The 70,050-nt window shown below is 52.0% G+C and overlaps 2 protein-coding genes across 9 annotated transcripts in view; both read right to left on the minus strand.

Moving 5' to 3' along the window:
- COMMD4 (COMM domain containing 4) overlaps positions 1–3,767 on the minus strand; it is a 6,245-nt gene extending 2,478 nt beyond the window's left edge. The window contains exon 1 of the mRNA XM_039238184.1: positions 3,709–3,767. Coding sequence (XP_039094115.1) covers positions 3,709–3,711 — 3 coding nt within the window. The 5' untranslated portion in view covers positions 3,712–3,767. The remainder of the gene's footprint in view (positions 1–3,708) is intronic.
- Positions 3,768–20,673: 16,906 nt separating this feature from the next.
- On the minus strand, positions 20,674–38,077 carry CUNH15orf39 (chromosome unknown C15orf39 homolog). Of its 8 annotated transcripts, none has more exons than XR_005529492.1 (7): positions 37,926–38,077; positions 31,934–34,660; positions 29,946–30,100; positions 29,429–29,504; positions 25,543–25,637; positions 23,919–24,028; positions 20,674–20,888 (listed from the first exon to the last, which is right to left on the minus strand). XR_005529492.1 is itself a non-coding variant. In XM_039238191.1 (4 exons), exons 2-4 carry the CDS (start codon positions 34,608–34,610, stop codon positions 29,463–29,465), a joined length of 2,874 nt encoding a protein of 957 aa, XP_039094122.1. In that variant the 5' UTR covers positions 34,611–34,660; positions 37,926–38,077; the 3' UTR covers positions 28,607–29,462. The 8 variants fall into 8 exon arrangements, 6 of the variants coding, with proteins under 6 accessions (XP_039094122.1, XP_039094117.1, XP_039094121.1 ...); XR_005529491.1 differs by having other exon boundaries at positions 23,919–24,043; XM_039238191.1 differs by lacking the exons at positions 20,674–20,888; positions 23,919–24,028; positions 25,543–25,637 and having other exon boundaries at positions 28,607–29,504.
- Positions 38,078–70,050: the final 31,973 nt, after the last annotated feature.

The following is a 70,050-nucleotide window of genomic DNA, read 5'->3' on the forward strand; positions in this document are numbered from 1 at the left end:
TGCACACTCTGCTCCCTTGTCTCTCCTTTCATTCAGGTCTCCGCTCAACTGGACGTTCTCTGACCATTCTTTCTAAAACAGCCCCTTGCACTGGAAAATTTGGGTGGCCAGTGCCCCAGTGATCTGGACTGTGGTAACGTTTTCAGGAACATATACGTGTTGAAATTTATCGAACTATACATTTACAGATGTGTATCATTGTTGATTTTACTTCAGTAAAGCTGTTAATAACACAGTTGGGGCGCCTGGGTGGCTCAGTCAGTTAAGTGTCTGACTCTTGTCATGATCTCATGGTTTGTGAGTTGGAGCCCCACCTCGGCTCTGTGCTGGCACTGCAGAGCCTGCTTGGGATTCTGTCTCCCTCTCTCTCTGCCCCACCCTGCTCGTGTTCTCTCTCTCAAAATAAATAAATAAACTTAAAATAAATAAATAAATAAATAACAAATAAACTAGCTCTTCTCAATCATATTCTTGCCCCTATCCTTTTTATTATTTTGTTTTAATATTTGTTTTTGTGAAGGGGGGGCACGAGTGGGGGAGAGCAGAGAGCGAGGGAGACAGAGAATCCCATGCAGGCTCTGCTGTCAGCACAGAGCCCGATGTGGGGCTCAAACTCACAAACTGTGAGATCACGACCTGAACCAAAATCAAAAGTCCGGCGCTTAACCAACTGAGCCACCCAAGGCGCCGCTCCATCCCCCTTTCTTGACCTCCACAGCATTTATCAGTCTCCTGTTAGAACACAAACCCACCCTGTCAACCACATCTTGCCAACACCCTCCATTCCTCAGATCAACTCTGATGCCCCGTGTGCCTGGCGGAGCTCCAGTGCATGGCAACCGTCCAGTGCATGCGGCCGTCCTTCCCCGCCTCTTACGTGCGGACAACTTCCCGCTGCCAGGAACAAAACCGCACAAACTGAGGACACCACAAACCCACGTTCTACTGATTCTGCCAGACCGTCAGGCAGCCTGGCAACACCATGTCCTCTGCTTGGCCCCACCAGTCACCTTCTCAGCCACTACAGACCTGCTACATGACACTTCAACCTCCAATCCCCTTGCTCCTTTTGACCTGACCCTACTGCACTCGTGCTTCTATATGGGCCTTCAATGTCCTATAGCCATGGTCACAAAGGACTGTCACTAAATCTGGCCTTCCTCTTCCTCAGCGACACCTGACACAAACCCATCCTTCCTGGTGAAACAGCACTGGATTTCTCCCTGTGCTGGCCTGGGTGTCATTCGCTGGCTCACCCTCCTTCTCCCACCTCCAAATGGTAATCCCTGCATACCACCTGCTGTCAGTACTCTGGGGCAAGGGCCTGGGCCAGCTGGTGAGGTGACGGGGTGTTAAGGACAGTGACAGGCTTGACCTCATCTCTCTTTCAGGTGTTTTTAACATTTTTGTGCCATAGACTTATTTGGCATCTGGCAAAGCCTACAGGCCTTTCTCAAAACAATATTTTTATTTTTTAAATGTTTATTCATTTTTGAGAGACAGAGAGACAGAGCATGAGCGGGGGAGGGGTTGAGAGGGAGGGAGACACAGAATCCGAAGCAGGCTCCAGGCTCTGAGCTGTCAGCACAGAGTCCAACACGGGGCTCAAAACCATGAACCAGGAGATTGTGACTTGAGCCGATGTCGGAGCCTCATCGACTGGGGGAGCCACCCAGGCGCCCCTCAAAACAATGTTTTCAAATGCATAAAATACATAGGATTGCAAAGGAAACTAAGTAATCAAAATATTCAAATACATTGGTGATGTGGTGTGTTTCAAGTCTGATATCCACTATAATTTAGAAACAATAAGCATAACACATGAACAACGTCAACAGCTGTAATGTGATAGCAAGAGACCTCTTAATTTCTACTGGTGACAAAGTCAGAGGTGCTAATACTGGGGTTTGTTGCTGACATTCATGATGGAAGGCAATCCTGAATTTCAGTTTGAAGTTAGTGAGAATTAAGATGTGAGATTTTCCTCAAGTTCATGGGCCCCTGACTTCCACCCACAGAAGTCTTCTACCAGCTCTGTATTATTTACATTTTTTATCACAAGAATGTGTTTCTTGTGTTAATTTCTTAAAATTTTGGCATTGCTCAAGGTCCTGCCCTAGCTCCTCTCCTCCCAACTCACGTCACTGAGACAGGTGACTTGTTTTTAGGGTTACAGTGATCATCTTTGCGCTGATGACTCCCAAATTTATAACTGCACTGTAGATTGTCTTCTGGGCTTTAGACCCTGAAGTCTAGATGTCTCCTAGCCTGCTGCACCTGGTGGCCCACAGACACCTCCCACAGCACCTATCAAAGGTCCCTAGTGCTGTTCCCACTGAAACTGCTCCCCTTTCTGGGTTTCCACTGGGCAACACCACCTGGGAACCAAGCCCAGACACGTGACTCTTCTTCTTCCCTCAAGCCTTTAGTCCTTAGGCCCTGCTGATTTCTCCTCTCTCTCTGCCCTAACTCAGGTCACCACCATCTCCCGGGGGTCTGCTGCCCCAACTGGGACTCTCTGCTCACCCCTTGCTCCCTCCACAAGTCAGCCAAAAATAGGAAAATATCTCTAGTCTCTGCTGGAAAGGCTCTTCCTAGGGGTGCCTGGGTAGCTCAGTCGGTTAAGCATCCCACTTCGGCTCAGGTGATGATCTCGCAGTTCGTGGGTTCGAGCCCCACATCAGGCTCTGTCCTCACAGCTCAGAGCCTGGAGCCTGCTTGAGATTCTGTGTCTCCCTCTCTCTCTGCCCCTCCCCCACTCATGCTCTGTTTCTGTCTCAATAATAAATAAAAACACTTAAAAAATTTGTTAAAAAAAAAAAAAAAGGAAAGGATCTTCCTAGTTTCCTAGTGCCCTCTTCTTAAAGTCTAAACTCTTTTCCCAGCTCCGAAGACACAGCAGGATTTGGTCTTTGCTTCCCTGTTGAGCCTCGTGGGTCACTAACCTCCAGCCAGGTGAAGTGCGTTCACCCAGGGAGCCCTGCTCTCTCTCACCTGGTCCTTGAACATGCTGTTCTGGGTCTGAAGATACAGCTCCCACTCGCAAAGCCTCCTAAGCTCCCGTCCACAAACTGCACGGCTACCAGCCAGGTTTCTTCCCTGTCCCCTGCCCCTCAGGTTGCTGTCACCCTCAGGAAGCCTTTCCTAATACTACACACAAGGTACAGCCCCGTCCCGTCCCGTCTTAACTATGACGGCCAATTCAGGCCCCTGCAGCTGAAGTCGCAGTGCCTGGCCCCCTGCCTGGTCCAGAGGGGGCACTCGAAGTCAGCCGAAGGAATGAACGCATGGAGGAGTTGAGAAGCCCCAGTCCGCGTCTCGTCCTTTCTGGCTTTGGGAAGGGCGAAAGGGCTTCCTAACAGTGCGGAAGGCCGAGCCTAATTCTAAGCTAATTCTTCTCCAGGTGGCACAGAAGGGCCGGGAAACGGGCACCTCCCGCCCCGGGCAAGCCCCAGTTCCCGCCCCGATGGGTGAGGGCCCTTCCTTTCCGCCGAGGAAGCACACGGGACACCAGGCCCCCAGGGCGCCCGCCCGCCCTGCCTGCGGGACGCTCGGCCCTCACGACCGCAACCAGGCGTCTGCCCAGGGGCCGGGGCCGTCTCCACCTGCCCGTGCCGGCGCCCGCCCGTCCGCGGCCGCAGCGACGAGACTCGGGGTGCCCGCCAGCCCGCCCCGGCGCCCCGCCTCCCAACACCCCGCGGCCCTCACCATCGCGCCTGGAAGCTGCCCGGCCTTTCTCCTCCCGGCACGCCGCGTCAGGTGACGCGACGGTCACGTGATGGGGCCGGGGCCTCGGCGGCGGGGGCGGGGCCAGGCGCGCGTCGCCGCGTCCAGAGCTGCGGGGGGCCATTAGTGACCGGTTCCCTGTGTCCCCGGAACCTCCTCCCGGAACTGACCGGCGCCGACACCCAGTTTAGCTAGAAAAGACGGAGAGGGAGCCATTGAATGTGTTAAGAGAGCAGGGCCCCGGGAGTCCTTTCTGGCCTTTGGAATGATTCCTTTGAGAACCGGGGTTCGGGTCATTGCGTGCGTGCTGCGGGTAAGCCGGGCCGTCGTAGCTAGCTGGGGACTGTGGCAAAAGACACTTGAACAACTTTACTGAAGTAAGATACACATAGAGGAAATTGTACACTCTGTAGGTATAAAGCTTAATGAATTTTCGTTAACTGTACAGCCCACGTCACCAGCACCCGCCCAGCTCCCTCGAGTGTTTTATTTCATTTTGATGAATTCCCTTTAGTTGCCTTAGTTACAATTGGCTGTAACAATTGACATGCTCAGAACTTGCCTTGTGGCTTCACCAACATTAGATGTTTACCTTAGTTTTTTTCAGTCTAGTGGAAGAAAAATAAGTTGTCTTAAATTGCATTAGTCCGCTTACTGGTGAGTTTAAAGGATGAACTGGGAACACTAAGTTTCCAATATCCTCTTAGAGAGGTAAAAGCATGGGGCGCCTGGGTGGCTCAGGGTGCTAAGCCTCTGACTTTGGCTCAGGTCATGATCTCATGGTTTGTGGGTTGGAGCCCTGTGTTGGGCTCTGTGCTGACAGCTCTGAGCCTGGAGCCTGCTTTGGATTCTGTGCCTCCCTCTCTCTCTGTCCCTCTCCTTCATGCTCTCTCTGTCTCTCAAAAATAAATAAACATTACAAATTTTTTTTTAAAAAAGAGGTAAAAGCAAAAAACGAAACAGCAACAGCACCAAAAATACCCTACAGAATAGACTAATAACCAAAGAAGAAATTGAACAATTTGAGATCTCTCTTCGATGACATGTCCCACCCTCCACAAGCCAGACCCAGCTGGTTTTATTGTTGCAGCCTTTCAAGCTTTCAAAGGACAACCCATCACAATTAAATTCTCCATAAGTAGAAAAAGATGGAAAGCTTCCCAATTCATGCTAAAATTGATCTCATTTATAAAGAGCCTTTTAAACATCATAACTGTCAGCATGTTGAAGTCAACAGTGTGTTAAAATACTACACCAAGGGGACCACTGGATGGCTCAGTCCATTGAGCGTCCAACTTTGGCTCAGGTCATGATCTCATGGTTTGTGGGTTTGAGCCCCGCGAATGGCTCTGTGCTGACAGCTCCGAGCCTGGAACTTGTTTTCAGATTCTGTGTCTCCCTCCTTCTCTGACCTTCCCCTGCTCACGCTGTCTCTCTCTCTCTCTCTCTCAGAAACAAATAAAACATTAAAAATATTTTTAAAATACTATACCATGTCAAAGAACAATTTCATTTTTAAAATAAAATTTTTTATAGTTTATTTATTTTTGAGATAGAGAGAGACAGAGCATGAGCAGGGGAGGGTCAGAGAGAGAGGGAGACACAGAATCTGAAATAGGCTCCAGGCTCTGAGCTAGCTGTCAGCACAGAGCCCGATGTGGGGCTCGAACCCATAAACCGTGAAATCATAACCTGAGCCAAAGTCGAATGCTCATCTCACTGAGCCACCCAGGCGCTCCTTAAGTTGCCTTTTAAATACATTGGTTTAGGTATTAAAAATGAGTTGATTTAAAGCACATGAACAGATATGTCCAACATCACTAGCTTTGGGGGAAATACAAATTAAGTCCATGTAAGATATTACTACATACCTATCAGAACAGCTGAAGTAAGAAGTAGTGATGATATCAAACCCTGGTGCGGATGCCATTAAAACTGGATCTCTGGGGGCACCTGGGTGGCTCAGTTGGTTCAGGGGCCAACTCTTGATTTTGGCTCAAGTCAAGATCTCACAGTTCCTGAGTTTGAGTCCTAACTCGGGCTCTGTGCTGGCAACAGTGAGTCTGCTCTGGATTCTCTCTCTCCCTCTCTGCCCCTCTCCTGCTCATGCTCTCTCTCTCAAAATAAATAAATAAACTTAAAAAAAAAAACTGGATTTCTGGAATATTGCTATTGGAAATGTAAAATGGTGCAGATACTCTAGGAATTAGTTCGGCAGCTTCTTTGAATACATACCTGGGGTTGCCTGGGTGGCTCAGTTGGTTGAGTGACTGACTCTTGACTTCAGCTCAGATCATGATCTTTCAGTTCAAGGATTCCAACCCCCGAGTAGAGCTCTATGCTGATGGCACAGAGCCTGCTTGGGATTCTTTCTCCCTCTCTCTCTGCCCCTCCCCTGCTTCTGCTCACTCTCTCTAGCTCTCTCAAAATAAATAAAATTTAAAAACTAAATATATACCTCCTATATGACCTAGCAATTACATTTTCAGGCAATTATCCCAGAAAAAAAAAAAAGAGAAATTATGTCTACACAAAAACCTTTTTGCAGTTGTTCATGGCAGATTTATTTGTAATAGCCACAAACTGGAAAAAAAAAAAAAAGCCCAAATATCCCTCAAATAGTGAATAGTCAAGCAAACTGTTTGGCATCCATTCTATGAACTACTACTCAGCAACAAAAAGGAACAAATGATAGATATATGCAACAACTTGGGTAGATCTCAAGGGTATTATGCAGAGTGTGGGGGAAAAAGGCAATCTCTAAAGGCAACATAGTATATAATCCCATTTATTTAATGGTCTTGGAATGACAAAATTATAGAGATGGGAAGCAGAGCAGTGGCTGCTGGGGCAGGGGTGGGGGGAGGGAGATGGGAGGTGTGATTACAAAGGAGGAGAAGAGGGAGCTCTTTGTGGCGGTGGAACAGCTCTGTATCCTGATTATAGGTGATCACATGAACCTAAATATGGGATAAAATGATGTAGAGCTATGCCTTGACATTGTTTTGATATTGAACTATGTTGCTATCGAATGTAACCATTGGAAGAAATGGAGTGAAGACTATGTGGAACCTCCCTGTGCTATCTTTGGAATCTCTCCTAAATCTATAATGATTTCAAGATGAAAAAGAATTGATTTAAGTAAAAAATAATACTTGACAGTTTGAAGGTCTGGTAATTTTGACGCGGTAAATCACTGGGCATCTTTTTTTTTTTTTTTAATAATTTTTAATGTTTATTTTTTGAGAGAGAGAGAGCAAGCCCAGGAGTGGCAGAGAGATGAGGGGAGAGAAAAACTCCAAGTGGCCTCTGTACTGACAGCTCAGGGCCTGATGTGGGGCTTGAACTCATGAACTGTGAGATCATGACCCGTGCAGAAACCAAAAGCCAGACACTCAACCAACTGAGCCACCCAGGCCCCCCATAACTGAGCATCACACAATTGCCCCCATGAGGCCATGCTCTAGGCCAGGCCTCTTGCAGGAGACTGAGACTTTAGACTCTTCTTTCTGCTTGGCATTTGGGGTAGAGTTGCCAAGTAATATACAGGATGCTCGGTGATATTTAGATTTCTGATAAACAAGGAATAATTTTTAGTATAAGTGTATCCCAAAGAATTCATGGGACATACTTATACTAAAATATTATTCCTGCAAATTATTTAATGTACTTAAATAGTTGTCTTTTTAAGGCCTTGTCTGCTAATTCTAATATCAGAACCATTTATGGGGCTGCATGTGTTGGCTGGTGTTTCTCTTAATTTTTGAATATATTTTCTTCTTCCTATGTCTAGTAAATACTTTGCGATATGCTGAACATTGTGAAAGTAACTTGTAGACACTTGGCTTATGTTATCTCACTCTAAATAGTGTTGGATTTTGTTCTGGGAGGCAATTAAATTACTGATGGATTAACTCAATCATGTATGTCAAGGCATGGCTTTAGGTTTTGTTAGGGTGTGTCTTTTTCCATTTTGCCCTTATCCCTAGGGAAGCTTCCTTACTCCAAAAGCATAGGCTTCTAGGCCTTCATGTGACTGTCTGGGATGGTCACCAAGACCTCTCCACTCTGGCTGGGTCGGAGCTCCAACGTGCCTCTAGTATCCTGTGACCTCGGAAGTATCTGTTTTACCCGCAGCTCCCTGGCAGCTATTTACTATTAGGACTTGCTGAACCTGAGTCCACACATTCAGAGTTTAGGAGTTGACCAAGGACCTGAGGAGAAGCTCTGTAGGGCTGCTGGGACCACTTCTCGTAAGTCCTTTCTGCTACTCTACCATACACATTTTAGCAGCCCTGAACGCCAATCTCTATTTCTTCTACCAAGCAGGACTGACACGCTCTCCCTGAATTCCACTTCCCTGTGCCATCATTTGGGGCTTGGAAATGTCTTCCAGGCAGAAAGATGTAAAACTCACTTCATTGTATTCCCTCCTCTCAGAGATTGTAACCTTGAATTGTCTGCGGCCCCATGCCTGAAGACAATGTGTGTATATGTTTTGTTCAGCTTTTTAGTTTTATGATGGGAGGCTATAATCAATATTCCATTACGATCACAGTCAGAAGTGCTATTATTCATTCCATGCTAAAACAAGAAAATAAAGACCAACAATTCTAAGAAAAATGGGAAAAACATATAAAAGGTCAAAGAAAAAGAAATGCAAACTCTCCTGACACATATAAAAAAAAAGTGTTCAACCTCACTGACAAGATAGATACAGATTAAAACTAAATGGAGAAACTTCTACTTATGGCCATTATGGTGTAAAGGGCCTAGATTTCCCTCCCTCCTTGAATAACTTACAGCTTCCTAACTAACAGGCTGCAACCCAGGGAGAGGGAGTCCAAGTAAAGCCCGGCTCTCTTGCTGAGTTGAGATGGGAGACTAGAGTTTAGGACGATCAACAAATACAGAATTTGTGAGGCAGAATTCCAGAGAGAACAGTGCTTCTGAAATAGAGCATGAGCGAGCACGTTCTGGAAAAGTACAGAAGATTCTTGAAGTGTTTGGCTCAGTACTGACATATACCCGTGTGAGAGGAAACAGGTGTGGGAGAAAAAACTAGAAAGCAGAAGACCAGGCAATTCCCAGAACTTACAAGAGACTAAAAGAATTCCTATTTTCACTAGCCAGAATAGAAACACCTTCTAATACATAGGACACTGAACAGAAGTTTTATGTTAACAGGAGTGCTCAGAGGATAAGGGAGCACTTTAACTTTAGTTAACAGGAGGATAAAGCTGCTCTGAGAAACTGTCCTAACAAAGCTTGAAAGCAAGCCTTGAATAGATCTAATTTTAAGTGACTTCGATGATATGGGAATGAAGTCCAAAGCTATTTAAAAGAAAATTACTAAATTCAGCATCCACAACATCAAAATCATATGGATCATCTTGTCAAAAATTACCAGGAATGCAAAGAAGGAAGAAAATAGGACCTATGACCAGGAGAAAAAAATCAGTCCATGGAAATAGGTCTTGAAATGTTAGAAATGTAATTAACAGGGACATTTAAAAATAGTGGTTATAGGGGCACCTGGGTGGCTCAGTCAGTTAAACGTCTGACTTTGGCTCAGGTCTTGATCTCACGGTTTGTGAGTTCGAGCCCCACATCAGGCTCTGTGCTGACGGCTCAGAGCCTGGAGCCTGCTTCAGATTCTTTGTCTTCCTCTCTTTCTGCCCCTCCCCTGCTCATGCTGTCTCTCTTTATCTCTCAAAATTAAATAAACATTAAAAAAATTTTAAATAAAATAAAAATAAAAATAGTGGTTATAAATATGTGCTGTGTGTTCAAGAAGATAGAGAAAAACCTAAGCATGATGAGAAGAGATAAATGGAAGACATTTTAAAAAGGAATTTCTAGGGGCTCCTGGGTGACTCAGTCAGTTGAACGAATGTCCAACTCTTGATTTCAGCTCAGGTCATGATCCCAGGGTGGTGAGACACAGCCCTGCACTGAGCCCTGCACTGAGTGTGGAGTATGCTTGGGATTCTCTCTTCTCTCTCTCTCTCTCTCTCTCTCTCTCTCTCTCCCTCCCTCAAATAAAAATAAAAATTAAAAATATTTAAAAAGGATTTTCTAAGGAGAAAAAAGTCAATAGTGCATGGGATTAAAAAAAACTTTAATGTTTATTTTTGAGAGAGAGAGAAAGAGAGAGGGAGAAACAGAGTGCAAGCAGAAGAGGGGAAGAGAGAGGGAGACACAGAATCCGAAGCAGGCTCCAGGCTCTGAGCTGCCAGCACAAAATCCGATGTGGGGCTCAAACTCATGAATCATGAGATCATGACCTGAGCTGAAGTTGGACGCTTAACCTACTGAACCACCCAGGCATCCCAACAATACATGGGATTAACAGATTGATCATTGCAGGAAAAAAAAAAAAAAAAAAAAAGATCAATGAAACTGAAGGCAGTGAACTTGAATAGAAGCATCCAAAATGAAAGATAGAAAAAAAAGGCTGAAAATGATGAAGAGAATACCAGTGGTTTCTGAGACAATATCATCAATATCAACACACATGGAATTGGTATCCAAGAAAGAGGGAGTGCACAGCAAAGTATTTAAAGACATGGCCAATGTTCCAAAATTGATGAAAACTGTAATCACACAGAATACAAGATCCTCAATAAACTCCGAGAAGAAGATAACTATACCAAGGCATATCATAGTAAAATTGCTTAGAAAAAGTGATCAATTTCTTGATACAAGGTAGAGAGTAAAGGCCTATTATGCACAGAGGAATGCAAATGACATCAAACTTTCCCTCAGAAACTATGTAAACAAAAAGATAATCGAATGTTATCTTTAATGTGCTACAAAAAAAATCGTCTTAGAATTCTATATTCAGGGGAAAAAAAGGTTGAAAAAATTTTAAGGTGTTATTTGTGTGTGTGTGTGAGAGAGAGAGAGAGAAAAGAGAGAGAGAGGGAGGGAGCGTGAGCTGGGGAGGGGCAGACAGAGAGGAAGACACAGAATCCAAAGCAGGCTCCAGGCTCTGAGCTGTCAGCACAGAGCCTGACATGGGGCTTGAACTCACAAACTGTGAGATTGTGACCTGAGCTGAAGTCAGACACTTAACCAACCGAGCCACCCAGTCACCCCCAGAAAAAAAATGTTTTAAAGATGAAGGCAAGGGATGCCTAGGTGGCTTGGTTGATTAAATGTCTGACTTGATTTTGGTTCAGGTCATGATCCCAGGGTTGTGGGATTGAGCCCTATGTTGGGCTCTGTGCTGAGTGTGGAGTCTGCTTAACATTCTCTCGTTCTCGCTGTCTGTCTGTCTTCTCTTCCCCCCTCCCTCTGCCCCTCTCCCCCACTAGCACACTCGAGCTCTAAAAAGATAAAAAAACATAAAGATGAAGGCAAGGGGCTCCTGGGTGGTTCAGTTGGTTAAGCACCTGACTCCTGATTGGTTCAGGTCATGATTTCACAGTAGGGTGATTGAGCCCCATGTTGGCTCAGCATGGAGCCTGTTTGGGACTCTCTCCTTCTCTCTCTGCCCATCCCCCCACTTATTCTTTCTTTCTCTCTCTCTCTAAAAAAAAATCAATGAATAATCATTAAAAAATAGTTTAAAATAAATAAAAAGTAAATATGTTAGGCCAAACAAAGTTTCTCACACAAACAAAAGCGGAGACAATCACCAGCAGACCTGCATAGTAGAAATGCTTCAGTCAGAAGGAAAATGATACCAGATGGAAATCTACACCAAGGCATGAAGAGCATTGAAATTATAAATACATGGGAGAATGTAAAAGATAACATTTTCTCATTTTTCATCTCTAAAAAACATTGACAGTTTAAAGCAAAAGGAATAATGGTATGTTGTGGGTTTTACTCTTCCGTAACAAATGTAGAAATAAAGCAGTGACAAAAGTAGCATCAAGGGCAGGAGCGGAGAGTGGAAGTATGCTGCTTAAGGTACGGATCGCTGCTGAGGGTGGCAGTAATCTCTGCAGTCCCACCTGGAATACTGTACTGCTCTTGGCATTGGGGAGGGGACAGCTTCCCAGACTTTCACTTGGCCCATCCCCTACAAGGGCTCCTACCCACAGGTCAGAGAATAAGTGTGAGCACTCTTAGCTCTAAGCAGCCTTACGTCAGTTGTTTGGAAAGAGAAGAGCCATGACCCCATTGGATCCACTATGAGATTGACCTCATCCAGGGCTTCATTTATTACCAGCCCCCTACAAGGCCACTCTCGATGGAGGGCCATGATGGCACTGTGAGTCTCGGAGTGCCACTGGCAACGTCAGTCCTGTGTTAATAACCCTCCAAAGGCCTGGGTATTCCCTTTTCACCAGATACAGTTACTTTGGTAAATGACCACGGATCCCATCGAGAAAGGATCTAGGTAATATTTATTGAAAACCATGTGATATTGCAGGATCTTTAAAGAACCCAGCCTCTGCTATGATCAAAGGGCTATGGGTCTCAATTGTCTCTGGAAACCGGTTAAGGGATAGCAATTTTTTGTTGTCGCCTTCTGCTTGCCAGCTCTCGGTTTGGTTTGGTTTTGCGAGTCCAGCCATATTCTAGACGACTGCCCATATAGCTTGTCTCAGGAATATCATCAATGACAACATCAAAGATTCCTGAAGACCAAGGCACTGTGGTTCTCCCTTCCAGCCTTGCTCTCAATTAAGTTAATTACATCCACCATTTTGTTAATGGTTACGTGCCATACCTGGCATCCCTCCAGACCCACTGACACTAAAAAGGCAGGTTTCATGGCAGCATCTCCTACTGTCAAGCCTGGCCTATGAAGAGTCAGGGTTATTGAGTCTCAAAGACCTAGGTGCCCCCCTCGCTGGTGCCCTCTTTATTAATTTAGACAAGAGTGTTACTCTGAGCCCTCCATAGGAACACAGTCAAATGGTGGATTCTCTGCTTGCATAGAATAAGGCCATTCCGACATTTCTACCTCCCTGAACCTTCTGACTCCTTCCTTTGGGGTACTACAGGAAAGCTGTCATAAAATCTCCACCTGATTTACGGAAGCAGTCATCATGTCTAAGCTTCCAGGAGTCATTCCAGCAGTGGTTCCAGATGGCCCAGGCAAGTCACAAGAAAGTGCTCCCGAGTCAATAAATGCTCATGTATATACCTGTTATTCTACCCTTGATCCAACACCCTCATCTTCTCTTACACCCCCTCTCCCAGATTTTTCCAGTTCTTATTAGACAGCTCCTGCAACTCTTTTGGTGAATAAGTTGTTTTACCCAGAGCAGGACTGTACTTGTGATCTTGGGCCATGATGGGGACTGACCCTGGTTATTGGCCCAGTGGCAACATGGAGAGGGGATGAAGAGGACACATGCCATCATTCTGTAAACATCCCACTCAGGGAAGGTTTTGGGCTGGTCTCCAGGCAGGGGGAGGATGCTCTCTTCTAGCGAGAGGCGGGGCAGCTCTAGCTCAGAGCATTCAGGGTAAACGGGAAGTTCAAGGATCTCAGGTGTACCCACTCACATTTCCCCATACCTATTCCTTTTCTATCAGGGGCCTGAATTTAGGGTAGGAGCCCATTACAGTTGATCATTCAGTCTCCATTGCAGTTCAGCCATACTTACAATTCAATTCCATGTCTAATTTTCTGCCCATTCTACTCTCCAGGGGCAGGAGAAGAGAGTTTCCTTCTATTCTGTCTTTGGCTTCGAATAGCCTCTCACTAGCCAAAGAGAATACTTCCAGCAACAAAATGAACTGCAAATGGGATGGATCCCTGGGTGGTGCAGTGGGTTAAGCGTCCAACTTCAACTCAGGTCATGATCTCACAGTTCATGAATTCAAGCATGGCGTCGGCTCTGTGCTGACAGCTCAGAGCCTGGAGCCTGCTTCAGATTCTGTGTCTCCCTGTCTGCCCCTCCTCCACGCGTTCTCTCTCTTTCTTTCTCTCTCAAAAATAAATAAGACATTTAAGGGTGCCTGGGTGGCTCAGTCGGTTAAGCATCTGGCTTCAGCTCAGGTCATGACCTCATGGTTCGTGGGTTCGAGCCCCACATCGGGCTCTGTGCTGACAGCTAGCTCAGAGCCTGGAGCCTGTTTCAGATTCTGTGTCTCCCTCTCTCTCTGACCCTCCCCTGCTCATGCTCTCTTTCTCTCTCAAAAACAAATAAAACACAAATAAATAATTAAATAAATAAAGACATTTAATTTTTTTTAAAAGAACTGCAATGAATTGAAACATATAAAATACATCAAGCATCTATAACTGCTCTGAGTTGATAGTTGACTAGGTCAAGTCTGCCATTCTACTTATTTAGAAAAAAATAAGTTGGTTAACTTTGGAGTATTCTACTGAACCAACTTTTATTGTAAAAACAAGTAAATAAGATGGAAATAATCAAGTATTTTTTCTGTCCCTTTTATATAAACTATAGGTTAGGGTTACCAAATATGAGAGTTGATGAGGGAAAATTCTTTTTTATTGTGATGAAATACACATAAAATTTACCATCTTAACCATTTTTATGTGTACATTTCAGTGTACGTTCACACTGTTGTGCAGCCATCACCATCGTCCACAAGTTTTACCATCTTGTAAAACTGAAAGTCTGTACCCATCAAACAACTCCTCATTCTTCTCTCCCCAGCCCCTGGCAATCACCATTCTTCTTTCTCTCTTGATTTTGATTTCTCTAAATACCTCATAAAAGTGGGATCATACGTATTTATCTTTTGTGACTGGTTTATTTCATTTATTTCATGCATGTTATAGTATGTTGCAGAATTCCATTCCTTTTTAAGGCTGCATAATATTCCATCATATGGATATGCTACAGTTTGCTTATCTAGTCATCTTTCAGTGGACACTTGGGTTGCTTGCACATGTTAGCTACTGCTACAAACATGAGAGTACCAATATCTCTTCAAGATCCTGCTTTCAATTCTTTTGCATATATACCCAGAAGAGTAATTTCTGGATCATATAATTTTATATTGAATTTTTCCACAGTAGCTGTACCATTTCACATGCCCACCAACGGTTCACAAGGGCTCCAATTTTCTCACCTCTTTGCCAACATTTGATTTCCTTTTTTTCCTGTAGTGACCATCCTAATAAATGTGAGGCAGTATCTCATTGTAGTTTCAATTTATATTTCCCTAATGATTAGTGACATTGAGCATCTTTTCATGTGTTTATTGGCCATTTGTACATGTTCTTCGGAGAAATGTCTATTCAAATTTTTTTTCCCATTTCTGAGTCAGGTTGTTCTGTTGTTGAGTTTTTAGGGGTTCTCTATATATTCGATATTAATCCTTTGTCAGCTATATGATTTGCAAATATTTTCTCCCATTCTGTGGGTTGAATTTTTACTCTGTGGATAGTGTCTCTTGAACCATAAAAATCTCTTAATTTTCATGAATCTAATTTGTCTATTTTTTTTGTTACTTGTACCTTAATGTCATATCCAAGAAATCATTAACAAATCTAATGTCATGAAGTTTTGTCCTGTGTTTTCTTTTAAGAGTTTTCTTATATTTATGTCTCTGTTCCATTTTGAGTTAGTTTTTATATACAGTGTTAGACAAGTATCCAACTTCATTCTTTTGCCTGTGGATACCCAATTTTCCCAGCACCATTTGTTGAAAAAACTATCCTTTCCCTATTGAATGGTCTTGGCACATTTGTCAAAAATCATTCAACCATATATGTGATGGGTATTTCTGGGCTCTCTATTCCATTCATTTATGCCAATACCACAGTGTTTTGATTACTATAGCTTTATAGGAGGTTTTGAAATCAGGAAGTGCGAGTCCTTTAACTTTGTTGTTCTTTGTGAAAATCGTTTTGACTGCTAATCTCACTCCCTTGAGGTTCCATATGAGTTTTAGAATGGGTTATTCTTGATATATTTTGGATGTTGTTATCACATATATGATTTGCAAATATTCTCCCATTTGGTAGGTTGCCTTTCCATTTTGTTGATGGTTTCCTTTGCTGTGTGGGAGGTTTTTAGTTCAATATTGTCATACTTGTTTATTTTTGCTTTGTTGCCTTTCCTTTTGGTGTATCAATGATATTTTGATAGGGATTGCATTGATAGGGATTGCACTGTAGATTGCTTTGGGTGGTATTGACATTTAACGATATTAAGTCTTCGAACCTATGTTCATGGGATGTGTTGCCATTTATCTGTCTTCTTTAGTTTCTTTCTGCAGTGTTTTATAGTTTTCATTGTACAAGTCTTTTACCTCCTTTGTTAAATCAGTTCCTAAATATTTTATTCTTTTTTGATGCTATTGTAAATGAAAATTTTTTTTAAATTTCCTTTTCAGATTGTTCATTGTGTATAGGCATATAGCTGATTTTTTTGTGTTAACTTTGCATCCTGCTATTCTGCCTGACTGCTGTGGCTAGAACTTCCGGTACTATGTTGAATAGAAATGGTGAAAGTGGGGATCCTTGCCTTGTTTCTGATCTTAGAGGAAAATCTGTTAGTCTTTCACCACTGCTTCACCAATGCTTTCACCATATGCTTCTGTGGGTTTTTATTATATTTCTTTTATTATGCAGAGGTAATTTTCTTTTTTTAATGTTTATTTTTGAGAGAGAGAGGGAGAGAGAGAGATGGATTGAGGGAGAGGCAGAGAGAGAGGGGGCCAGAAGACCTAAAGTGGGCTCTGTGCTGACAGCAGAGAGCCTGATACGAGGCTCAAACTCACAAACTGTGAGATCATGACCTGAGTTGAAGTCAGATGCTTAACCAACTGAGCCACCAGGGCGCCCCTATCTACTTTTGTTTACATTTGAAAAGTTAAAAGTTTAACTAATGCCAATACAATAAGAGGATATTTTAAGAATCTTGGTTTGAGGGGCGTCTGGGTGGCTCAGTCAGCTAAGCTTCAGACTCTTGATTTTGGCTCAAGGTCATGATCTTCATGAGTTCGAGCCCCAAGTTGGGTTCTGTGCTGATGGTGCAAAGGGTGCTTAGGATTCCCTTTCTCTATCCCTCTCTCTGCCCCTCCCTTGATCATGCTCTCTACCTCCCTCAAAAATAAAGAATCTTGATTTGAATATTGATCTGGAAAAAGAGACAGAAATTAGGAACTTTGAATGATGGACTTACTCGACATTTGACGATTTTAAGGAATAATTAATTTTACCTTTTAGGCCTAATAATAGTTATATGCTTTTATTTAAAAAGAATCATTATCTTGACAATATACGTACTGAAGAATTTACAGATGATATTATATGAAGCTTGGGATTTGGTTCAGTTAATCCAGTGTAAGCAGAGTATGGAGAGCATAGAGGAAGCATGATCATCTGTATTTGGCAATTATTGAAAGTGCATGATGGGATTGTTATTTTCTTTACCTCTGTATAGACAGAAAATTTCCATAAAAAGGAGGTAAAAATGCTCATTTAGATGAATGTTCGTGGGTTCATACACAGCGGATTTCCACCCCCATCTACAGTTTCACTTCCTGTGGTTTTAGTTACCTGTCGTCAGTCATACTCTGGAAGCAGATGATCCTACCACATGTCAGAAGGTCACTAGCAGCCTAATTCTATGTCACAGTCCCTCCGTCATTAGCTTCATGTCATTATGTAGGCATTTTGTCATTTCATAACATCACCAGAAGAAGGGTGGGTATAGCACAGCAGGCTATTCGGAGAGACAGGGAGGCCACATTTACAGAACATTTTCTTTTTTTTTTTTTAAATTTTTTTAAGGTTTTTTAATTTATTTCTAGGAGAGAGAGAGAGAGAGACAGCATGAGCAGGGGAGGGTCAGAGAGAGAGGGAGTCACAGACTGAAACAGGCTCCAGGCTCTGAGCTGGCAGTCAGCACAGAGCCCGACGCGGGGCACGAACCCACGAACAGCGAGATCATGACCAAAGCGAAAGTCGGATGCTTAACCGACTAAGCCACCCAGGCGCCCCACAGAACATTTTCTTAAATTACAGTTGACACACAATGTTACATTAGCTTCAGGTGTACAACGTATGTTATGCTGCGCCCCCCACAAGTGTAGCTGCCATCTGTCACCGTACACTATCACAGTGTCATTGACTATACTCATTTTGCCAGACCTTTCATCCCCATGACTTACGCTCTGCACAACTAGAAGCTTGTGTCTCCTACTCTCTTATGCCCATTTTGCCCGTGCCCCCAACCCACCCCATCTGGCAACTGCCAGCTTTGTTTTCTGTATTTCTGGGCCTGTTTCTGCTTTGTTTTTTCACAGTCCACACATAAGTGAAGTTTTGTCTCTGACTTATTTTGCTTATTATAATGCCTTCTAGGTCCATCCGTGTTGCACAAATGGCATTATCTCATTCTTTTAATGCTAATATTCCATTGTGTGTATGTATGCACATAAGTATCACGTATATCCCACATATATCATGTATATTTATCCATTCGTCTATCAATGTACACTTATGTTGCTTCCATAGCTTGGCTATTGTAAATAGTGCTGCAATAAACATTGCAGCATGTATCTTCTCAAATTAGTGTTTCCATTTTATTTGGGTAAATAACCAGTTGTGGAATTAGGGGATCATATGATATCTCTATTTTTAAATGTTTGAGGAACCTCCACTCCACAATGGCTGCACCAGTTTACATTACCAGCAACAGTGCATGAGGGGTCCTCTTTCTCCCACATCCTTACCAACACGCGTTGTTTCTTGTTTTTTGATACTAGCCATTCTAACTGGCGTGAGGCATTATCTCATTGTGGCTTTGATTTACACTTCCCTCCTGACTCATGATGTTGAATATCTTTAAAAAGTATTTTTTATTTTATTTATTTTTTTATTTAGTTCTTTTTTTAATATTTTATTTTTTCTAGAGAGAGATAGACAGTGTGAGCAGGGGAGGGTCAGAGAGAGAGGGAGACACAGAATCCAAAACAGGCTCCAGGCTCTGAGCTGCCAGCATAGAGCCCAATGCAGGGCTCGAACCCACAGACCACGAGATCATGACCTGAGCCGAAGTTGGACACTTAACCGACTGAGCCACTCAGGCACCCCTATTTTTTATTCTAGAGAGAAAAAGCGCACAAGTGGAGGAAAGGGGCAGAGAGAGACAGAGAGAGAACTGTAATCAGGCTCTATGTTCAGCATAGATCCCGACATGGGGCTCAATCCCAAGACCCCAGGATCATGACCTGAGCTGAAATCGAGAGTGGGGCACTCATCTGACTGAGCCCTGAATATCTTTTTCAGGGGTCTGTTGCTATCTGTATGTCTTCTTTGGAAAAATGTCTATTCAGGTCCCCTGCCTGTTTTTTAAGTGAACTTTTTTTGTTTTGTTTTGGGGGTTTTTTTGTTGTCGATTTTTTGTTTTTTTGGTTTTGAGTTGTAGAAGGTCTTTATATATTTTAGACATTAACTCTCTTCTAGATATATCATTTACAAATATCTTCTCCCATTCAGGGGTACCTGGGTGGCTCAACTGGTTGAGCGTCCGACTTTGGCTCAAGTCATGGTCTCATAGTCCGTGGGTTCGAGCCCTGCATCAGGCTCTGTGCTGACAGCTTGGAGCCTGGAGCCTGCTTTGGATTCTGTGTCTCCGTCTCTCTCCCTCTCTCTGTCCCTCCCCTACTCATGCCCTGTCTTTCTCTCTCTCTCTCTCTCTCAAAAATAAATAGACATTTTAAAAATTTAAAGACTATATCTTCTCCCACTTAGTAACTTGTCTTTTTGTTTGGTTAATGGTTTCCTTCACTGTGCAAGCTTTCAATTTTAGTACCAATAGTTTATTTCTGCTTTTGTTTCCCTTGCCTGAGGAGACATATCTAGAAAAATGTTGCTAAGACCAATGTTTTGTTTTGTTTCTAAGAGTTTTATGTTATAGGTCTCACATTTAGGTATTTTTGTGTATGGTATGAGAAAGTGGTCCAGTTTTCCCAGCACCTCTTATTTAAAAAGGTGTCTGGGGCGCCTGCATGGCTTAGTCGGTTAAGCGTCCAACTTTCGCTTAGGTCATGATCTCGCGGTTCGTGGGTTCGAGCCCCGCGACGGGCTCTGTGCTGACTGCCAGCTCGGAGCCTGGAGCCTGTTTCAGAGTCCGTGACTCCCTCTCTCTCTGACCCTCCCCTGCCCACGCTGTCTCTCTTTCTCTCTCCTAGAAGTAAATAAAAAAATATTTAAAAAAAAAAAAAAAGGTGTCTTTTCTCTGTTGTATTACCATCTTTGGTAATTCTTACCATCTTTGTCAGAGATTAATTGGCCATATAATTGTGAGTTTCATTCTGGGCCCTTTTTATTCTGTTCCATTGATCTTTGTGTCTATTTTTGAGCCAGGGCCATACTACTTTGATTATTATTATAGCTTTGTAGTATATCTTACAATCTGGACTTGTGATACCTCTCACTTTGTTCTTTCTCAGGACTGCTTTGGCTATTCAAGGTCTTTTTTGTTTTTTAATTTTTTAAATGTTTATTTATTTTTGAGACAGAGAGAGACAGAGTGTGAGCAGGAGAGGGAGAGACAGAATCTGTAGCAGGCTCCAGGTTCTGAGCTGTCAGCACAGAGTCCGACGCAGGGCTTGAACCCACAAACTGTGAGATCACGACCTGAGCTAAAGTCAGATGCTTAACCGACTGAGCCATCCAGGGGCCTCTACTTCAGGTCTTTTGTGGTTCCATACAAACGTTAGTATTATTTGTTCTAGCTCTGCAAAAAGTGCTATTGGTATTTTTATAGGGATTACGCTGAATCTGTAGATCGCTTTGGGTTGTATGCCATTTTAACTGTATTTGACAAATATCCTTCCAATACCTGAGCATGGGATATCTTCCTATTTGTGTCATCTTCAATTTCTTTTCAGTAATGTTTTACAGTGTTTCACCTCCTTGGCTAAGTTTATTCCCAGGTTTTTAATTCTTTTTGGTGCAACCATGAATTGTTTTCTTAATTTCTCTGTCACTTCATTATTAGTGTATAGAAATGCAACATATGTGTGTATATTAGTTTCACATCCTACAACTTTACTGAACGTATTTATTCGAATAGTTTTTGGATGGAGTCTTTAGGGCTTCCTAAGTAAAGTACCATGTCCCCTGCAGGCAGGTTTGGTGATCTCCTGGGTGACATCCAGCTGGGAAAAGGCCTTGATTCACAAAATTCCAACAGCTCCTGGGCCCACTGGGACATGAGAGAGATTTGGCAGCACAGGGGGATGGTCTTTGAACTCATGACCTGAAAGAAATGGGCACTCAAATGTGGTCCTACTTTAGGCACCCCGACTTACAGAAGAGCCAACAGGCCCCATGAGGTGGCCCAGGAGCCCAGGACCTAAACAAGATGGCAGCCCGCACCACGATGCCAGAGAGGGTCAGCAAGAAGGTCACCACGTAGGGGTTGACTATAGCTGGTGATGTGTTCTTCTGTACTTCATTCATACCCCTCCTGAGGGGCCCCTGCCCCCCAAGGTTCTACCCCAGCCCCTCAAAGACCAGCCTGATATATGTACATACTCTCAGTCAGTCTTCACTCTCCATGTACCCACAACTTCTGACTAAAGGCTGGTGCAGGCCAGGGTGTAAGAGGGGTCCCTGGGAGAGGCTCCCCCGACTGTGAGGACATCTAAAACTTCCCCAGTAGGGTTTGTCTTAGGGAGGGAGGATTATGCAGCCGTGTTCTCTTGAGCCACCTCCATCACCACTGGAGTCCTTGTAGGTGACCTGGGGGCAGAGGGGTGGGATGGACAGGGACAGAGCCTGAGGGTGAGCTGAGCCCCTCCCTCTTTGGGCTTTGGTTTCCTGTGCTGTGTCAAGCCTCATGTGAGGCCTTGCATGAAGATATAGTTCAGACACACCCAGGGAACACTGGGTTCTGGGGAGGTAGCACACACCCTCGGTGGGGGCACAAGAGGAGAACCACGTGCCTGGCATGGCCTCTCTGGAGGTGACATGGTAAACCTGCAACGTGTAAGGAGAGAGGGTCCGCGTGGGGAGGTGAGTCAGCCAGATGGCCATCAGGTGGGACGGCCACCACCAGGGGCAGCAGGATGGTGGAGGGGTCTGGCCTGGGGCCGGGAATACATGCTCCCCCATACAGACAGGTGAGTCTTTCCCAAGCGGGCCTTTCCTGTGGGCGGGGTGGCGCTGCAGGATCCCCTCCCACGGCCCGCGACCAGCGGCACACAAACCATTCTCGCAGCAACCCCAGCGCCGCGCAACCCCATTCTCCAGATGAGAGATGGATGTGCAACGCAGCCTCAGTCACTACCTGCCACCACCTCTGGAACCCCATTCCTAACGCTACTGTCCCCACATAACAACTGAAGAAAGGAAGGTTTATGAGTTAAGTGACGTGTCCAAGGTCACAGAGGGCTGGGCTCAAGCCCCAGCCATGTGAATGACTCCAGAGCCTGCATTCTTCACCACCACATCCCCAAGGCAGGGGCTTTACTAGGACCCAAACCTGGAAGATAGGAACACTGCTTCTTCCTTCTGCCCACCCAGAGGACAGAGCACGCAGCCCCAGGTACTGGGAGGTGGCAGTGTGGGAAACAAGTGGTTGCCCAGGCCCTGAAGGTCAGGGAGAATGCTGAGGCTCGCCTCCCTCCCACCCCTGACATTCACTGGGAACCTCAAAATGGAACCTGGAGGAGGTCAGGGAGTGGGGAGACAGGCAGGAATGGACACCTCACCTCCAATGAACCTTAAATGGCAGAGGCAGGGACAGAGCTCTTGCCTGACTTTCCTCCCCCTTCTCCTGTCCCTGCAAGGTGCCCCGTGCTGGAGAAATGGCAGCTCCCCACCAGGCCAATTGCTCAGATGGAGAAGGGCCTATGGGAGCCACTGCGGCTAGGTCCCAGAAGGAGAACATGACCTCTGGGTACCTGAAGCCTGGCCCTAGGCCTACCAGTGTGGCCATGTCTCTTGGGAGGGCCTGGTAGACAATAGACACGATGTCTGAGTAACTAAATTTCCTATTGAGGAGAGTCTACGGAATAGGCAAGACTGTTGCATTCAACTGACAGCCTGGCAGGCAATGGAGAGGCCAGAAGCAGACAAATGCCAGGTGGGCCCACACCTGGTCCTGGAGGGACAGCAGGCTGAGGAAAGGGGGAGTGTCACTCACCAGCCACAGTGAGGGAGCTCAGGGCCACACCTGGTTGGTCAGTGCCATCAGCACCCGGGGACCATTCACCAGGCCTGGCTCTGCACTTCTGCCTAGAACCACAGGGCCCTGACACTGGCCTGAGGAAGGGAGGGTGGTAGGGGAGGCTCCTGTGGCCACATGCAGGAGCCCACACACGGCAAGGTGTCATGCTCAAAAGAGGCCACAGGGGCCAAGAACTTAAGCAGATGTCCACTTAATCTTGTCCACTTAAGTCAAACCCTACCCCCCAGCCTCAGAACACAGCCTGCTTGAGCCTCTACAGATAAATGCCACTGCAGTGGGGAGGGGGCCGAGCCCAGCCTAGCACGTCTAGCAAAGCTGTGTCGAATCTGCCAAGATGATTCATACAGGACAGAAGGACCCGCAGGTCTGGTCCAGGGACCAGGAGCTACAGGCTGAGTGTCCCTCCGGGGGCTGGAAGGTGGCAGAGCAATGGCCTGAGGCTCCAGGGGGGGAAGCTGCAGTGGCCAAAGCCCATCTTGGTATGGCAGCCATGGGGATGGCTATGCTCTGGCATCCCCCAGGGCTGGGAGAGGAGAATGCCCAGGGTCTGGGGACCACTCTAGTGGGTGGATCAAGAAGCACAAGAAAGCACTCTGCCTAAGGCCCGGCTGTGAACCTGGGGGATGCCGTGTCTGGCCTAAGCCACTCATGCTGCTGCCCAGATGCCATCTGTGCTCAAATGGAAGAAGCGATGGCAGTGAGGGCAGAGTCCCAGCCCCCTACTCCCTCCCACCCTTTCCAGATGTAAATGAAGGTGAAGTCTTTGCTGGACATGCCCACCCACTGGACACGCTCACCCACATTTTCTGTTGGCTGCAGAGGGAGGGGTGAGAAAGTTGTATCTGAGTAAGGAAAAGCCAGGGTCCCACTCTGCCCCTCCCTGCGGGGTGAACTTAGACAAGTGCTCTTTTTTAGGGGGAGGGAGCGACGTGACTCACAGGGGAAGGGTCAGGTTCAGAGGTCCCACCCGGGAAGTCCAGACGACAGCTCATGGAGATACCCCATCCTCTCTGTCTGTGATCTGCTCCCATCCCCTAAGCCTCTATGAAAGCCACCCTCCTAATGCTAGGGCTGCGGAAGGTGAGGGACCAGCACCTGCTCTCAGGTAGCTTAGCAGGTTGGGCCTTCATCATGGGCAGGGCGTTGATCTCAGGATCACCAAGGTGATGGGCAGCTTCTCAGGAACCAGGTGCTCCAGCCATACCCTATGGGGCACAAAACTAGAAAGGTGTTAGGACCTTGAAGGGCCCCCAGGCCACCTTGTGCCAAGCTCTGCTTGGCGGTGGAGCCCCTGACACCCCCTGCTAGGCCAGTCTTCCCTTCTGTCTCACAGCAATGTCAGTACCACCTTGGAAATCAAATTAAGCAAGGGCACCCACAGCTCCCGGCCGGCCCCAGACCGAAGGAAGCAGGGCATTGAGCTGTCCTAGAAGGTGAGGCCAGGGCAGATGAGAACCTAGCCTTGTGGGAATTATAGCTATCTGGGTCCTACTCTGCACCCTTGTATGCTACCTCCTAACATTCAACCCTAACACACACCCCCACCAAAAGCTCCGAAGTGAGGGGGTGTCGGGGTGGGGATGACCCTTCAGGTAAAAGTTTTCATGTGCAGGGAAAGTTTGAGCTGGGCCTCAGGGCAGTCACAGGGGTAGGTAACCGGTCTGCTAAGGAATCCAGGAGGTACAAAGGTGTGGTGGGCACGTTCTAGAAGACAGAGAGCATCTTCCCGCTCACCACTGGGGCTGAGCGAGGCCAGGTCTACGAGCTAGCACATGTTGGCCACCACAGGGCACGGATACGAGCTGGCAGGCAGAAAGTGCCCCTAGACCTCCACCCGGCTCTGTACCAGGACCAACTTCTCGTCTTGGGGCGGGTGTGAAGAGGACATGGCTAGTAGGCATCGGTAGCAATGGAGGCCCAGGTCTCTCTCTAGCCTGGAAGGGGCTTGAGAGGCCAACAGGGCAGGGCCCCTAACCCCAGGCTTAGAGCTGAGAGAAGGCTGGCAAGAGGGAGGCCTCAAAGCCTGGCACCCACTAGGTATGACCGCCCAGAGAAGGGCTGGGGCCACGGCGGAGCTATCCACCTCTCTGCCTCAGTTGACCCTCTTTGCTGAGGAAAGCAGGGGGAACCATGTCTCAAGTGGATCCCAGGGCAAAACAAAGCTGTCGGTCCTACAGGGAGGTGGATGAGACATTCTAGGGAGGCAAAGACCAGGGGCAGTGTTGTGTGCTTGGGGCGAGGTAGGAGGCGTGGAGAAAATTGTCTTCTTTGAGGGCCAAGGAGAAAGGAAGGTAAGCAGAGAGGAGCTCACAGACATTGTGCCTCAGCCCCTCTTCCACCCACCTCCAAACCAGGCTTCTCCCTTCTTGGTCAACAATTCGGATGGCACTATTCTCCTTACCGTCAGTGCAACTTCCCAGCTGTGCTGGTGGGCACTGACAGAGCCTGGATTCATCAGGAGTGGTGCACAGATGATGCGCATGGAAGTGGAGAGGAGCATGGGATCCCTGGCGGGCAAGCCTGGGCCTTCAGACATGCCCTGGCCATGGCAGGCTTTACTGGAACCTACCAGATGTGGCCTCCAACCCAAAGGGATCCGGTTTCCAGGCCAGGACTGGAGCCAGACTCCTCTCAGGGGTAAGGGACACAGTGGGATAGGATGTAGGCCACCCAGACATCACTGGGACTTTGGGTCTGCTGGCCAGCTGGAAAAACAAACCTGGAAGGGCTCTGCTTGAAGGCAGGGCTGGGCCTGGGTGACTCCGATCACCTCTGTGACAGGGGCAGTCCCATCCTCTGGATCAGACTTCTGAGCTGGGGTGGAGAAGAGAGGTCCTATAGTCCCCGCCCCCCCAGCCCAAAGCCCCTCCCACCCAAGTAGCCACCATCAAAAGGGGTACAGAAACTTGAGTTCTCCTCCCAGCGGGCTGTGGCTTCCTGAGGCGGTCTCTCCGTGACCCCTGGGTGAAGCAAGGTAGGAGAGCTGACAGGAACATGGCAGTTGTGAGTGCTGGTTGCTCAGGACTGAGCCCCTTTCTGCCCAGGTGGCCTCAGAGACACTCCAGCTATCCAGCTCAGCTCAGAGCCAGGGCCTGGGGTCAAATAGCTTCTCTGCTTGAGAACAAGGTGCCGGGATGGGGGTGGGGGGTGGGGGTCATTAAACCTCTGGCCAGAGGTTCAAATGTCCAGGCTGTGGAAGGACCAACAGTCAGGAAAGGGGACTGTGGGTCTGGGCTGGTCTGAGGCCTTTGTGTGGGTCTCCCAGCAGTCAGGGACCTTGGTGGACACAGAGCCCCTGATGTGTGAGGAGGAAGGAGGCCTGGACTGTGCCAGGTCCCTGGCACCAGACCCCGAAGAGGTCCCTGGGAGGGAGCCCGGCACGTAAGAAAGTGTTGCAGAAGCCTTGGGTACATCCTCCATGGTGGGGAAGCGGGGCCCAGCTAGAGGTTTAGGGCCCACACGGCAGGGGCCCAAGGGTCACAAGGGAAAAGGGCTCCGTGCTGGGGTTACATGGAAAGCAAGTCTTGTGTACAGAGCATGGCGTCAGCTGAGCCAAGAGCGGCCTCCCCACCAGCCCCGAGGGACGCTGGGAGCCCAGGCTGCCAGGGGCTGGACACCAGAGGTGCCAACGAGACGAGAAGGGTCTAAGCTAACTCCAGATGGAACACCACTCACAGGTCCAGAAGGCGTCTCCAAGCTGACAACTGGAAAAGTCTGGGCTATCTGCAGCTGGGGTCCTAGGACGCCCCGAGGTGCAAGGCAGTGTTGGGAGAGCACCAGGCAGATCTGGTGAGGACCAGTCCTTTAGTGGCTGGAGGCCCTTGGTGATGGCAGGGTGGTAGGTTGGTAGTGGACAGGACTGGGGATACCTAGTGTGTCCTCAGGGCCAGCAGGTGGCAAGTGGGGGGGTGGGGGGACTGTGAAGGCTGAAGAGGGCAGCCCTGACTCTCACATCAGGAACAGAAAGGCAGGCAGGGCCCAAGTCTGGCGGGAGACCCAGGCCTCACTAAGGGGCTTTCCTCAGGCCCTCTGGCCCACTCAAGGCAGAGGGGAGCCAGCCAGGCCTAAGGACCCTTCAGGAGGAAGGGCAGGGGCTGGCAGAAGCCCCTTGCTGCTGTGCTGAGGGGCCCCAAGCCGAAGCTCCAGCTCTTCTGATGCTTGGGTCTGGGAGGTTTATAGAGTCTGAGAAGCCGCCGCCAAGCTTGGAGTCCCAGGCTCCACACTAGAGGCAGGAGGGGGACCTGCTCTGGCCCTGTCCCCCCCATCCGAGAAGAGGTCTGTAGAGGATTTGACCTGGTGGCTATGAAGAAAGAAGCAAGGGACTCCCTGCGGGGAGGGGCCTCTCAAGGTTCTTCCAAGGGGGGTCTGCACCCTCTTCCCAGGAGCCCAGGCTCTCACTGCCTTAAGACACGGAGGCCTGGGGAGTTGAGTCCCTCCGGGACAGAGGCAGGGGGCTGGCGCTGGGAGTGTTAAATGGGATAGATCGCTCTGCACATGTAGAAGCCTCCGAGGGGCGGCAGCTAGAACACCCAGGGTCAGGGTCCCCACGGAGGTAACAATGTCCCTCCCTCCCAGCCTCGGTCCAGGGGCTTCTGTCCAGGGCGTCTGCAGGACCTCCCCCTGCCTTGGGGCCTGGAAGGGCTGCAGTAGGCTGGGCTGCGGGCTCAAAGAACTCCCCAGGAAAGAGGTCTGGGGTGCACAGCCCATGGGCTGGAGACACTACTCTAGGAGGAGGACCGTGGGGTCAAAAGAGGCACATTCAGATAGGTGGGTAGGGCCTTGCTCCATCTCCCTTATGGGGGTTTAGGGAGACCCAGCCCATTCACTCCTTTAGTGAGAACAAGGCTGAGCAGGAAGCACCTGATTACCAAGGGGGTTCTTCATAATCCCGTCAGGCATAGCTCCGTGCTCTTCCTTCCAAAACACCAGCTCCAAGACAAAGCTGCCCCGTCACTTACCTTGCAGGCTTAACTCCTGATGGCATGGCTAGTGGGTTGGGCTCCTCGGCCTTTTGTACTGGGTCAGCGCCCCAAGTGGGGCAGCCAGGAGGCAGAGCCTCCCTCAAGCCGGAGGCTCACCTGAGCACCATCATCCTTTTATTAACTGGCCAGAGACACATCCAGTGTCTCTTGCCTAGTAAGGCCACCTGAGTCAGAGAGAAGCCTAGCCCAACAGGCCTGGGCTCAGCCACTGGGGTGAAGCAGAGCCAGGGCGGGGTACTGTAGCCGGGCTCAGGGAAAGATTCACAAACACTAGGACTAACACAGGCAGGTCTGACCAGTCTCCAGTCTAGATGGAGGGAACACCACCGCAAACAGGACGCAGGACGAGCCCAGCAGGGGCAGCATCTCTGGAGGGCATGTCGAGTCTCCCCCCACCATCTCATGTGCAAAGGATGAAGTCATCAGCATGCAAACAGGGGGACAGCACTATTCTTTGTATGCCTTGCTGGGCATGTCCTTGGTGCTGGGAGAGGGGTATGTGCCAGGTGGGTGGTGGCCAGCATTTCTCACAGGGCAACATGCTATAGACCAGCAAGCAACCACCAGGACCCACAAGGGTCTCAGGAGGGAGGGGCTTTCCCCCGAGCAGGGAAGTGGCTGCCCGGTGGCTGTGACAAGGACTCACATGGCCAGAGCCAGCATGGAGGTGCCAGAGAGCCTTGGTGCCTTCTGGGCTGGGAACAGGGAGAACTGCTAAGGATTAGGCCCCTGGTGATGGCCCATTAAACCTGTGGATGGCCCCCCTCCCCCGCCCCGCCAAACACACAGCCAGGCCCCAGGTCCAAAAACAACCCAAATGCTTTTAATGTTTAATGGCCTGCCTCCAGGGCCCACAGCCTTATTACAAACCTTAGCCAGGCCAAGGGCCCAGCCTGCCAGCCTCTGGCTCAGTGTAGCGCTCTGCAAGGAGGTAACTCATAGCAGGCATGACTGACGGGACTCCCACTTGGGGAGCGCCAGGGTCCCCAGTCCATATTTTCAGAGACCTCCCAGGGCTGACCTGTCATTCAGCCCATCTCTTCTAGTCCCTGAGTCCCTGCAGCTGTGTGACTTCTAGCAAAAACACATCTTTCTTGGGGAAATGCACCAGGTAGAGAAGGCAGCTCAGGGAAGTCACTGGTTATCAATCAGGATGGGCCTGGGGCCTCCCAGAGATGGAGCCACAGGCCCAGACAAGGATGCCAGCCCCAGGCTGTGTCTCTGCACCCCTTATAGTGAAGGAGGGAAGAGGCAGGCACCCCCAGGGAGCTCCAGGCTGGGGGTCAGGGCCCAACACCAGGCCAGGGGGTATAGCCCCAGGCTTTCCTGGGGGAGGACTCTAGAAAGAAGTCATACACACTGTACACTGCACCACTCTAAAATAGCCAAGTCCTATGACACACACAGACTTTCTAGAAGAATGTTCTGCTTGCCTTAGCCTCGTATTCCAGGCCCTGGCTGGGATTAGGGCCCCTGTCCCGGGGAGGGAGCAGAGAGCAAACCTTAATGGGTGTGTGTCAGGTTATTACCCCCACAACAACCCTGTGAGGTAGGCTGCGTTGTCCTATCTTACAAATGGAGAGCTGGGGGCTCAAGGGGGAGGGGGGGAGGGGAGTGACTTGCCTGGTTACACAGCAAGGAACACAGGAGCCAGGATTCAAGCCCAAGTCTGTTGAGCTCCAAAGCCCACACATTTTCTCTAAGGAAGAAACAGGGAAGTAGTTCTTTCTAATGAAGGCCCTCGAGTTAAAAGCGGGGTTGGGGTGGGGGGTAGGGTAGGAGCTCCAGCCCGTGGAGAGTGGGGGTGGGGGCAGCAAGAGCTGGAGAAGCTCCAAGGGTGTGTCCACTCCTTGCCCTGGGCCGCCGGCCTACAAGATAAGGGTACAGAGTGGCCCCCGCACAGCAGCTGTCCAAATAGCAACCAGTGCTACAGGTGATGGCTCTGGCCACCCAACACCTGTGGGTGGGGCACAGGCCGATCCGGCCCTGAGGCCTTGTGGCCCCAAGTGGGCAGTGCGAGGCCATTGAGCCAGGCAGTTTCCAGCAGGCTGCGGAAGCGAGCCCTTAGTGTGGGGCCAGGTGGGCTGGCGCTGGTGGCGGGGGCAGGTGAGGCACCGCGGGACCCTTCCCCATCGTTTGCCTCTGTTTTCTCCGGGCCAGGGGTTGGTGGCTTCCTCCCCGGCTTCCTGGCCTTGGGGGCGGGTGACTTCCAGGCCAGGGCGAGGCTCTCTGGCTCATCTCTGGCCATGGTGGGTTCTGAGGAGGGCACAGATCCAGCTTCAGTGTCCAGGTCACCTGGAAAATGAACACACAGTCAGGCTGCAGACCCCAACACTCTTTAGGTCCCACCTCCTGGCCTCCAAAGCCATCTAGACCAGTGATTCCCTTCTGCTCGGGCCTCAGCAGCGTCACAGAAACCGTGACCATTCCCCACATGTGCTGGAGGCCAGACCATCAAACCAAAGGGTGTGCTTCTCCCCAGGTGACACCAGAGCTCTATCTGATGAGGGTACTGCTCAAGAGAAGTGTCTGGTGCAAGAACAAAAGGAAAGGGGCCAAAAGGTAAGGAACCACTGGCCTGCACAGGCAGGGAAACGGAGGCATGAGAGAGGCCCCGCTATACATCAGCACCATCATCTTTCCGTCACGCCACTCCAGGACCCAGGGGTGGAGGAGGCAGCAGAAGGGACAGGAGGGAAGCTTCTGACCAAGAACACACCTACTGGCAAGAGAGGCTGTCAGGGCAACACCAAGGACACCCAAAGAAGGATCGGGGGAGGACCCACAGCCCAGGGAGGGAGTGGGGACCGGGGTGCCAAATCCGGCCAGTGGCAGGAAGCTGGGTCCCAGTCAACTCTGCACTAGGTCCCAGACTCCTGCAGGCTCCATCAGAGCAGGAGGGGACCGTGATGTGCCTGCGCTGCAACTTCCTAAGTGCTCAGGGGACAGCAATGCTTGTCACCCAGACCCCCACGTTGGGGTCTGGGTGCCCATTGTGCCCCACTGCCTCAGGGTCTTCTCCATCCTGACCTGAAGCCTAGACAAGAGCCCAGGCCAACAGTTCAAGCCCAGACACAGGCTGGTGGCAGGGATGGCAAAGCAGAGGGAAAGAAAGACTACAGAGAGGGTCACAGGCCTCAGGCCGTAATATGGCAGATGTCGTGATGCAAGAGAGGCCACGACGGACACCGCCTGGCACCGTCACCGAAGTCCTGGCAGACGTGAGCACACACATGTTGAGGTGCCTCTGCAGCTCCCGAGAGCGGAGCCAAGCTACCCAGACCAATGCATGTGATGCTCTGGGACACAAAAATAGAGCTGAAGGGCAATATGCAAGAGGCATCATTTAGTGGGGGAAAAGCAAACCACAAAACACTGTTCCGACTTATGGGCGCACTACCCATCAACACCCGGGAGGACTGAAACACTGCACATTCAAGGGCAACAGAGCTTGGGGGTGGGAGGCGGGAGGGGGATTCCTGCCCGCTTTCGGGTTTGAGGTGCCATTTACTGAGATGGAGAAGGCGGGGCTGGGGGGAGGCGGGCAGAAGGCTTAGGGGGAAGCTCAGGAGTGTGGGTCTGGGAGGAGTTAAGGGTCAGACAGACACCAGGTGCAACAAGCCAGCACGCATTCCGTTCTTTGCGGCCCAAGCCCAGAGGATGGGAAGCTGGGCAGGACACAGACATGGTGGGGAAAGACCTCACTCAGATAGAGAACACAGCCTAGTTAGAGCCCCAGAACCCAAAGGAGAAGCCTGTACCAAAGCCGGAGAAGGCACAGCGGAGGAGGAGGAGGGAATCTGGGAAGGAAGGTGCTACACTGGGGAAGGCTGAGGTTTCCACAGGGACAGAGTGGCTGACATGCTCAGAGGCTTACAGAGGAGGCTGCGAAGGCTCTCGGTGCTGGTGCCGGGGTGAGGAGTGAACGGGGGGGGGGGGGTTTGGTCCACAGAGAGCCTACCCTGGCTGGTCTTTGGCCAGCCCCCTCCCCAGCATGAGTTCCGGGCCTCTCTGCCCTTTCCAAGGCCCAGGCATCCCTCAGCCCCTGGCTTTGACCGCTCACACAGCCCACACACCTGTCACTCGCTCACACAGCTCCGGTGGCTACTGGGGCTGCCCCATGCTCACCCAGCTGGCGCCGCACACAGTCGTGCCACTGCAGGCCCAGCAGGTCGGGGTAGATGTCGGGCAGCTGGCGCAGCGCCAGCAGCTTGAGCATGCGCGAGGTACAGCCGTGCAGGGCCCGCTCACGCAGCGCCCGCTCCTCAGACAGCGTGGTGGGCCGCAGCTCCACGCGGTGCTCCTGCAGCACGTGGTCCACAGAGGCGGGGGGCAGCCGGGGGAAGAGCCGCTCCTTCACCAGGTGGATGGGCACGAAGATGGCACCGGCCCGCACCACATGAGGGAAGGGGCACTGCTGGGTGCACACGAAGCTCTGCAGCTGCGACAGCAGCTTGCCCAGCAGCCCCTGCACGCCCTGGCAGTCCTGCCACGCCGCCCGGCCCCACGGCCCGGCTGTCTCGAGCCACTCACGCAGCTTCTCAGGTGGGGAGTGGGCCACCGAGCCCGAGATGGCATCGCACAGGGACGCGTGCAGTCCTGTAAAGTGTTGCTCTGGGGAGTCCGCTGTGGCGGCGGGGGTAGAAGCTGGAGTCGGGGCCTGGGCCTGGGCCGGCGATGGAGCAGGAGCAGGGGCTGGGGTTGGGGAGGTCATGGCTACGGCTGGAGGACTGGGCAGCGCCAGGTTGAAGCAGGCCACGGGCAAGGGCTGGCTGAGGATCTGTAGACCAAGGGGCACTGATGTGGGCGTGGGGACAGGCTGGGCAGACGCGGGGGCCGGGGTGGGTGCAGACGGGACCACGGCTGCAGGCAAGGGTGCTGGCCGGAGGATCTTGAATTTTCGGAACATGAAGGCCACGGAGCTGTGGAAGTTGGTCCTCGGGGTGGCCTCCGTAGTCGCTGGCGCGCCGGGTGCCTCCGTGACTACCTTTTCCAGGTCAGGCAGATCCGAGACCGTGTTCCCCACACGGGGCGGGTCCAGGGCCGCAGCGGGCTTGGCATGCACTGCAGGACTAGGAACCCTGACGGGAGCCTCTGCCACGGGCTTCTTCACACTTAAATCCAGTGCCACCTCCTCTCTAAGTGAGCACCGCGCCTTCGGAGGGGCCTCTCGGGCAGGCAGGGGCTCCCCACGGTCTTTGGCAGGGCTGCCCCTGGGGGCGGGGGCAGAATCAGGCTTGGCCGTGTCCTCAGGTGCCTGCACATCCAGATAGTCCCGGTAGGGGGCCAGGCTGAAGACATTGTCAATTACAGGCATGGGTGGAGAGCTGGGTGGCAGCGTACCCTCGTTGCGTGGGAGAGACTGGCGCTCCCGGGCACAGGCTGGGAGTGCCGGTGGGGTGCGGGGGCCCGGACTGTCTCCGATAACAATGGGCGCTCCAGGGTGCTCATTGAGCTGGGGCTGGAGCTGCTCTTTCCTGCAGCTGGGGAGCCACATCTTCTCTGCGTCCTGTACTGGCTTCTCTGCAGGCCTTACAGGCTCTGGGCAGGACTGGCTGGCAGGGAGAGGCTGGCATCCTCGCTGGAAGGCGCCGGGCTGTGGCACAGCCTGCACACTGTTTTGGGAAGGTGGCGTCCCTCCGAGCCCCGGGGATGCCCCATAGAGAGAGAGGTCATCCCGGGCATAAGGAAAGCCCAGTGTCTGGGGGGTGAAGTCCAGTGGGCACCGGGGAGCAAGAGGTGGCTCCAGCTTGAGGCCTGGGGAGGGTGCTGGGAGCGGGGCCGAGGGGTAGGAAAAAGTGTCCAGGCCCACTGGGGGCATATAGGGTGTCTGGGCTGCCTGCTGCCTCAGGTAGGGGCTGCTCAGCCCCCCGGCTGGGTACCCAGTCCCCTTGTGGGCTCCCAGAGGCTGCAGTGGGAGCACTGAGCTGTAGCTGCCCTGCTTGTCCGGGTGGCGACAGGCTGGCGGGCAGGGCAGGGCCTGCGGAGGGTGAGGGAGTGGGTAGTGGGTGGGCACCGTATCCTGGCAGGCTGGCCCCAGAGGCTGGGCCAGCTGGGTCCAAGGACTTGGGGGTCCCTCAGGCAATGCCTGCTTGGGGTCCCCAGAGTAAGGACCCGCATACTTGGAGGCCAGGATGCCTGTGTTGTGGATGGTCCGATACTTGTCTAGGAATGTCTGACACGGGGAGAAGCCTACAGAGTTTTTGCCAGATCCCCCAGTTGGCACCCCACGCAAGAAGGTGCCATCCAGAGACTGGCTCTTGCCAGGAGTTGGGGTTAGTGAACAAGGTGGGTCGGCCGAGGGTACCAGGGGCCCAGTCACCATTGTCCAATCAACATCCAGGGGCCTCTTCACCGCCCCTTCACCCAGGCAAGTCGAGAGCCCGTAACACAGAGGGCTGCGGTAGACAGGTTTGGGGGCCGCCAACGGTGGGCCTGGGTAGGAATGAGACTGGGGACTGAAAGGTAGGAGCTCAACGGGGCCGGAGTCCTGCACCTTCTCAGAGCTTTCTGCTGGTGGGCGGTAGAGCAGGCAGCTGGTCAACAGGTTGTCTGTCCGAAGAGGGGGTCCTGCCATGCTGGTAGGGTACAAGGGTGGGTACGGGGTCCAGGAGGCCAACCTCTCTGGCCCTGCCTTGGGGGCACTGCCCATAGGGCAGGAGAAGTAGGCACCCTTGTAGCTGCAGGGGTCCTGGTTACCAGCAGAGGGGGGCAGGCTGTGCCCGGGGCCAGAGTCTGCCTCTAGGCGGGGGAGCTTGCCATACACCACAGGCCCCAGGGTCCCCAGTGGCCGCTTCTCCGCCATTACTGTGAAGGCTTCAAGCCCTCAGGGGCCCCAGCTACTCAACTGCTGACCTGGGAGGGAGAGAGACAGACAGACAAAGGAAAGGGCTGTCAGAACAGACTCGAGGCAAGCAATGGAGGGCTGCTGCTCTTGCTGGCTCATCGCCACACCTAAGAACTCGGCACTTAGTAGATGCTCGATCTAGACTATGAATGAATGAACGCACGAGTCATACAACACAGAGATTTCCAACATATACTCCCCACCCCCATCCCAGGAGCTCCTTCTGTTCAGCTTCTTTCCACATGACTCCCAAGACCCCTTTCTTGGAGTTTCACACTTGCAGGGCACGGCCTGAGGATCAGCTCGCTCGCTACCCCCGTTCCCCATATACGGAGGAGGAGGAGGCCCCTACATCCCAATGTCACTGATAAAGGAGATGGGACAAGAGGCAGGCTTCCCACCTCCCACTATAGCTCTCACCGCAGATGCCATAGGGATCTCAAGGTGCCCACTGCAGCCAAGATGTCAAATTGGACACTGTGAATTCAGATTTCCTGAGACCCTCTAGCTTTCACTCTCGGACCTGCCAGACTTATCAAAAACGTCAGAGCTAAGCCTGGAACCCAGGTCCCTCAGGCCAGAGCAACACCGCCACCGGGCTTGGTTCCACAGGGTAGGGCTATTCCCCCAGGAGAGGCAGTTGGGGGGAGCACAGCTTCGTACAGGCCCTGCCCCCAGCAGGAGAGCCAAGGCTGTCCAGTAGATGGTGCTGTGACACCAGCAGGAAGGTCCCCAAAGTGCCCAGAAGGACAGCCTGGTGTGCATCCCAACCCCTAAGCTGCAGTTGGGTATTCCAAGGCACATGAGGGCAGCACAGCACTGGGGACAAGCAGCAAGGGCAGCAGGAGGGTGTGACTGTCCAGGGAAGGAGTCCCCGGGTACCACCGAGTGCTAGCTGGCAACTACCCCCACTGTACTGAAAGACTGAATGCCAGGACAAGATGAAAGCCCCGAAGCAAGGCGGAGCAAGGACTGGGACCCAGGCCCAGGAGCTCAAGCATCAAGGCAGCAGGTACCCAATGACCCGTGAGGGTTCATCTGAGGCCAGTCTTCTAAGGCCCTGCCTCTACCTCTCCTGGTACCCTGTGCTGCAAAACGCTCAGGTGGCTTAGAAAGGATAAATCAGCTCACTCTTGTTATGATTAGGCCATGGTTCAGGTGCCACAGGTTTCTGTCTCTAACAAGCTAAGCCAGCCCTCTCTCCCAGCCCTCCCCTCCCTTCTGGCTAGTGGCCAATGAGAGCCACAGGCCCAGACCAGCACACTCTGGGGGCAAGAAGAGCCAACGGTAGCATGAGGGCCAACGCTCACTCCCATCCCAGCCTAACCGTACCGAGGAAACCAGGCAGGGCTCTCACAAAGTTGGCTCATCTCCTGGCCAAAATCTCGACACCTCAGGCCAGCCTAGAAGGCAGGAAGGGGAGTGAGGGCAATGGCAGCGACAGCAGTGCCCTATGACAGAGGTCTGCATCCCAGAGGGAAAACTCCTTGTTGTACCGTTTGGGGGTGTTAAGGCTCCCTTCCCAGCCCAAGGAGAGCTCTGGGTTGATTAAGTGCTGCTCTGGTCTCACCACCCCCACAGGCCCCTTGGGGCCTGCTCCACACCCACCCCAACCTCAGGAGTCCTTCTCTCTTGGGCTCTGCCCGTTCCATGCCCTTTGCCCTGGAGATTTCCTGAGACAGCCTCCCCTCCACCCTGGGACTCAGCCAATAGAGACGAAACCACCCGGGACCCTCAAGAGTCTTTGGGGGGAGGGATGCAGGCTCTAGGGAGTCAGTGGAGGACTGTGGAGGGTGGCCTGCCCTCCTGCCAGTAGAAGCAGCCCAGGGCACACTCCCTTGAGGGAAGCCCCTCCCCAGTCATGACAGTAGTCAAAATGTAGGTGCTTCCTTCCCTGACACACACACATATACTGAGGCGGCAAGCAAATGCTTGGAGAAGAGCAGGACCACAAGGAGCAGGGTCACATCATCCTTTGGGCCACCAAGCTGTTTGCGGACTGAGGTTAGAGTTGGGCTGGGAGGACCAACCTCGGCCAGGGCCTAGGGCGGGATCCAGGGAAAGACCCCCCACCCCCACCCCCACGCCATCCTAGCATCGGGGGAAGCAAACAGAATCTGGGGCCCAACTCCCTCTTCCATCTCCTAGCTGCTCTCTGGAAGGCCCAGGGACGGTGGGAAAGACCAGGAATAAGAGAGCGATCCTGCCTGGCTCTGGCCAGCGTCTGGCTTCCCCTAGAGGGCTGAATCAGGCCCCTCCGGGGTTCTCACACCTCCCCCCGCTGAGACTCTGGGCCCAGCTGACGGGAACAAATGAACCTGGGGCGGCCCAGGCTCCAGTGGAGGGGGAAGGGTCGCAGGATCAGACTCCACCACCTTTCCTCTACCTGCTCCGCCCATAACCGTGCTGCCTGTGGCCCTCGGCCAACCTGGCTTTGGGGCTGCCGCCGCGCCTGACCCCGCGGCTTCCGGTGTCCCCATGCTCTGCCCGTTGGCGCTGGGGCGCACGTGCACCCCAGCAGGCCGACACACAGGCCGCAGCCACGCATGCAAACCCGTGCCTGCAAGTACGTGCACGGCCCACATCTGCACACACGCCCCTTCAGAACTGCGTTCTCCCCTCGCTGGGGCCCGGCACACGTGTGCACCTCAAGAAGGCCCGCGCACCCAGCCCCACGGACCTACACTCACAGACTGGCGGGAGGTCAGGAGCAGGGGGCGGCCTGGCCTCAGAGTCCGGGCAGTCACCGCCTCGGGGCGATCCCGCCAGCCTGGGCTGCGGCCAGAGGGTGAGTCAAGCCCTAGCGAGGAAACCGCAGGGCCGTCCCGTCCCAGCAGGGCGCGTCCAGGGCCCTGCGGCGCCTCTGCGCCCGCCGCCCCCCAGGCCCAGCCCCCCGCCGCCCCCACATCTCCGCCCCGGCAGTCCACGTGAGCTGGGCCCCTAGGGAGGCCCGAGGGCTCCTGCCGGAGCTCCTCCTCACCGGGCCCTTGCCGGATCCGGCGCCAGAGCCCTGCCAGAGCCGCGGGGCGCTCCCAGGTCCCGGGAGCCTCGAAGTTCGGGGAACGTCGGAGCAGCCGCGCGTCCTCCGGCCCCGCAGCCCGCCAGCCCTGGGCCCGCCGCAGCCCGGAGCCGCCGCACCTCTGCCCAGGCCTGGGGCGCCCCATGCGTCGGCCGGCCGGTAGGGGCGCCCTGGGGCAGCGCCACCCGCCCCTTCCCCACGCGCCGCCCGCAAACTCGGCCCAACTTTCGGCGCCAGAGCGGGTGAGCTCGTACCTGCAGGGCGCCAGGCTTCCCGCCGCTGCTACCTGGGGCCGCGGCCGCATCGTCCAGCGCCGCGGAGGCCGCGGGTCCTGGTGGGGCCGGGCCCGGAGCGGAAAGACGCGGCGAGCACCGAGCTCGGAGCCACCCTCTTCGCGGCCGTTCGCGCCGCCGCTGGGCGCCGTCTGCGGTCCCGGGCGGGGCGGGCTGGGGGCGGAGCGGGGGCGGGGCGGCCCGCGTGGTGGAGGCTGAGCCCGGCCGCGCCTCTGGGAGCCCACGCTCCCCTGGGCCCGGGGTGCGGAGGCCCTGCGGCGGCCAGCCCCACCCGGACCCGGCCTCGCGTGCCGCGCACCGTCTGTACCCACCGCGCTCCGCTAACCGCTGCTCGGCGCGTCCGGCACACGCCTTCATGCAGTCACTCCGTGAGATCATTCATTCACTGCCACTTTCTAGCTACCTGGCCTCGTGCGTGCCAGTTGACTTCTTTGGGCATCAGTTTCCTTATTTTAGGAAAACTGGAATGATATCATAGTGGTGGTGCGGTAAAGGCTTAGAAGAGGTTGTATTAAGGTATATGGGGTGCCTGGCTGCCTCAGTCGGTTAAGTGTCCGACTCTTGATTTCAGCCCAGGTCATGATCTGATGGTTGGTGGGTTCGAGCCCGCTTCAGGCTCTGTGCTGACAGCTGGAAGCCTGTAACCCACTTCAGATTCTGTGTTTCCCTCTTTCTGCTCCTCCCCCACTAAAGTTCAGCCTCTCTCTTTCTCTCTCTCAAAAATAAACACTAAAATTTTTTTTAAAATAATAAAAAAAAGTATTAGTCTGTCCCGGCACCTCAGTGCAGCCAGTGCGGGCAAATTCCAGACAAACATAGGTCAATCCCTGGAAGGGCACCACACGGTATCCGAGGAGGGGGTGATTTCCACATCGCTGTAGTGAGCCAGGAATGAGGGTGCTGGGGGTGACTAAGTGGCCTCAGTGGGTACCTCTGAACCTTTTTGGCAAACCTCCCTCAGTAAGACAGGTATGATGAGCACGTGAAGCCTAAGCCAGCGAGGTGGGATGGGGCGGAGCATTCCCAGGAGGAATGGTATGTTGCTGAGAGAGGGGCTGGAGGGGGCGCACCCGCTGTCTCCATTTGCCCTGATTCCGCGAACCATCTGATTCTGAATGTGAAGCCTCTCAATGCTGCTACCTTCCCTAAAGAAACCTGGTCCCTCACAGTTCCTGGGCTGTCCAAGGACTGGGGACAGGTGTGTGCAGTGGAGGAGGGGGGAGGCAGGTGGACAGGCCAGAGGTCAGAGCAAGTTCATGGGGCAAAACCACCCAGGCCACTTGCTCAGATCCCAAAGGTCAGGGCTGCCTGAGTCAGAGGGCAAAGCAGGCCTGAGGCCATTGGTTCCAGGAGGCAGGAAACAACTGGAGCTGAGGAGGAGGGGCTGGGTATTACAGGTAAGAAAGGGAAGAGGAAGTGGAGGTCACCTGGGGGGAGGGGAGAGAGTATCCCTTGGTTGAGAGCTGGATGGTCCTTAGAAAGATTTTGTAGAGATCTGGGGAGCAGACACTCAGAGAGGGTTGGGGCTCTCCCGAGCTTCCACAGCAGGTTGGGATAAAAACTCAGATCTCCTGGCTCCCGCACTTTGGCATAGGGAAGGTGCACCTGTGACAACAGAGGGTCTTGGCCAGGTCTTGGTTAACACGCTGTTTGTCCCCACTATTGCTCCTCACCACCTCTGCGCTCCCCTGTCCGTTATTTAGCCCAACACCTGTGTTCTCACCTCTGCCCTGCTGCTGGCGGGTGGGAGGAGGTCAGTAATCTCAGTTCTTGGGGACCAGGACTCTCAGGTTGTGTGCTCAGTTCATCGGGTGTTCTCTCCAATCTCTCTGAGCCCGAGTGGGGCCCAACCAGGCCCGGAAGAGCCGGGGGAGACCTAGGGGCCAGGTAAGATTCTGCTGCCCCACTGAGCCTTGCCTTAATTCAGGGACACTTCACAACGACATCAGTCCCCTTAATCAAGTATCTTGCCCCTTCCTTTTCAGCATCACTTAAATACCATGGATTACAAAAGAAAGGACATGGTGGGGGACTTGGAAGCCACTTTGCTGGAACTTTCTGAGCCTCAATTTCCTCATCTGCAAAATGGGAACCTTGAGACATGCCTCACAGACTGAGATGAGTGTTGCACAAAATCAGTGTGGGAAATTGCCTGTAAATGGTAAGAAGCTCTGTAGGGTATTAGCTGGGAGCTCCTGAAGGCCCCGACCTTGTCCTTTTCTTCTCTACCCCAGGAGCCATGTATGTACAGACCATGAAGAAAAGCAGCTGTCAGGTGTCTCCTGGATGAAGGAAAGTAATCAACACAAGGTGACGGCCTTGGGAGCCCCCACGTGTTCGTTAGGCTGTGGTCTTGGAGGGGAGAAATGGTGCCGTGGCTGGAAGGGACAGTGTGAACAAAAGCAGAGAAGGGAGCAGCCTGTCTTTCTGTGGGCTTCCTGGGTGGGGTAAACAAAGAAAAGTAGCAGAGAAAAGTCTGGGAGGGAGGTTTCACCCTCCCCCAGCCCTTCTCCCCGCCCCCCGCCACACCTGGTCTGCACAGGCTCTACAGGCCCACCCTCCTCCTGTACCCCACCCCTGACTGCTCCCCCTTGGCTCTCTGGGAAGGTGAGGTAAAAGGTCAGCTCCCCGAACCTCAGCTGTACCTACAGTTATTAATAATGTTGTTCCCTCTAATGAGGCCACATTTGCTATTTACAAATCTCTTTCGTTCCTCCAAGGAGCTTCTTCTCACCCCAGAGGAGGGAGATGTGGCACCGGCAGCCACCCTACAGGCAGAGAAACAGCGAAGTGTGGCACCTTTCCCTGAGACACACAGCAGTGCTCTCTCCAAGCCTTTCAGACCCAGCTATACACAGGGCCTCCTCCAGGGAGGCCCCAGACTGCTGCTGCAGCACTGTCTGCCCTTTCTGCTTCCTCCTCCTTTTCCTACTCCCACTTAGCAGAGGAATATTTCAGTGTTGATGGGTGGGCTAGACTAAGGCTCTCCTACTTGGCACTTGGCCCTACGCTAATCACTTAATAGACATCTCATTTAACTCTTACAACGATGAGATGAGGCCAGGGTCTGAAAAACAAGCAAACTGAGGTTTGACTTACTGAGCTGTGTGACCTTAAGGCAGCCCCTTAACCTCTCAGTTTGCTTATCAGTCAAATGGGTATAATGAGAACCTGTCACAGGGCTCATGCAGATCCCATGAGTTCACAGCTTGCTTTATAGTAAGACCTTAACCACTGGTAGCTCTAGAGGAGAAAGGGGAAGTGGTTTGCCCACAGAGCCAAGACATGGAGGAGCTGGGACTCCCCACAAAGAACTGTGTGACCCCAAACGGCTCTGAGCAAAGGCTCAGGTACGTTTGGTGGTCAGGACCTCTCTGCCAGCCAAGCACACAAAGCCAGAGGGCTGTGCTGAGCCGGCCACCATCCGTGCGGACTCTCAACGTGTTGGGGAGTCTGGGTTGGATAGGGCCTGGGGTGAGGGGCAGTGTCATGGGATTTCATCAGAGCGAGTTCAGCCCCTCCCAAAGGTGTGCTGGCCCAGAGCTGCCTTCCGAAGGGCGGGCTGGGGAGGCAGCAACCTGCTGCTCTGCCAGGTGAGCAGGGAGCGGGAAGCCCCCAGGTTCCGGAGGAAATCAGAGTCTCTCAGAGGGGAATCCCAGAGACCAGGAAAGGGAGGTGGGCTTTCACCGGGACCCTTTGGAAGACTGTGCCTGCCAGCCTACTGGCTAGACAGAAAAAGCCCACACGCAGTAATTTGGGGACCTTACTGCGGGGGGGGGGGGCTTTGATTAATTAACAGCCAGGGTGGATTAACCATCCCTCCCATCCTTCCTTCCACTGCTGTTTCCCAGTGCGCTGGGAGAGACAGATGCGAAACAGACTGGCGTTTCAGTGTGATGTGTGCTTGTGTAGGGATGGGCTGCCAAGGGAGGCCTGAAGAGTAGGGTACTGTGTAGGGTCCCCCATTCTGGTTGTGCCAGAGCCCAGCCACCTGGGGAGGGGAGTGCGGGGAGGAGGGGGTCTGGCTTGGTTTTGTAAGCAGTGGAAAACATTACCTTCCTACCTCTAGAGAGGTCTTTCGAATGCCCATATCTGACCCTGTCATCCCCCGGCTTGGAGCTTCCCATGGCTCCCCAGTGCCCTCAGGTTCCAGTTTCCCACTCTGGCTTCTGCCTGTCTCCTAACTGGCCCTCTCCAACCAGCCTATCCCTCGAGCCCCAGGGCCAGCCTGAGGGCCTTGCTGGGGCATACCTCTAGGCTTTAGAATATGCTGTCTGTGGCCGAGAGCACTGGCCTCTGCCCCTTGTCCAGCTCTTTCTTCGCTAACTCCCGCTGGTCTTCAAGACAGCTCAGGCCCCCTCCTGGGGGAAGCCTTCCAGAGCTCTAGGCTGGGTTTGGTCACCTCTCCTGAAGCCTCATAGCCTTGCAAACTCCTCTCCGCCTTAGCCTAGCCTCAGTTCTCTATACTAACACTGCCTGGTTACAAGCCCGGCTCCCCTGCTAGCCTGGGCAGGGACATCTTCCAGGACAGGCCCTGAGGCTGCCGAATGCTGACGCTCTAGTGTCCGGCCACGGGCGGAGTCCGGCCATGGTTAGGGAGTGACGGTTTAATGGCATTGGAGGGCTCTGTTCATCTGAAAGGGACGAAAAGCAGGAAAACTTCCTTGGGCCCAGAGATGAGGGCCTGAAGGGAGCCTCTACAGCCGAAAGCTCCCCTAAAACTCCTGTACTTCCCTTCTCAGCCTCCCAGGTCTCATGACACCAAGCCTCAGACCTGCCACAGCCTGCTGCCAAGCCCATTTCAACATGTAAACACTGAGGCCCAGAGAGGGGCAGCCACGTGCTGGTGTCTGGGGTGGGCGGGCCTTGAACCTGGGTCTCCTGAAGGCCCCATCCAGTCTGCACACCAGCTTCCTTCCTGTTTTGACGCGGCCTCCCCCTCTCCCTCTCCATCCCCAGACCCAGGACGGAAAAACACCTGGCTGAGCCCCACCCAGAGCTGCAGGCTGCCTGCAGCCCCCTCCTCGGAGGCCCCTAGCCTGGGGGTGTGAGGAGAAGGGGGGGGTACCAGTGAAGAGAGGAGAGGTTGATGCATTTCCCCCTCCGTGTTGCAGGAGGCTGCAACCTACCCCACGCCTGGACTTCTGCCAGCCTCCCTAATCACCTCCTTTCCTTTCCCCATCCAGGGCCTCTCTCTGGGGATCCCCTCCCCCCACCTCTGTGCCCTGGGCAGAGCGGCACAGCTGTTTCCAGGATGGTGGTTTGGGCCTGGGCGGGCTGAACCCACAGCCCTGACTCCTGCCCAGCGCCTGTCTCGCTTCGGCCTCCATAGGGAATTACCTTCCCGCAGCTCCCCGGTTCAAAGGTCTTGGGGGGCTGCCAACACGGCCCCTCCCGGCCCTGCCCAGGCCCCCTCCCCCAGTGCTAGAGCACATCCCCTCCTACCGTGGGCAGGCCGGGCGGGTGGTGTCCATCGAAACCTTCCCTTGGCTGCTGGGGCAGTGGGGTCTGGGCCAGGTGCTTGGTGCTGCCCCCTCGTTAGTGGCCTGCTGGGGTTTCCGTCACTTAGGGCTGGTTACCAGGCAACCGCGTCGGGAGGGCTGGCTCTGGCTGAGGCTGGCACAGCCGCTGCTGCTGAGGGGGAGGCGTACAGCCAGGCCAGGGTCACGGTCAGGAGGCCTCTTGCCTCTGGGAGGGGTGGGGGTGGGGCCTCAGCTCTGCAACCTCAGAACTCCTGTCATTGTCTCAGCTTAGCCTCACAGGCCAGCCCCAGGAAGGGGGTCTCCAGAGCCCTCCATGGTCCTCCACATAAACACCCATACTCAGAGCCCTCGGGCTCCTGGGAGCTTGAAGGGAGGCTGAGTGGGGGCAGAGGGGGACTGGGGTATGGCCCTGTTGGCCTTATTGACCACCACCCTGTGGCGGGAGGTGGGGGACAGGAGGAGTCAGATTTCCCAGTGTACAGGGCTTAGACTTGGGTCTAAATTCTGCCCTGCCTCTTTTTTTCTTACTTAAAATTTTTTTCATGGTTATTTATATTTGAGAAAGAGCACGCGCACCAGCGGAGGAGGGGCAGAGAGAGAGGGAGATACAGAATCGGAAGCAGGCTCCAGGCTCTGAGCTGTCAGCACAGAGCCCAACACGGGGCTCGAACCCATGAACCACGAGATCATGACCTGAGCCAAAATCGGACGTTTAACGGACAGAGCCACCCAGGTGCCTCATAAACCCTTCCCTGCTTCTTAATGGCTGTGTGGCCCTGGACCTGTTCATCCCTTGTCTGAGCCTAGGTTGCCGTGTCTGTAGAATGGGGCCCTCACCTGTCTCCTAAGGCAGCGTGCAGTATATAAAACGCTCAAAGTAGCGCCTGTCACAATAGCCTCCTCTCCATACCTGTTCGTTTCCTTCCTCCAAACCCCAAGCTTCCCACGTTACAGGGGACAAGCATTACAGATGCTGACAGCCCGCACACTGGCCACCCAGCACCGCCAGGTGACCCAGGGACATGCTACCCTCATGTCCAAGAAGAGCCCCTTGCTGCCCCCATTCCTCCTGCCTTGTTTTTTCAACACAATACTCAGATAGTTCTTTACTATGTAGCAAGGCACTGGTTTAAGGGCTTTACAAATATTAATGCATTTAGTTTATTTAATCCATTTAATGGATTAAGGCACTTAATCCGTTTATTTTATTAATCCATTTAATGGATTAAGTGAGGTGATGCTGAGGTAGACCTGGAGAACTGTGTGGGACAGGGGCCCGGGCCACCTCCTTGCCATGCTGGTGTGGCTTCACCCGGCCGCTAGGTTAGATGCCAGTCCCGCCTCCTTCCTCAAAGCCGGGCTGGGCTGGTGTAGCCGTGGTCAGGTCAGAGTTTCAGGAAGAGCAGTGATGGCTAATTAAAACTTTGGCTCAGGGAGGCCCCCTCGGGGCAGGGATTGCCTCAGTCAGCTCCCTTGGGGAGGTCCCCTAATTGGACCCACAGGCCCTAGTAATGATGCAAACTCACCAGGTAGAGGATAACAGGCAGGGAGGGAGGGGAGAGAGGGAAGGAAGCAGGTTGGCAAAAAAATAAAAAATAAAAAAATAATAATAATAACAAGCCCCCTCTCATTGTGAGGGGAATGACTTGGGAGTTGTCAAACTGTCACTAAGTTGCTGTGTGACTTTGGGTAAGTGGCTTGGCCTCTCTGAGCCTCCATTTCCTCATTGGAAAGTGAAGATAATAAGAGCTCCTGGAGGCTTGCTGTGAGAAAGTGTGTACAGAAAGTTCCAAGCACAATGCCTGGCCCAGAAGTAGGGACTCATAACATCAGAGCAATTATTATCATGTTATTAAACCAATATTATACCAAAGGCCTTTCGTACCAATCATCTCATTAAGTTCTGGGGGCATTGGCCTCCGGGCTGTCTCTCCTGATTTCCTGAGTGGGGGTCCTGGGCCTGGTGAGGGGTGTGGAGGAACAGAGCAGGGGGTGTGGGTGCGGGTCAAACAGGAGGTCACCGAGCAGTGTGGGATGCGGAGGGAGCCAGAGCCTGCAGAGTAGGGAGGACCTCACTGGGCAGCGAGGAGCAGAGAGGGGATGCTTGGTGGCGTGAACAGCCTGAATAAAGGCCTGGAGGCCAGAGAGAATGAATGTGGACAGGAGCCACGGGGAGCCAGGCCAGAGCTGCGGTCTGCTGAGATACCTAGGCCAACGTGAGTGACAGCCACGCGCTGCCCTGCCGAGGCCAGAATGCTCCCAGGGTGCCGAGAACGCCTGAGCTGTGCAGGAGGGCTGTGAAGCGGGGAATCTGGGATCTGGGTGAGGGAGGAGGGCGCCACTTGTTGCCTTTCTGGTTGCAGTGAAGTGGCCTTTCTGGTTGCAGCGAAGTGGCCTTACTGAGTTCCCTGCCCTTTCTCTGGGGTCAGTCTCATCCCCAATCTGTGAGGTCTCTATGGTCACGGGGCACAAGCCCTTCTCCCTCCAGCTGCAACCTCCCCGCCCCCCGGCTCTCCAGCCCCCTCAGGAGGCCATACAGGCCTATTCTCAGGACAGAGCCCAGGCCCAGGTCCAGAAAGAGTCAGGGCCTGCATGGGGTGAGACCAGACCCCTCCAAGATGACCCGGGTCAATGATGTTACTTCTATTCTCACGAGCAGCCTCCAATGGCACCCAGCCGGGGGTCTGCCAGGCCTATGGCAAGCCCGGATGCCCCAGGACAGGGTGGGGGGCCTCCCTTCTCCTTGAGGGCTCCCCAGAGCAGAGCACTCTTCCCCTCACAAAGTGCTCCATGAACCCTTCCCACAAACAGGGCCTCAGAAAGACAAGTCCTTCTGTGGAGGGAAAGCCACGGCCAAGGTATAGAGGGGACCGGGCTGCATTTCAAAGCAGCTGGTCAGCGCTAGTGAGTCAACAATTTCTGAACAAACACCGCCCTCTGGACCTGGGCCTCTCTCCTCACCCTCTGCTGGCAGCCCCCTCCCCTCCTGCCGGCCCCCACTTCCTGTCAACCAGGCCATCTGTAGCTCACACGGCTCTAATTAGCTCAGTAATTAGCACCTCATCAGGCCTGTCTACCTTTGAATAGCTCTCCTGGGAAGGGGTTTCAGGAGGTCTCCATGACCTTGGGGGCTCAGGGCTAAGGCAAGTCCAAGCAGGCCTAGGGGCCAGGCTGCAAGGTCTCCCAGCATTCACTCGTGCCCCCTAGCACTTCCTAATATGGATTTCCCAGCACAGGACAGTGGACCCAACTGAAGAATTCCTCTGAGATTGGAGTAGGGCGGCTGTGAAGTAACGGAGCCCCAGGCAGGACATGGCTTCTCCCAACAACCCCCAGGGCCCTGCATTCACCCCCCTGCACACCTCCTCACCAGCTGTGCTGATGCACAAACCTCTGGCTGGCAAGGATATGGCAGACATGGGCAAGGCAGCGGGGACTGGTAGGAGGACAGCCAAGTCCCCAAGGTCCCCTAGGGAAAGAGGCAAAACCAGTTGGGGTCAGATCGGGGAGCTGAGGGTGGGGTGGCCTGTGGCTGGCAGGGTCAGAGAAGCCTTCCTGCAAAAGACAAAAGTAGCTGGTGAGTCGTGAGGTGCTGTCAGAGCGTGTGAGGTCACAGCATGCTGGAGTGGCGGCAGGGGCAGGCAAAGATGTCCCCTGACTGAGCTCAGTTTCCCCTCTCTAACATAGAGACAATGACCCCTGGGTCCAGAGAGGATCAAGGGACAGGGTGTGGGACGCGCAATAGTGCTATGGGGGTAGATGCAGGTGGCATTGGCACCCAGGCCACGGTGTAGGAGGTGAACGGCCAGGGAAGCCGCATCTCGTCTCCCACCCCAGACTCAGAACAGCACTGGCCCTGGGAGGGAGGCGTCCCTTCGCTCAGGCTTGGGAGAAGGAGTGCATGTCGGGCCTGAGTCATGAGTGTGAAAGGCACAGGAGACCCAGACAGACAGGAAGTCAGCCCCACCACGAGAGGAGGCCCGCAGATCGGGGCAACCTGGGGCCAATGGCCAGCTGCGGTCAGTCGTGGAACTGGCCCCCGGCAGCGGGAGAGGCACACACCTGGCAGAGGCTCACTGCCGATAAAGTCTCCTGCTTTCAAGCCTCTGGCTCTCAGCCCTGGGTGCCCCCAGCCCAGCCCAGCCCAGCCCAGGCCACCTTCACCCCCATCTGGCTCCCAGTCCCAGCTCTGACCTCATTCCTATCCCAATTCTGAGGCAACAGCCAGTAAACACACCAGGGCGATCCTAATAGGGATGAAAGGCCTGCAGTGGGCTTGTCCAATCAAGGGGAAGCACCCATGTTTCCCTGTCTATGGTGGACAACTGGAAGGGCACTGTGGCCCCTGGCAGCGTCCTCCGTAACCACAGTGACCTCTGAGTAGCCCCGTCCAGGAGTCCCAGGGGCTTCCTGTGACCTGCGCCATGGGCGCCAGAAGAGGCTGTGATCAGCCTGAGCCCTGCCGGGGACCATGGTCCCTGTTTGTACCCAGAAGTAGCAGCATGAAGCCCTTGAGGGCAAAGAGTCCCAGAAGGCATTTCGGGGAACTGGGGAGACTTTGTCCACTGCTGAGCCTGGCTGGGAGGGCTGTGGGAGATGAACCCAAGATATGGGGCTGGGCTTGGCCCCCACGGCCCCCACGGCCCCCAGGGCCCACCCAAGCACAGCTTTCTCCATGAGCTGCCCTCAGCAGGGCCTGCCCAGAGCCCAGTCACCTCCTGCAGCCCCAGGTGGCCAGCATCCCTCCAGACTTTGAGGGGCTCCCTGATTGGCTGGCCCCAGGCTCCAGGTTCAGTGGGGGTTACAGTGCTACCCACCCCCCAGGAGCCAATCCCTGGAGAGCCGGGACTGTCACTCTGACCTGATATGTTTCCACCCCACGACAAGTCAAGACAGGCCTCACAGAGCAGAACGAGGGCCCTCCCTGATCTCAGGAATGTGCTCCTGGGGCCAGGGGACTGAAGAGAAGGGGGCCCGCCCTCCATGCCTGTGGCCAGGGAAGTTTGATGCCTGTCCTTGGCTCAAATCCCGCCTCTGCTACTTCTCAGCCGTGTTGCTTTAGGCAAGTCACTGCACCTTCCTGAAGCAGCGTTTATACAGGCAGAAAACTGGGACAACTGTCACCTACCGTCATGGGACAGCCAGGCAGGCTAAGCCAGGCTGTGGACAAGGGCGAGCATGTGAACATGAGCTGGGACATGGCAGTGCACCATGGCACCCGGGGGTGTGTGTGACCTGTGTGTGTGCTCACAGGAGCCACTAGTCACGGCCCTGAAAGGCTGTGAGCCTCTCCTTCCTGGCTCAGAATAAGGAGGTGCTGGGAAGGTGGGTTCAGGGGTGGGGGTGGGTTCAATCACCCACTCCCCCCTCTCCGGCTTTGCTCCCAGCACCCCATTCCTGGCACCTACTGCTTTGGGGTTTGCACCAATTTCCTCCACTAGACTAGCAAGGCAAATGTGCATCCTGGCTGCACTCCAACTTGACTCTGTGGCCTCAGACACATCACTGGACGTGGTTGGGCCGCTTTCTCATCTGTAAAATGGGGCTGATACCTTTCTTCTGTTCTTATTGCGGAGGCAGGGAGGTAGGAGGTCTTGAATGAAAGCACCTGCGCTGTGATCGATAGCTCATCCTCTCCCACCTGCCAAGGGCAGAGATGGTCCTCCTCCACACAGCCGACCTAGACAGGACCTGGGGTTGGGCGAAGGCCCAGCTCACCCAGGTGGAGTCCCTCCCTCCTGCTCAGCCCCGAGGAGAAGGCATGGGCAACCCACCCCACCCTCAAGGTAGTCCCATTGCTTTATGCCAGGAGACCTCTGCAGGGCAGTTTCACTGGGCACCCACCAGCTTCCCATCCTTCTAGCCTCTGCCTGCTTCCATAAGGTCCTGGGAGCTCCCTGTCCCCTCCCTCCCTATTTGCCATCTCTTTTCGAGGCCCACCTGCCTTCTCTTTCACAAGCTCCTCTTTGCTCAGTGTGGCTCTTAAGTGGGTCTGTGGCCCGCAGGCACACCCAGCTCCCCTCATCCCCTCCTTCGGTGCAAGGTCCAAGCCCTGGCTGCCCCAGCTCCACCCCTCCCAAGCTGGAAGACAGGTACAATCCAGATAGGGGTTGAATACCAGCTCAGTTTCCTCATTGGTAATCTGGGAATAAAAATACTTAAAGATATGTTGTGACACTAAATTAGAAAAGCAATATTTATAGGTCAATATAAACAACAGGAACAAATGGATAAATAAAAAAACAAACTCTTTTTTTTTAAATAGTTTATTGTCAAGTTGGTTTCCAGATAACACCCAGTGCTCATCCCCATAAATGCCCTCCTCCATGCCCATCACTCCCCTTCACCTCCCCCCATACCCATTAGTCCTCAGTTTGTTCTCAACATTCAAGAGTCTCTCATGGTTTACCTCCCTCCCTCTCCCCCCCTACTTCCCCCCTTCTTCTCTCCCACGGTCCTCCGTTAAGTTCTAAAGGAACAAACTCTTGAGTCTGCTCTAACTTAAAAAAATTGTTTTTAATGTTTATTTATTTTGAAAGAAAGAGAGCGAGAGAGCTCATGTGCCTGAGCAGGGGAGCTGCAGAGAGAGACAGCATCCCCAGCAGACTCCTCCGTGCTGTCAGCGCAGAGCCCGACGCAGTGCTTGAACCTGGGAACCCGTGAGATGGTGACCTGAGCTGAGATCATGAATCAGATGCTTAACCAACTGAGCCACCCCAGTGCCCCGAACTTCTTAAGCAATGCCAGAACTCTAGTTAGCAACTTCTGGTACTGGTGTATTGCTAGGGATTCCCATCGTGGGCCCCATCCTGTGTCTTTGAGGTGCCATAGACAGGCTACACTTGCAGAGGCAGACTACCCAGCGGAGGCTGGCCTAGGGAGGCCTCAGAGAAGAGTGAGAAGCTGAATCAGGAGTCAGGATGAGGAAGGCCTGGGACGCACGATGGGGCTGTCTCTTACTTTGCAGGGTCTAGAGCCGCAGCCCAGGACCCACACTATGTGTGGAACCCAAGAGGCTGCTGCCTGAGGGGCTTCCATTTCTCGGCTGTCAGCAGAGGCTCCCCACAGGGCAGCTGCTAGCCCACATGGACCAGGAGAAGGAACCACTCTGGGCATCAGGACACCTGACTGGGGAGCAGAGCAGGTACTGATTTCAGGGGTAGACACCATTTCGGCTGGACACCCTTGCGTACTGTCCAACCTGCAACCGGCAGGAATCCTGTGAGCCCCCAGCAACTCTGAGGATGGCAGCGGCTTACATCTCACCAGGCAGACTTCCCACCCAGGAGCTCCCCGTGTGCCCATGGCCTCGAGGCCCGCTGCTCCCCAGGCCGGACCCTCTCCCTCCAGCCCTTAGGCACCCACTGACACAAAGCAGCATGGATGTTAGACTTTGACCAAAGATCAGGAAGATGAGGAAGATCAACATCGCAACTCAGAACAAGCAAGGCAGACAAACAGTGGCCATCTTGTGTTGTTTTGTTTTTCTTAATTTTTTAAGAAATTTTCTAAAAATTTAATAAAAATTTCTATTTTAGAAATAAGTTTCTAAAATTTTTTGACTGAGAGACACAGAGCATGAGCAGGGGAGCAGCAGAGGGAGAGGGAGACACAGAATCCGAAGCAGGCTCCAGGCTCTGAGCTGTCAGCACAGAGCCCAACACTGGGCTTGAACTCACAAACTGTGAGATCATGCCCCAAGCCAAAGTCGGAGCTTACCTGACTGAACCACCCAGGCACTTAGCCAACTTGTTTTCAAATCCATCAGCTATTTCCTGTTCTGCCATGCCCCACTCAGGTCACAGCATGTTGGCATCTTCTTTTCAGGTCCCCTCCCCCCCATACCCTCTTTCCCCCCCTTGTTCTCCTGTCCTCATTCATAGCGATTTAGCCCTCCACCCATATGTGCAAACCAGATAAGGTTCCATGTTTTCTAAGCCCGCCCAGGCAGTTTGCTAAACTGGGGGTACCTATCAACCCAGGCCACGACAACCTTTTTTGGCTGCAGTCTGTCTTCTCACAAGATGCACCTATTCTCTGTTGGGGAGCCCTTAGGCCACGTAGAGAAACAGATGAAGAAGGATAGAAAGATCTTTCTCTTCCAGGAATCTCTTCCCCACAAGTTTGGTCCCTGTCCCGTCTCATCATTTTTAATCTGTTAAAGTCGATCGCAGACACTTTGTAAATTGTGAGCACGTGCCACAGGTTTATCATAAACTGCTTAGCGCGGGAACCAGTCAAGGAAAACGAAACATACCTGATTCCTCCAGCATCCCGGGAGAAGTTGTGTAATGCAGTGGTTTGGAGCACAAACACTGAAGCCAGACTGCCCGGTTTCGGTACCACTTTTGTGCCTTTCTAGCTGCATGACCTTGAGCAAGTTTATTTAACTTCTCTGTGCCCCGGGGCGCCTGGGTGGCTCAGGCAGTTAAGCATCCAACTCTTGGTTTCAGCTCAGGTCATGATCTCGCGGTTTTGTGGGTTTAAGCCCCACACCAGGCTCCGCGCTGGCAGCATGGAGCCTGCTTGGGATTCTGTCTCTCTCTCTCTCTGCCCCTCCTCCACTTGCACGGTCTCTGACTCTCTCAAATTAAAAAAACAAAACAAAAAAAACAACTTCTCTGTGCCTCAGTTTCTTCACCCATGAATAATAGATACTAAGAGTGCTTATCTCATAGGGTTGTTGTTTATGCCTAAAATCTAATCGGACTCAAATGAAATGAATTCATCACCGTAAGCTACTAGCACAGCGCCTGGCACACAGTAAGCATGATAAGGGCGTCAGCTATTATTATTATGAGCAAGTTTATATAGGAGAAGAAGCAGGAATGTTAGATAAGGTTGTTTAACTGCGTACAGGTCTGGTTAGCTTTACACGGCTGTAAAGCTGTCACATTTATATCAGCTGCACGGGTTAAACCTGGGTCATACCAAGCAGGACCATCCCTCCAAATTGCTAGGTGTGGGCTGTTAATCAGAAACACCAGCTGTAGTTGTCTCTTTTTTCTTTCTTTCCTATTTTATTTTTATTTTTATTTTTTAGCCTGGGGTATCTATTTTCCCCAAACTGCAACGTGTACCCCTGGATGACTGTCAGAACTATCTTGTAATCAAGAGGTGCCTGGGGGACCAGAGGTGGCAAAGAGAATGAGAACGCAGAGGGGCCTGTACCGCCATAGCCAGGTGGTGCTGGCAAGGCTGGTGGAAGGCTCTGTTGCCACTCGGAGATGGCCAGGAGGTGCTGGGCAGTGAGGCCTGGGACTGGGCAGCTGAAAGGCTGGTCTGTGGTCCTGGCCATGGGAACAGCTCTCAAGGGCGAGCCATGGCTCCTGGCCACTGGCCACACTGTCTTCTGAACCCTTGCCCTGCATGAAGCTCCTTCCCTAAGTTCCCAGAGCCTTGGCAGGCCCCGGAGCCCTCTGCCCAGCCTTCTGCCAGCCTGAGTGTCCTGTGGAGGCAGGACTGCAGGAGGACCCGGCCAGACTGAGCTGAGAGCCAAGAGGGGATTGGCAGCTTCCCTGAGGGCTGGCACGGCGCCTCCCCCTTTTCCACCCCCTACTGCCCAAGCTGTTCGGGACCTGACGCAGAGCATTCAGTTCATAAAGCCTGGTGATGTGGTCTGGTAAAAACAAACCCAAAGATGCAAGGTTACCTGACATTTAGTAGTTCTTTCCAATAGGAATATAATACCAACCGCATATGTTTTTTTTTTTTAACATTTATTTATTTTTTGAGAGACAGAGAGAGACAGAGTGGGAGTGGGAGAGGGGCAGAGAGAAGGGAGTCACAGATTCCGAAGAAGGCTCCAACAGCTCTGAGCTGACAGCACAGAGCTCGACGCAGTGCTCAAACTCACGAACCCGTGAGATCATGACCTGAGCCGAAGTCGGATGCTTAAACCAACTGAGCCAACCAGGCGCCCCTATGTGTTTTTTTTAAAGTGTTACTAGTAGATACGAAAAGAGTACAAAGAAACAGGTGAAATTAATTTTCATAATACATTTTATTTAACCCAGTTTATCCAAAGTGTGATTTCACATGTAATCAATATTTGGAGTTATTCGCGATATATTTTACACTCTTTTAGCTCACGCTGTCTTTGAAATCCTGTGTGTACTTTACACTTCTTGCACTTATCTATGTGGACTAGTCACTGTAGGGCAGGAAAAAAATGTTTCCCCTACCCTCATAGGTGTAGTGGTCGGGACTACATTGACAAAAGGCAAATTAACAGGAGAAAAAGGGGTATTTGTATGCATGCAAAAGCCAACAAAGGAAGAAAGGAAGTTTCAGTTTCCTTAAACTATTACCGGTAAAGGTTTACATACCTTAGTAGGGAAAAGCAGTGGAGAGAAATGGTTCAATGGGAAAAGCAAAAAGATTTCTTTAGGAAAGACAAATGGATGTTTAGGAGAATGTAAGATAAGAAAATTCGTGATAATATTTATCTATAGGGTGTGGATGGTCTCCCATCTTCTTCTGGGCCATAAAACTCTCTTGAAGGCAGGATTTACGGTAGCCTCACTTCCCAGAAGTTGATGCTTTTAAGTCAGAAAAGGGAAGCTCTGAGGAAGCTTTGTTCCTGCATTGGTTGATTCTCAAATGTCTTATTAAGGGGTGCCTGGGTGGCTCAGTCGGTTAAGCGTCCGACTTCATCTCAAGTCATAATCTCAAAGTCCAGTGGGTTTGAGCTCCGCACTGGCCTCCGTGCTGACAGCTCAGAGCCTGGAGCCTGCCTGGGATTCTGTGTCTCCTTCTGTCTCTGCCTCTTGCCCATCCCTGCTCATGCTCTGTCTCTCTCAAAAATAAATAAACATGAAAAGTTTATTTAAAAAAAAAGTCTTATTAAAATAATCTTCATGCCAACTCTGGGGTTCTGATTGGGTCCCCACGCCGTATTTCAAGTGCTCAATAGTTCCATGTGGCTAGTGGTTTTCTTATTGGGCGGCAGAAGTACAGAATTACCAAATCGTCGAGTCCCAGGACTGGGCAGTCCCCCGAGATCCCAGCAAACATCCTTCCTACTGCCTCCCTCACCAGCTCTGGCCCGCCTTCTGCCTGAGTTTCTCCCAGGCGTGAGGTGCCCGCTGCCTCCTCAGGCAGCCTGTTCCTTTCAGGCCCCAAGGGGGAAGTTGTTGATGTTGCGCAGAAATCTCCCTCCTGGTTGTACAATCGAATATTTTCTCCAAAGCGCTGGGAGAGTGGTAGGCTGTGACTAAGTTTTTCACTTTACCCAGAGGGTCTGGGGCCGCAGCAAGTGGGAGAGGGGGATGCTAGGATACTACAAAGTCATCCTTCTGCGAGGCTGGTGGTCCCTAAGGCCCTCGGGGGCTGCGACTGTCTTCTGGGTCAAGAGGCTTTGAGAGCACCCACCACTCTGCTAAAGTCGCAAGCCGAGTCAGAGTCACTGCCCATCCCAGGGGCCGCCCTTTGCCCGGGGCTCAGGGAGCATCTCATCGTCCCCCAGCTGCTCCTCGGACTGCGGCGGCGGGCGGGCGGGCGGGTGAGGGCCGCGGGGACCCGGCCGCCGGGGCAGGAAGCTCCCGGGACCCGTGATGTAACTCGGCGCCCGGCTTGCAGCACAAGCCCCCAGGCACCGCGGCCGCCTGTTTACCCTAGTGGGTTCAGGCCGCGGGGCGGAGTCACCGTCTCTGGTCCCGCCCCGGAGCCCCGCCCGCGGAGCCCGCCCCGCCCCCTCTGGGAGCGCTGCCGAGTCCTGCGGTATCCGAAGGTCCAGGGCCTCGGAACCCGCTCCGGGAGGTCGCTCGGCGCCCGCGGGCGTTGGTCCCGTTTCCGCCTCAGACGTCCGAAGACCCGGAACAGCGGCGATGCCAATGGGTGACTCCGAAGGGCCTAAGCCCCCAAAGGAACTCAAAATAACATTCCAACTAAATAAAAAGCTGGTGCTTGGAAGGCCCACGAAGCCTCAAGACAAGGGCCCTCCCTCTGAACACACTAGCTGCTCCACGGCGGTGGTGGTGGCAAGTCCCCGTATCTCTTTAGATCTTCGTTTTCTCATCTGTACAATACGGTGCATTGCTATGACAGTCTCTGATTCTACACCCTGTGGCCTTTCAAAAGTCTGAAGGTTGGGGGTGAGGTGGGGGGAAGAAAGTCTCCAGCACTTCCCAGGGGCCCTTTCCAATTTTGCAAGCATGGAGAGGGAATTTGCTTTTAACTGCAAAAAGTTGTTAACACCCTGGGGGGTTGAAGGGCACAACTGCCTAGGGGCTGGGACTCAAGGTGGCCTCCAAACTCTCTTGTTGCAGCCCTCCCCAACCCCAGCCCCGCACCCAGGTCTGGCTCACTGGGGCCAGTGGAGGAGAGCAGGGGCTGTCGGGCCCACAGCACCCACCCCAGCTGAGCTCTCGGGGCCAGACACAGGCCTCCCCCAGCCAGTCCCCCTCTCCAGTGGCAGAAGACAATACAAGGTGTGACTGGATGACAATGGATCTGAATGGAGCCCAAAGTTTGGACAATGCTGATGCTAACAAGAACCCCAGCAGCTGCGGCCTGTGTGCACTGCCAGGATTTTCCCACCCAGACTCTCAGTTCCCTGGTGAGGCAGGAGAGCTGAGTCCAGGTGAGCAATCTGAGACTCAGAGAGGATAGGGTAGCCCCAGGGCACCCCGCAAGTTGGAGCCCTGCACCTAGGATCCAGACGCTTGCTTCCAGCCCTTCATGCTCCCATGCTTGCCAGCGCAAGAGCCCTGTGGGCAGGACCTGCTCAGGACAGCTTCCTCATTTGGAGGTCTGAGCTGGGCAAGGCAGGAAGGGTAAGACTGGGAGACGGTGTGGGGCTGGAAGGGCTCCCTGAGCTGGGAGGTAAGAAGAGAGGGCAAGAAGCAAGGGCACGGGAGGTCTGACCAGAGAAGATGGTCTGGCAGTCAGTCAGGGACTACCAACTAGTCCAAGGCGCCAGGGAAGTTCTTGAGTAAGAGCAGCAGACCCAGTGCAGGATGGGAGGCCGTCGGTGTTGGGTGTTAGTTTTCTGGTCCCGTCTCTACTTCAGGCTCTCCCATTTCCCAGCCCTGTCACATAGTCTCTTCCCCCTGTGGGCCTGGGTTTCCTCATCTGTAAAATGGGAGTCAGCTCTCTGTTCTGCTCATGGCCGAGAAGGTGCTTTGTGATAGAACTTCACATACTTATGGGTGTGAGAGACTAGTATACAAATGTGACGAAGAGAATGGGGTCAGGCGACACCTCTTCAAGGGGCTCTTACCTTCTCTGGCTTCCCTGGCCCCAGAGGGAGAGGCTCCATACACTCACTTTCCCCAGTCCCACCAGCATGTCTGGGAGACCCCTGGGCTTAGCAAATATTTGTGCCTCTGATGTAGTCACTGGCTGCTGGAACGTTCTGTCCTGATGCTCATTTGTACAGGCCTCTGCCTCAGGCTGTGGAGATCCCGGAAGAGGACAAAACTGCAGGGTTGGGACTTCTGGGTCCTTCCTCCAGCTCCCTTCTTGCCCACTCCTCCTGAACACTTTGGACTTAGTTATTCCTGCAACTCAGAGCCCTGCGGTGGGTGCCGTGCAGGGACAGGGGACACGCGGCTCTAAGTAGCCTCTCCGAAGAGCTAGGACTTTGGATCCAAATGTGAGCTCAGCAGTTGTCCTGCTATGTGGTGTTGGGTGAGTCCCATTACCTCTAGGAGCTTGCTTCCTCATCCCTGTAACAATGGTGAAGTGGTTTGGGTCAGTGCCTGGCTTTCTTCCCTGGCCTTCCTTCCGTGGCTCCGCACTGTCCCCATAGACGTTTGGGCCTTTGGGTTTAGTCAGTAAAAAAAAACAAGAGTAAGAAGTTTCCAGGGCGCCTAGGTGGCTCAGTCGGTTAAGAGTCTGACTTCGGCTCAGGTCATGATCTCACGGTTCGTGGGTTCGTGCCCTGCGTTGGGCTCTGTGCTGAAAGCTAGCTCAGAGCCTGGAGATTGCTTCTAATTCTTTGTCTCCCTCTCTCTCTGACCCTTCCCTGCTCACGCTGCCTCTCTCTCTCTCTCAGAAATAAATAAAACATTAAAAAATTAAAAAAAAAAAGAGTAAGAAGTTTCCAGTGTTATTTAATGCTCTGTGCAATGGTGTGCTGGTAAATGTTTAACAATCAGCTCTTTAAAAAAAATGTCCTGTTTTGCAGCGTTTGCCTGATTTCTGTACTGTTAATATTATCACCGTGGTTCTTTTCAACTTCTAACATGATGTCACTGAACATGGAGTTGGGAGCCAGTGAGCTGGCCCCAGCATAGTATGCAGACAGGACTGGCCACATCATTTGCTAGGCCAAGTGCAAAATGAAAGTACAGGGTCCCTTGTTCAAAAAGCAGAAAGGAATGCTTTTTCTTTTTTTCTGTGATTTCTCTCTCAATCCAGTATAATGTTCTTTTTATTTATTTAACATCACACTCCTTCCAGTACGGGGATACTCACAGGGCAAGTGCAGGCCTGCCAATGGGGGGTGGGGGTGGAGGTGGATGAGCCCCAAGACTTGGCCCACATTTATGGGTCCCACCAACTACCAGGTTGCTCCCCCAGCCAGAAGGATCCTGCTCCGACCCAGACAGATGACCCACAAAGTCAAGTCAGGGATCTTCCCTTCCCAGAGGTCTTTGGTCTAGACCCGGGTCCCAACCTCGAAGCCAGAATACACTAGGCACCTAAATGGAATTGGGAGAGGGGTGACTGGGTGGCTCAGTCGGTTAAGTGTCTGACTTTGGCTCAGGTCATGATCTCACAGTCCATGGGTTTGAGCCCCGCATCGGGCTCTGTGCTGACGATAGCTCAGAGCCTGGAGCCTGCTTCGGGTTCTGTGTCTCCCTGTTTCTCTGCCCTCCCTCCCCTGCTCCTGCTTTCTCTTTCTCTCAAAAATAAATAATCATTAAAATTTTTTAAAAAACAAAAAGAAATGGAAGTGGGAGAAAGGCTCACCCTGGGCAAGTCACTGTGCTGAATGCATCATATCGCTGCCCTTCCCGGGCAAGGACGACCAGTGAGGCGGGTGGGGAGGTCAGGAGGCCAGAGGGGCCAGCACACCAGACCTCACATTGGTGGGGGATGGGGCAGGGAGGAGAGGCCAAACAGATTCCCAAACCCTCCCTCCTCAGTGAGAAACTCCCCCACTTAGGGAAAGCACTCACAGGGCATTGCAAGTGGGCAACTTGTTCAACAAACAAGACACACTTTTGTTATGGAACGTTGATGGCCAACTACCAGCCTCCTCTCTTCCATTTTACATTTGTAGTGTGCCACTTTTCCCTTTCCGAAATACTTTCTAAAAATGTGTCTTTTGCGTCTAAGCAAAAGAAAGAGAACATTTTCAACCACCCAGTCCACTGCCCATCTGTACAACCTGTAATTGGCAGCATTCATTGCTTTGTAGAACACTCACAACTATAAAACTTTTCTCCATACTGATATTTGTCCTCGGGACCAAAGCCAAATATTGACCCAGTTTTAGCAAATTTAGAGCAGCAGTTTCTTGGCTTAAAAAGTATTTCCACTTACTGTTTGTTCCCTTGAGGGGAATGACCGTGGTGTCCCAGGCATATACTTCCCTTTGGAAGGGGCACCCTTCATACAACATCAGTCCCAGACCAGGGTGATTTGTGTTCTGTTTCTCAGGTGTGGCCAGACTCCAGGCCAGCTGCTGGAGGGAGCGTCTCACCAGGAAGGAGGGCTGCAAAGTGTAGGCCAAGGACGGGAAGACCCGGGAGCCTGATGACACAAGTTTAGCCAATGAGTATGTGCCCCTGAGCTCAAGCTCAGCCCTCCAACTGTCAGGCTATGCTGTGCAGAGGTGGGGGAGAGGCTCAGCACTCACACGCACACACAAACACCCCAACAGGAGGCCACCCCGGGCCCCTTAGCCTGAAGTGTGGCTTTGGCCACAAACCACTTTATACCGTACTGAGAAAAGCTGCCTGATTAAGGAAAACTGGGCCTCCCTCTAGCATGTTCTTCGATGGACTTCCCCATAATATTGAAACCATAGTATGTTTTGAGTCTACATCGGGCTCCTCTCACTCCTTTGCAACCTTGAGCAAATCCCAGAGCATTATCCAAGCCTCAGTTTTTCCATCTATAAAATGGGGAAATGATGCATATCTTCAGGGTTGTGAGCAGGATTAAACAAGATGCATGTGTGGATGTCCATGCTTATATGCCAGAGACAAAGCTGTTGCTACAATAAAAGATGGTATCGGGGGCGGCTATTATTAGCAATCAAATAGTAGAGGTGGGCTCTGATTCACTTATGGGTCCCTGGTGTACTGTAGGGTGGTACTGGGGAATGTGAGTTCTGTTATCGGGCCTTGGCTGGGCTTGTGGGGGTGTGGTCACAGGCAGCAGAAGGTGGAGGTGTAAGTGAGCATGCTGGGCTGCTGATGGCCTTCTTACCCCAAAAAAGCAGTCAGAATTGGAGTCGGGGGACATGAAGGTCATCTTCAGTCAGCGCCCTCATTTTACGGGGGGGGAAACCGTCAACCTTCAGTGAGCACATTATAGTGATTCTACTGGCTTCAAAGTGACTTTGGAACCAAAACAGAATAGCATCTGCAGGTGCAGACCCTGGGTGCTTGCGCAGATTCACTTGGCAATCTGCTTTATAACTCTTGTCCGGCACACCTCTGGCACTGGGCCCTTCTCCTCTTTTAGAATTGGAGAAAATACCACATCCTGAGGCCTGGATCTCACCACCGAGGACCTTGGTGATGAACCCCTAAGAACGGGTGAGTTCATTCCAAGGGAGGTGAAACTCGACCAACAAGAAACGGGAGATGGGGAGCCACTGGGCAGATAAGTTCTCCCTTGTTAGTCTCCAAGGTGCCATTCCTCCTTGTAACCCTCTGGCCACATCGCCCTGCAGAGGGACACGCCTGCTTGCCATGCAGATGCAGTTGGCGCAGTCTTCACCTCCCACATTGCGTTCCAGCTCCCCTGGCCTCCCTCCCTTTCTTTCTTCTCCCAAATAAAGTGTTAGCACCTTAGTCCTTAGTCCTTGCATCAAACTCTGTTTTTCACAGGATTTTCAGAGGACCCAGGACAAGATGGGTAGCATTTCCAAATTATTCACACTTATTATATCATTCTCAACATTAAAAAAATCCTAAAATAGAGACGCCTGACTCAGTAGGTCGGGTGGCCTGCTCTTGATTTCGGCTCAGGTTCAGTTCGTGAGTTCCAGCCCTGTATCAGGCTCAGAGCTGACAACAGGAGGGAAGCCTGATTGGGATTCTCTTTCTCTCTCTCTGTCTCTGTCTCTCCCCTGCTTGCTCATGCCTCAAAATAAATAAACTTTAAAAAAAAAAAAAAAAGGTATTATGAAAGATCCTAATATAGAATCAGACACATTGCTTTGAGGCAGAAGTCAAAGGGCCAGGCTCTAGGCGGATGCCTGCGGTGGTCCACTTTACTGCTATAGACGCTCCCTCTCTCGCCAACAGTGGTGGCTGTCTAGAATGTTATTCTGCAGCAGCTCTGGTTTGAGGCTCTTCATGGCAATAAAAGGGAGCCTCCTGATGGAGACTCGCCCTTTATTTCAAACTTTTTTGTGCATGTTGCTGAGAGACAGCATGCACCCGGCATGGTTCTTATACTCTGCGGCGGAGAACTCCGTTTTTGTCATTGTTTCCTGTGTGGAGTTTTTTCCACACCAACAGCCAATTCTCCAATTGGATGTCCAGCCAGTCAGCTCAATCTGACACTGTCTACCTGGAGTTAGCGTCAGATCTTACAACTTAAAGGGCTCAGTCCCTCAAGACTACTCCCATTTCAGATGCCAGTTGCAAATGGGGTGCCTGGGCTACCCACACTTCTGCTGGGCTGACTATAAACTCAGGGGTTCCTGCAATCGCCCCCACCCCCCAGGTTCCATCATTTGCTAGAATGACTCAAGGAACTCAGGAAAACGCTTTACTTACACTTACCAGCTTATTATAAAAGATACAAATAAAGCATCAAATGGAAGACATGCAGGGAGAAAGGTAGAGGGGGTGAGACATGGAGATTCTGTGCCCCCTGCAGCTACGGTACCCGCGTACCCTGTGCCTTCATGTATTTACCAACTCCAAGGCTCTCTGAATCTCATTGTTAAAGAGCTTTTATAATCCAATAGTCAGCCCTCTCTCCCCCGTCCTAGGTCAGGGTGGGTGTGGAGCCGAAATCACATAGGTGGTGCTTCTGGTGACCAGCCCCCATCCTGAAACTATCTTGGGGGCCACCCACCCTAAGTCCTCTCATTAGCATAAATTCTAAAGTTTTATTTTGAGAGAGAGAGATCAAGAGTGGGGTAAGGACAGAGAGAGACAGAGAGAGAGAGAGAGAGAGAGAGAGAATCCCAAGCAGGCTCAGCACTCTCAGTGCAGAGCCTGATGTGGGGCTTGAACTCACCAACCACAAGAACATGACCAGAGCTGAAATCAAGAGTCAGACGCTCAACCAAGGGAGCCACTCAGGCGCCCCAATGACACATGTAACATTTGTTATCACACCACAGTTTCCCTAAGGGAGTTGCCATTCATGTCTTCACCATGATTGGCTACATGCAAATTATCTAGACGAGGTGTTGCTCTTGATAGGACGGGCACATATGCAGGCTCCACCAAGCCCCTCAAACATGGCCGCAAGTCTGATAAATATGCAAATCAGGCACCCCTCCGATGTTGATGCTAAGATGTGGTCGCTGTGTCACTGGGACTCACAATTCATGCAGTGATACTCTACATTTTGAGTATAGTCTATCTAGTTTACACGCTCTCTTCAGATCTTCAGGACTGAAGACCAGGTTGATGAGAGATGAAGGCACTGAGATCAGAAGGACAAGCAAAGGCCCAAAGGTCCACAGTAAGGCAGTGGCAGAAATGGGTAGAACACCCAAGTCTTAGGGTTTCAGCCCGAGCCCCTCCCTCTGCAGCCAATGGCTTCTTCCTGTTGTATGACATTGCCTCCCCTGGCCATGTAGACAGGTCGGTCACACTCTGGCTGGTGTCATTACAGGCCCCACTGTCTTGGGACTGAGAATTATCAGAGGTAGGAGGGACATTACTACCCCACTGTGAAGACAAGGAAACTGAGGCCCCAAGTTATAGAGCCAGTGGTGGCAGAGCCAGATGCAGGACTCACAGAACCTGTGGCCTGGCTCCAGCTCTGGGTATGACTGGGTTCAAATCCCAGCTCCACTGCTTATTCTCTATGCCTTGGGCAAGTTAACCTCTTTATGTCTTAAGTCTTGTTTTTATTTTTATTTTTATATTTCTTTCTCCCTCCTTTCCCCTCTCCCTCCTTCCTTCTTTCCTCCCTCCTTCCTTCCTTCCTTCCTTCCCTCCCTCTTTCCTTCCATCCTTCCATCCTTTCATCCTTCCTTCCTTCCTTACTGAGCTCTATATCCAGTGTGGGTCATGAACTCATGACCCCAAGATCAAGAGTCACGTGCTCCACCAACTGAGCCAGCTAGGCACCCAATTTTTGTTTTTATTAAATGGGGCTAACAATAGCATCCACCCCAAAGGGATACTAGGTAGATTAAATTAGGATCCATGCATATTCCCTAGTACTAATTTTATTATAATCATGTTGGGGAAGACAAACATTTCCTCCACCTACTTAGATCCAGTGATTGAGGACCTGTGGATTAAACTGACAGATTAAAAAACTAATAGGAGAAAGGATAAAGTTTATTCATGCCCTAATGCAGGAGCTCGTAGAAAATGTGCTCAAAGAAGCGGTTAGAAAGTGGTGCTCATACCCCTGATTGTGTTTTCCAGTTTTATTGAGATTTAATTGACATACAACATTGTGTAAGTCTCAGTGGTGCGTCTTGATTTAATACAGTTATGTATTGCAAAACGATTACCACTGTAGGTTAGCGAACACCTCCATCACGTCATGGAATTGGAATTTTTTTTTCATGGTGGTAACAGTCAAGGTGTACTCTCAGCAACTTTCAAGTATATAATACGGTATTATTGACTCTAATTACCATGCTATACATTAGGTCCCCAGAACTTATTCATGTTATAATGCAGTTTGTACCGTTGGACCAACAACTCCCCCTTGCCTCATCCTCCTCGGCCCTGGCAACCAACACCGTATTGTTTAAGAGTGCTGCACATATCACCTCTGAGTGCTGTGTTACGATATCTGTCTTTCTCGGCCTGCCACTCAGCGTAACGCCCTCAGATCTTCTTCTTTCTCCAGGCTGAATAATATTCCACTGCATACACGTACCGTGTCTCTATCCATGCATCCATCGATGGACACTTACACTGTTTCCATGTATTGGCCGTGCTGAATTATGTTGCAATGAACACAGGAGTACAGTCATCTCTTTGAGATCCTGTTTTCATTTCCTTTACGTATATGCCTAGAAGTGGGGCTGTTGAACCATAGGGGAGCTCTATTTTTAATTTCTCGAGGAACCTCCACACTTTTTTGCATGGTGGCTGCACCAGTTTACATTCCCACTGATAGTGCACCAGGGTCCCCTTTTCTCTACATCCTCGCCGACACTTGCTATTTCTTGCCTTGCCTTTTTGATGACAGCCATGCTAACAGGTGTGAGGTGATATCTCGTTGTGATTTTGATTTGCATTTCCCTAATGATGAGTGATGTTGAGCATCTTTTCATGTATCCGTTGGCCATCTGGATGTTTTCTTTGGAGAAATCTCTATTCAGTTGTTTTGCCCATTTTAGTTGGATTGTTTGTGTGTTTTTTGTTTTGTTTTGTTTTGCTCTTGAGTTGCATGAGTTCTTTATATATTTCAGATATTTTCCCCTTGTCAGATGTTAGATACCATCCCAATAAGGGAAGGGGGAGGGGAGAAATGACACTTTGTGGGAAAACAAATGACTTTTAGGAAAGATAAATGGGCCTCTAGAATAGACGGGAGATAAGATCGGTTGGTGATAATGTCTCTTTAGGTGACTTCTTATCCTGGTCTCAGGTGACAGGAGTCAATCTTCTCTGGTTGCAAAACTCCCGGGGAGGGGATTTATGATGCTGGAATTCTTAACAGACTGAGCCACCCAGGGGCCCCCGATGATGCTGCAATTTTTGGGGGAGGCCCTGATTTTAGGCAGATAAGGGGAAGTTAAGGGAAAAAAAAAGCCTCTTCCGGCATGTGCTGATTCTCAAATATCTTCAGCTCAAAATAATGCTTATGACACTCTGGCATATTTTAAGCTCCTCCAATCATGCAGGGGAGTTGGTGGGGTAGGATGGGAGACGCAGGCCGAAGCTGGAGGGCACCTGCTGGTTTTCTAGATGCCTTCCAGGCTGTCCTCCCTGCCTGAGACTGGGACACTTGGGGCCTATGCTCCTTATCAGAGCTCGCTCACGGCTAAGCTAGAGTCATTCCATTCCCGGCCCCTTTGACCTGGTGCAATGAGCTTCAGGCTACACTGAGGATTCTCATCCACAGGTGAAGCTGGAATGGGGGATGGTGCCCACTGCAGGGCTGGGAATGTCAGCGAGGGCCATTTCTCCATCTGGGGAGGCTGAACACTTTCCCTGCCCTCTCCATGGGGTCTAGGTCCCCCAGGATGGAGAAGTGGCTGGGTCCCCCTCTGTAGAGCTGCCCAAGAAATTTGACTCTATCAAGTATATTTGACTCTCATCGTGGACTATTTAATACTTTAATATCCTCTAGGTGATAAGGAAATGAAATGAATATATTTAATAATGAACGAGAGTTTGCATTTATCAGACAAAAATGATTACATCTCTTATTCTGCCCCATTTCATTTAAATTTTATTTTATTTTTTAACAGTTTCTTAAACATGTGTTTATTTTTGAGACAGAGAAAGACAGGACATGAGCAAGGGAGTGGGCAGAGAGAGAGGGAGACACACACAGAATGACAACCGAGCTGTCAGCACAGAGCCCGACGTGGGGCTTGAACTCACGGGCTGAGAGATCATGACCTGAGCCGAAGTTGGACGCTCAGCTGACTGAGCCACCCAGTCGCCCCTAACTAGTTGAAATTTAAACAGAAATAAAACCTCCAGGCTATCACAGAGCGGCAGAATTGAAGGACTCAAGTTCTGTTTCTTTGTCTTTCCAGTCACTGGGCTATCCTGGTGCATTTGGAATCCACTGTTTACACACAGTCCTATGTCCTGGGGCGGGGGGGGGGGGGGGGGGGGGGGGGGGCGGATACAGGAATGGCCCGGAATGATCAGTGGGGACTGTGAGGAACTATAGCTTGGTCTGTGCGTGTGTAACAGGGAATTCTCTGAGTGAACGTTTATGTAGAACACAATATTCCTCAATAAGCAGTAAAGGTGCTAACTGGAAGCTTATTTTATTTATTATAAAAACTCAATAGTAATTATAGCAATTGTTTAGAACTTTGATCAATAAAAGACTTTCAGAGACAAGTCTTTTATTACTGACCTGGTTTAAAAGTGCTGGCACAGGGTGAAAATAAAAGGCAGACAGACTATTATTGTTTTTAAACTCTCTGCATATGACGCCCCTCTTATCGCCTGCACTTGGGGTGCACAGGTCACCCCCTCCTGATCTTTTTTTTTTTTTTTTACAAATAGTTTATGGTCAAGTTGGTTTCCATATAACACCCGGTGCTCATCCCCACAAGTGCCCTCCTCCATGCCCATCTCCTCCCTCCCCCAAGACCCCTCCTGATCTTTGTATATTTATGGCAGGAGCTGTCCCCACCTCCTGTCCACCCCCACCCCCAGGCTCATCACTTTTCACCTTGGAACCCGAGGCTGGCTGGCCACATTGTTGGGATGTCGGGCCTTAGGGCCTGGACCGCCTCCTGCTCTCTCTGGCCTCCAATACCTCCCCACCCCCGAGGCCACCCCACCCCAAGGCCTTGCCGGACAGCCTCAGTTCAGTAAAGATAAGCTCTTGGAGATGGCTCATGTGGGGAAACTGAGGCTGTCAGAGGAAAGAAAACTTTCCTGAGGGTGAAGGGGCTGAGAGGAAGAGGCTGGCCCAGCTCTGAGCCTCCTTGGTGGGTGCTCAGACTCAGCGTGGCTTCCCTGGAGCCAGAAGAAAAGGAAGGGCTGGGGCACTGTAGGGTGGTTTGCATCTCATTTGAATGGGTTCCGCTGCCCCACACCCAGAGCACGCCCACCTGCAAGACCCTAAGCTGCAGGAGGGTCCCTATGGCCCCCACAAGCTCCTCTGTGCAGTGTCACAGAACCCCTTTCCCCATCAGCGCCTGTCCCTGAGGGAGCCTTGCTTGCCCTTCCAGAATCTGGCTGTGAAGTTCTCCCTGGGCGAGGGGAGGCTTGCAAGCACAAGAGGGGCAAGGTAAGCTGGTCAGGCCCCAGAGCAGCAAGTCTGGGCTTTGAGAGGGGAAGCCCCTCACTCAGCTGACACTCAGGAGGCTCTAGAGGGAGGTGAGGAGTCTGATGGCATCACGGTGGCCTGGTGTCTGCTGGGCAGGGTGTTTCCTTAGCAGTCCTGCCTTCACCCGGCTGCGAGGCGGGAGCTGGGCTCGAAACAGGACTGTGGAGGAAGCCAAAGGCCAACTTCAGATGCCCAGAGGAGAGCATGTCCTGAGAGCAGGATATTAGGCAATGCCCTGGCTCCACCGCCCCACCCCTCCCGCCCCCAGCCCTCTCTCAGACAGGCCGGCTGGGATTTGGGGAGGAGATACCCTTCCTGGCCGTCTTTCCAAAGGAGCAAGATGGAGAAAGTGAAGGGACTCCATTTCAGAAAAGCTCCACGTCTGTTGTTTCTCTCCTAAGTTGACTCACACTCTATATTCTGCATCTGAGTAAACCAAAGAAGCTATGTTCTCACTCCGTGGGGAGACAAGAAAGTTAATCATTCTCTAAGTTTCTTCCTCGGCCCCCGGACACCTGATACTAAGTACGAAGAACTGGATCCCAAACACGTTCCAGGACGGTAGCTTTGAACAAACCTCGGTTGACACTGGCCTCGATCCCCCTTACCTTTGGTGATTTATGGAAAAATACCTATTGTTCCCCTGACACTTGCCTTTGATCAGACCCTACCCTGGATTCCTGAAGGAACGTGTACCCTGGCCCCTTTCCAATATAAACCCCTCACCCCAAGTGGCGGAGAGACTCACTGCTTTCCTGAGTCTCACAGATGCTCCATCTGCTGTCCACCATCACGTACGCTATTCAATAAACTCTGCTCTCACTTCCGCCTGGTTCGCGTTTGATTTCTAACCTGTGTGAAGCCAATGGCTTTCTTGGCTCGTCCTGCAGGGCCCCCTCTGGGTCCTTGGACCTAGCCAGCCTCTGTCAGTAGGGTCCTGTCCCATCAGGCCCCCTCTGGGGGCCCTTCTGGAAGGCCTCTCTGCCCCACCTATGTGCTACTCTCTATGTATTCCTTAGTGACAGAAAACTCATTAGTTCCCGCAAAGCCAGATTGGCCTCCACTTCTGCTGAGAGAAAGTCTTTCTTCTTTTTGAGCTGGGACCCCTCTCCCTGCAACTTACCTCATTGGCCGTGGACCCCAGGCACTGTTATGGGGCAGATAACTGTCCTTCTTCCCTTCTAGGTTCTTTGGCTGGTCTAATAATTAAATGGACGTCAGATAGATTAGCAAGGGGTGCCTGGGTGGCTCAGTTGGTTAAGTATCTAACTCTTGATTTCGGCTCAAGTCATAATCTCGCAGTTTGTAGGTTCAAGCCCGAATCAGGCTCCGCACTTACAGCATAGAGCCTGCTTGGAATTCTCTCTCCCCACCCTTCTCTCTGCCTCTCCCCTGCTCACTATCTCTCAAAATAAATAAACATGAAAAAAAAGAGATTAGCAAGAGAAAAACACATTTCATGTGTGCAGGAACCTCATAAAAATGTAAGACTCCCAATGGTAGTCAGGTAATTTAGGCTTATATGCCATCCTGAGCTAAGAAGAAGGGGGTAGGGGTCTGGGGCTTCAAAGTGGAGGAAGAGAATTCACAGAAAGGTGGTAAGAGCAAATGTTTGGTAAACAAATGTTTGCCATGCCATGCAGATAATTCCTTCTGATGTTAAAAAGTTATTTCTGGCAGTAGCTCTCTTCTACAAGCCCCCTATCTAAATTCTTTTTTAAAATTTTTTAAATGTTTATTTATTTTTAAGAGTGAGAGAGACAGAGTGTGAACAGGGGAGGAGCAGAGAGAGAAGGAGACACAGAATCTGAAGCAGGCTCCAGGCTCTGAGCTGTCAGCACAGAGCCCGATGCAGGGCTCAAACTCAGGAAATCACCAGATCATGACCTAGGCTGAAGTCCGCTGCCCAATCGACTGAGCCACCCAGGTGCCCCTAAATTCTTTTAGGCAGTTAAAGAGGAGGTAAAAAGCCCTTCCAGAGTCTTTTGGGCCCAAAATGTCATCAGCTTCAAATAACCCACACACCAAAGTGGCACATTCTAAGGTGGCTATTCTGTTCCCCTCTACTGTCAAAGCTGTGGGGCCAGTGTTGTGGGGTCTGCCCCACCAGTTCTGGTTAATGGGCCCATCCTTCCAGCTCTTTGGGGCCAACACCTCCAGCCTATTTCCAAAGTCTCTTGTGTTTTTAGCACCTCTTACACTCCGGGGCACCACTGGAGGTTCGCAAGCCAACACGAGGCACAAGCCTGCCAATCAGAGGTCTCCTAAGTGTTGGGTGGAGGCTTGGGTCCAGATGGTCCTGGAAGTTTCCCAGCCCTAAGGGAGCTGGGAGGAGAAACGCAGGAGGCAGGGAGTGGGGGATCACCTCACACTCTGGTCGGTGAGGCTCAGAATCATCAGCCATTTCCCCCTTGTTTTACCTTTCCTGAACGAAGGGAGGAAACACCTCCTGAAAAGAACACCCTGCAGGCCGGCTGCCAGGGTGCTGTTTGTCTAGTGAGCTCAGGCCTCCCAGACATGCAGAGACTGCAGAAGGTCCACCCCGGAATAATCCAGGAGAGCCTCTGTGCGAGCACGGGCTCATGCGTGCACACACACACACACACACACACACACACACACAGAGGCTCTGGCTCAGCACCTCCCCAGGTAGAGAAAGAGTCCACCCTGCTCTCGGTTTACCTGCCCACCCCATCTCCACCACACAGACCTACAGACCACTGCCATGCAATCACTAGAAGAAGCCGCTGGACAAAGGCACGCGCTCCTTCAACTAGACTCACGAGAACATTTCTGTGGGGCAGCCGGGTGGCTCAGACGGTTGAACATCCAACAATTGATTTTGGCTCAGGTCATGATCCCAGGGTGGTGGGATCGAGCCCCGTATTGGGCTCCACACAGAGAGTGGAGCTTAATATTCTCTCTCACTCACCCACTCTCTCTCTCTCTCTCTCTAAAAGAAAAAAAAGAAAGAAAGAAAACATTTCCGGAGACCATATAGCAGCCCAGGCACAGAATGGGATTCAGGCTCTAGATGCACTTTGGGGTTTTTTTGTTTTGTTTTTAGTTTTTAGTTTATTTTTTATTTATTTAGAGAGAGAAATAAAAAAAAAAAATACAAGCAGGGAAGGGGCAGAGAGAGAGGACTGAGGATCCAAAGGGGGCCCCTACACTGACAGCAGAGAGCCCGATGTGAAGCTCAAACTCATGAACCATGAGATCATTACCTGAGCTGAAGTCTGACACCCAACTGACTGAACCACCCATGTGCCCCTAGTTTTTACTTGAGAGACAGA

Source organism: Hyaena hyaena, unplaced genomic scaffold (assembly GCF_003009895.1).
Source record: "Hyaena hyaena isolate Hyena2069 unplaced genomic scaffold, ASM300989v1 scaffold_137, whole genome shotgun sequence".
Taxonomy (NCBI): domain Eukaryota; kingdom Metazoa; phylum Chordata; class Mammalia; order Carnivora; family Hyaenidae; genus Hyaena; species Hyaena hyaena.

Coding starts and splice junctions, on each gene's coding strand:
- CUNH15orf39 (XM_039238186.1), bottom strand. CDS start 34,610: ATGGCGGAGAAGCGGCCACTGGGGACCCTGGGGCCTGTGGTGTATGGC. Junction 30,101..31,933: donor CTGTGTGCGGCGCCAGCTGG/GTGAGCATGGGG, acceptor TTCATTTTCCAG/GTGACCTGGACACTGAAGCT.